Here is a 67,500-nt window from a genome sequence, read left to right on the forward strand (position 1 = left end):
TCTTCCTGTTACACAATTTGGCTGTGTGTAACCAAACTAGAAGTGCTCTACAAATCAAGGTACCCAGAATGTGGAATGACCTCCCGGATCATGTCAAAGGCTTTACCTCTCTCAACCAGTTTAAGAGTTAAACCAAGTACTGCCTAATTAACTCCATGTATCCTAACTTACCTCCTAAATGTCAACCCATGTCTTGCTATTTTTTAAACAACGCTGTTCACCAACATGTGCAATTGCTGATTTATGCTATGTTAACCCCCCTTTTTGTATTTTTTATTCCTTCTTTCAACTGATAATATTTTGCCTCACTCTGTATACCTAAATAATTGACCAGAGAGGGGTACCTACCAGTCAGCCTCCCGCTCGCACAACCAGGTGAATAACGATGGCTGGATGACGATGGTGATCCGTCGTCGCCTCCCACTTGGTGATTCACTAAGTTCCAGTAGAATGATGATGGCGGTTCTTCTCTATCTAACACAAAGCTCTGGAGTCAGTCACTGTATCGTTGTGTCTGTTGTGTTACAGTTCACCAATTTACTGTACAACTGATCACTGATCTCCCAATATGTAAACAAAGCCTCGTGACCCTCCCACGTAGCCTGTCTGGTGAATTCACTGTTTAACACAAAGTTCTACTGATAGCACTGTATTTTTCTTTCCTATTCGCGGCGGTTATACATTTTGTGATACTCCTAGATCTGTGATCTGTCACTGTAGCCTTAATTAACCCAAAATTATCGGCGTTTATCGTAGCGCGCGAACCCGTGACCCTCCCTCGATGGCTGGTTAGACTCAACTGTGTGTACTCACCTAGTTGTGTTTGCGCGGGTTGAGAGCTCTAGCTCTTTGGTCCCGCCTCACAGCCGTGAATGAACAGGTGTACAGATTCCTGAGCATATTGGGCACTATCATATCTACACTTGAAACTGTGTATGGATTCATCCTCCACCACATCACCTCCTAATGCATTATATTTGTCAACCACTCTGACACTAAAATAGTTCTTTCTAATATCTCTGTGGCTCATTTGGGCATTCAGTTTCCACCTGCGTCCCCTTGTGCATGTGCCCCTTGTGTTAAATAGCCTGTCTTTATCTACCCTATCAATTCCCTTCAGAATCTTGAATGTGGTGATCATGTTCCCCTTAACTCTTCTGTCTTCCAGCGAAGTGAGGTTTAATTCCCGTAGTCTCTCCTCGTAGCTCATACCTCTCAGCTCAGGTACTAGTCTGGTGGCAAACCTTTGAACCTTTTCCAGTTTAGTTTTATCCTTGACTAGATATAGACTCCATGCTGGGGCTGCATACTCCAGGATTGGCCTGACATATGTGGTATACAAAGTTCTGAATAATTCTTTACACAAGTTTCTGAATGTCGTTCGTACGTTGGCCAGCCTGGTATATGCCGCTGATGTTATCCTCTTGATATGGGCTGCAGGAGACAGGTCTGGCGTGATATCAACCCCCAAGTCTTTTTCTTTCTCTGACTCCTGAAGAATTTCCTCTCCCAGAAGATACCTTTTATCTGGCCTCCTGCTCCCTACACCTATCTTCATTACACTTCATTTGGTTGTGTTAAACTCTAGCACCCATTTGTTCGACCATTCCTTCAGTTTGTCTAGGTCTTCTTGAAGCCTCAAACAGTCCTCTTCTGTCTTAATCCTTCTCATAATTTTGGCATCGTCCGCAAACATTGAGAGAAATGAATCTATACCCTCTGGGAGATCATTTACATATATCAGAAACAAGATAGGACCGAGTACAGAGCCCTGAGGGATTCCACTGGTGACTTCACGTCAATCGGAGGTCTCACCCCTCACCGTAACTCTCTGCTTCCTATTGCTTAGGTACTCCCTTATCCACTGGAGCACCTTACCAGCTACACCTGCCTGTCTCTCCAACTTATGTACTAGCCTCTTATGCGGTACTGTGTCAAAGGCTTTCCGACAATCCAAGAAAATGCAGTCCGCCCAGCCCTCTCTTTCTTGCTTAATCTTTGTCACCTGGTCGTAGAATTCTATTAAGCCAGTTAGGCAAGATTTATCCTCCCTGAACCCATGTTGGCGATGTGTGTACTCGCCTAGTTGTGTTTGCGGGGGTTGAGCTCTGGCTCTTTGGTCCCGCCTCTCAACCGTCAATCAACAGGTGTACAGATTCCTGAGCCTATCGGGCTCTGTCATATCTACACTTGAAACTGTGTATGGAGTCAGCCTCCACCACATCACCCCCTAATGCATTCCATTTGTCAACCACTCTGACACTAAAAAAGTTCTTTCTAATATCTCTGTGGCTCATTTGGGCACTCAGTTTCCACCTGTGTCCCCTTGTGCGTGTTCCCCTTGTGTTAAATAGACTGTCTTTATCTACCCTATCAATCCCCTTCAGAATCTTGAATGTGGTGATCATGTCCCCCCTAACTCTTCTGTCTTCCAGCGAAGTGAGGTTTAATTCCCGTAGTCTCTCCTCGTAGCTCATACCTCTCAGCTCGGGTACTAGTCTGGTGGCAAACCTTTGAACCTTTTCCAGTTTAGTCTTATCCTTGACTAGATATGGACTCCATGCTGGGGCTGCATACTCCAGGATTGGCCTGACATATGTGGTATACAAAGTTCTGAATGATTCTTTACACAAGTTTCTGAATGCCGTTCGTATGTTGGCCAGCCTGGCATATGCCGCTGATGTTATCCGCTTGATATGTGCTGCAGGAGACAGGTCTGGCGTGATATCAACCCCCAAGTCTTTTTCCTTCTCTGACTCCTGAAGAATTTCCTCTCCCAGATGATACCTTGTATCTGGCCTCCTGCTCCCTACACCTATCTTCATTACATTACATTTGGTTGGGTTAAACTCTAACAACCATTTGTTCGACCATTCCTTCAGCTTGTCTAGGTCTTCTTGAAGCCTCAAACAGTCCTCTTCTGTTTTAATCCTTCTCATAATTTTAGCATCGTCCGCAAACATTGAGAGAAATGAAGCGATACCCTCCGGGAGATCATTTACATATATCAGAAACAAGATAGGACCGAGTACAGAGCCCTGTGGGACTCCACTGGTGACTTCACGCCAATCGGAGGTCTCACCCCTCACCGTAACTCTCTGCTTCCTATTGCTTAGATACTCTCTTATCCACTGGAGCACTTTACCAGCTACACCTGCCTGTCTCTCCAGCTTATGTACTAGCCTCTTATGGGTACTGTGTCAAAGGCTTTCCGACAATCCAAGAAAATGCAGTCCGCCCAGCCCTCTCTTTCTTGCTTAATCTTTGTCACCTGATCGTAGAATTCTATCAAGCCTATAAGGCAAGATTTACCCTCCCTGAACCCATGTTGGCGATTTGTCACGAAGTCCCTGCTCTCCAGATGTGTTACCAGGTTTTTTCTCACGATCTTCTCCATCACCTTGCATGGTATACAAGTCAAAGACACTGGCCTGTAGTTCAGTGCCTCTTGCCTGTCCCCCTTTTTGTATATTGGGACCACATTCGCCGTCTTCCATATTTCTGGTAGGTCTCCCGTCTCCAGTGACTTACTATACACTATGGAGAGTGGCAAGCAAAGTGCCTCTGCATACTCTTTCAGTATCCATGGTGAAATCCCATCTGGACCAACAGCCTTTCTAACATCCAGATCAAGCAGGTGTCTCTTGACCTCCTCTCTCGTAATTTCGAACTCTTCCAAGGCCGCCTGGTTTACCTCCCTTTCTCCTAGCACAGTGACCTCACCTTCTATTGTGAAGATCTCCTGGAACCTCTTGTTGAGTTCTTCACACACCTCTCTGTCATTCTCTGTATGCCTGTCCTCGCCTGTTCGAAGTTTCGCCTGTGTGTGTGTGTGTAATTACCTAAGTGTAATTACCTAAGTGCAGTTACAGGATGAGAGCTACACTCGTGGTGTCCCGTCTTCCCAGCACTCTTTGTCATATAACGCTTTGAAACTACTGACGGTCTTGGCCTCCACCACCTTCTCACTTAACTTGTTCCAACCGTCTACCACTCTATTTAAAAGAAGCTTAGAGTCCCCACTGTAACACGATCGGATGAATGGGTAAAGGGGACGGAAATGGTTGTGTACAGCCCTGAGGACAGCATAAAAAATGAATTCCCAGCTCGAGCTGTGGATAGGAAACATTAAAGTTCCTCCTCTATGGTATGTAACAGGCCACCTGTGTGTGTGTGTGTGTGTGTGTGTGTGTGCATGGGTGGTCAGTGGTAGGGGAGAGTGGGAGTGGGGGTGGGAGTGTTTTGGGAGATTGAGATATAGGGGGGGTAAGAGGAAGGGATGGAGTAAGAGGGTTTATGACCTTATCACCTTTGCCACAAGGTGTTAAGACCCTCCTACCCTGACTAAGTGTGTACTTGCGTATGCATGTGCGTGTAATTACCTAAGTGTAGTTACAGGATGAGATCTACGCTCGTGGTGTCCCATCTTCCCAGCACTCTTTGTCATATAACACTTTGAAACTACTGACGGTCTTGGCCTCCACCACCTTCTCACCTAACTTGTTCCAACCGTCTACCACTATGTTTGCGAAAGTTAATTTTATTATATTTCTTCGGCATCTGTGTTTAGCTAGTTTATATCTATGACCTCTTGTTCTTAAAGTTCCAGGTCTCAGGAAATCTTCCCTATCGATTTTATCAATTCCAGTTACTATTTTGTATGTAGTGATCATATTACCTCTTTTTCTTCTGTCTTCTAATTTTGGCATACTTAATGCCTCTAACCTTTCCTCGTAGCTCTTGCCCTTCAGTTCTGGGAGCCACTTAGTAGCATGTCTTTGCACCTTTTCCAGTTTGTTGATGTGCTTCTTAAGATATGGGCACCACACAACTGCTGCATATTCTAGCTTTGGCCTAACAAAAGTCGAGAACAATTTCTTTAGTATATCGCCATCCATGAATTTAAAAGCAATTCTGAAGTTAGTAAGCGTGGTATAGGCTCCTCGCACAATATTCTTTATGTGGTCCTCAGGTGATAGTTTTCTATCTAGAACCACCCTTGGAAGGGAGCCGGTCGGCCGAGCGGACAGCACGCTGCACTTGTGATCCTGTGGTCCTGGGTTCGATCCCAGGCGCCGGCGAGAAACAATGGGCAGAGTTTCTTTCACCCTATGCCCCTGTTACCTAGAAGTAAAATAGGTACCTGGGTGTTAGTCAGCTGTCACGGGCTGCTTCCTGGGGGTGCAGGCCTGGTCGAGGACCGGGCCGCAGGGACACTAAAAAGCCCCGAAATCATCTCAAGATAACCTCAAGATAACCCCTAGATCTCTTTCTTTATCAGAATTCTTTAAAGATTTCTCACATAATATATAGGTTGGGTGAGGTCTATATTCTCCTGTTCCACATTCCATAACATGGCATTTATTAACATTAAATTCCATTTGCCAAGTGGTGCTCCATATACTTATTTTGTCCAGGTCATCTTGAAGGGCATGACAATCATCTAAGTTTCTTATCCTTCCTATTATCTTTTATATGAATATATCTTTATATAAAAAGGTATATTCATATAAAAATTTATAAATAAGATTCCCTAATATCAGAGTCGACTTGATAATGGACCAGGACGGGTCGAAACGTTGTCGGCTCTTCATCTTCTGGTGTGTTGTTTGGTTTTCAATTCATACTTCATCAGTTGTAAGTTGAGTGTAAAGTGTTTTTCACATGGAAGGTCGTGGATTGAACGCCGACCTGCATTAAGGGGGCATAAGGTTGGTGTTGGAAAAGTTGTTCAATGTCAACCAATATTATTTGACTAGTTGTATATGAAAAGTGCTTTAATTGTCCCAAGTTACAGTACTGCAGCGTAAATAGAGAGGGAGATTTTTTTGTTTTTTTATTTTTTTCAACGTTTTTTACACATTTTCAAGTCTACACTTCAGAACACACGTTTAAGATATAATTATTCTGTGACAATTTTCTGACACATTAGCATATAATAAAGGACCTTGAGATAGAGAAATCCAAAACATCTTTAGTTTTCCTAATACAAATGTTCAAAGTTCCCCCCAAAAATTATGCAAATATGGCATGTTTATTGCTATTATAAAATCAATAAATGAACTTAGAGAAAAATGAAATCTCACCAATGTAGAGAGATGCCCTCCACATATACTGTGTAAGTTTCATGTAAATTGAATAAAAAATATATCAGTTTTGTAAACATTTGTGTCAATTGAAAAAAAAAACATAAAGAATAAAGTCTAAGGTTCTAAAATCTGTGGCTGAGGTTGACATCAACTAATTTTCCCCAAAATTGGCATCCTTACAGATAGGCTTACGGACAATCAGGTGTGTAAATTTGATGCAAATCGCCCCCCCCCCCAAAAAAAAAATAAAAAAAAAATACATTTTTTTTTCTTAAATTTTTTTTCCAATTAAACTAATTATAATATTTGTTTAATATATGCTATTGTGATAGCAAAGAGTCATAGCTATGACTTCAGTTGACACTTTTGTTTGATAATCGATTTTGACCATTTTGGAATAATTTTCTACAACTACTTCAATATTTTTTTCCTCCCTTCCTATTTATGCTACGATGCTGAAACTTGGACCAGATGAAACACTTTTCATATAGGACTTGTCAAAAAAGTTTGATTGAAATCGAACGAGTTTTCATTTATTGCATTTTTGGAACCTAAGCGAGACCGTCGCTCTATCGTCCAGCTCAAGCGGTTGGGCCGGATATAGGGAAGGATAACAGGATACAGTGAAGGATAACAGGATTTAGTGAAGGGCGACAGGATATATGGAACCCAAATAATGGCAGACTGGACCAAAAGGAAGGCATTTGGTTGACAAAAGACTTCCGGACAGCGAGACTAACAGCGATAAGCTGTTAATTTTGTACGTTATGGTCCCTCAACTTTCAAATTACCAAGTACTATGAACAGTAACAGCTCACAAATATCCTCAATTTATGCGCATCCACTGGTTAGGATAGGTGGGCACTTGGGTTAGTACTTCTCTGGTTAGGTTAGATCTTCGTAATTTGTACGTTGTGGCAAATCACAAGAACGGGTTGCGGTACAACACCTGGGATCAGGTGGTAATAACTATCACCTCGATGATAGTTACTACTGATCACTCTGTTTCCCTAGCAACGATACCAGGGAGTTTCTCTAGCAACGATACCAGGGAGTTTCTCTAGCAACGATACCAGGGAGTTTCTCTAGCAACGATACCAGGGAGTTTCTCTAGCAACGATACCAGGGAGTTTCTCTAGCAACGATACCAGGGAGTTTCTCTAGCAACGATACCAGGGAGTTTCTCTAGCAACGATACCAGGGAGTTTCTCTAGCAACGATACCAGGGAGTTTCTCTAGCAACGATACCAGGGAGTTTCTCTAGCAACGATACCAGGGGGTTTCTCTAGCAACGATACCAGGGAGTTTCTCTAGCAACGATACCAGGGGGTTTCTCTAGCAACGAGACCAGGGAGTTTCTTTACCAACGATACCAGGGGGTTTCTCTAGCAACGAGACCAGGGAGTTTCTTTACCAACGATACCAGGGGGTTTCTCTAGCAACGACACGAGAGATTTTCCCCTAGCAACGAAACGAGAGAGTTTCCCTTGCAACGAGACGAGAGATTTTCCCTAGCAACGAAACGAGTGAGTTTCCCTAGCAATAAGACGAGGGAGTTTCCCTAGCAACGAGACGAGATCATTTTCCTAGCAACGAGGCTAGGGAGTTTCCATAGAAACAAGACTAGGGAGTTTCCATTTCAACGTGACTATGAAGTTTCATAGCAACGAGACTAGGGAGTTTCCATAACAACGAGACTAGGGGGTTTCTCTAGCAATACGACTAGGGAGTTTCCCTAGCAACAAGACGATGAAGTTACCTAGCAACGAGACTAGGGGCTTTCCCTAGCCATAAGACGAGGGGGAGTTATCCTAGCAACAAGATGAAGGGGTGTTCCCCCCTGGCAAAAAGACGAGGGGGGGAGGTTGTTCGCCTAGCAAAGAGACGAGTGGGGGGGGATTGTTCCCCTAGCACCGAGACTAGCAGTTTCACTAACAACGTGACAGGGGAGTCTTCCTAGCAAAGAGACGGAGAGTTTCCCTAGCAATGAGATTGGGGGGTTTCCTTAGCTGTGAGACTGGGGAGTCTTCCTAGCAGAGAGACGGGGAAGTTTCCATAGTCACCCTACGGGAGACATTTTCTACCAACATGGCCGGGAATTGTCCCTTGAAATCAGACTGGGTATAACGAGTGCCATAACTGGGAATGCCATTTAAGAGCGTTGCCCTTAGCAACGAGATGGAGCATCTCCGTTCACAGTGTCTTAGCAGTAGGGATGCTTGTCCAGGACGCAGACACCAGCAACATTAAATAAAAGAGCCAGAGTGCAGATGCTGCATTTCCCTGACCACACCAAAAAGAACCTCACAGCGTCATCTTGAAACATTCTTCCTTATAAGGATGGCAAGTCTGCTCTAAGTTAAGAGAAAAGGGGTAGTAATAACTATGGGTGAGTAGACATTACCTTCATACAGACTGAATCTTGTTATGTTAAATTAATTTGTCCGTAATTGGGAATAATATCCGGTACAATGACGTGGAGGAGCGGACTAGTGGAGGATGCTGGCATCAGGAGATGTGAGATGTGCCTAGGGTCGTTACTCTCTGGATGCTGGGCCGCCACAACCACTCTCACATATACCACTTTTCTTGCTCGTATGTATTTCGTGCTGTGTACCAGACACGACATACAGCACAAGCGAGCGTACATGCGCGCGCACACACACACACACACACACACACACACACACACACACACACACACACACACACACACACACACACACACACACACACACACACACACACACACACAAACACACACACACACACACACACACACACACACACACACACACACACACACACACACACACACACACACACACACACACACACACACACACACACACACACACACACACACACACACACACACACACACACACACACACACACACACACACACACACACACACACACACACACACACACACACACACACACACACACACACAAACACACACACACACACACACACACACACACACACACACACACACACACACACACACACACACACACACACACACACACACACACACACATACACACACACACACATCTAGGTAAGAAAGAGCTGTAGAAGAAGCAAAAGTAGTAGATAAAATTGTTGGCCTCGTGGAAAGTCTTACAACCATAGAGAATGTGTGCGACTACAGGAGAATAGGCAGATATGTAAAAGGGAAAGATCGACCTTTGAGGATCACCCTAAATGGTGCCAAACAGATGGAAGAAGTACTAAGGAATGCTAGAAAATTACAAAGTGATGAGGATGGGAAAGTGTGGTCGTTAAGACGAGATCTTTCAAAAGAATATAGGGAGAAGCTGAAACTGAACCTCGCCGAGGCAAAACGTTTAAATAAGAGCAGGAATGAAGAAGAATTCAATTCCTTTTTCTACAAAGTGATAGGGGTAGGCAGACCAGTAAAGTGGTACAAAAAGGCAAACCAACAAAATCATTAGAGAGAGGGGGAGTGAAAAATAAGAAGAGGGGGAAAAAGTTCCTGAAGATTGCATACACCAACATAGATGGAGTAAGATTGAAGATACTGGAGTTAAGCGATGTAATACAGCTGCAGACATCAGACATTGTTGCACTCATGGAGACAAAACTTGAAGAAGTTATTATAAATGAGGTCATATTCCCAAGGGGATACTCAATTTGGAGACGGGATAGGAAAATTAGGATGGCGGTGGCGTTGCTGTGCTGGTGAAAGAACACCTAAAGGTGAACGAAATAGTGACTGCCAATCCACAAGAAGTTGACATATTATCACTAGAGATCTGCCATGAGGATGATAAACTAATGATCATAAATGCATATAGTCCACCGCCAAGCAGCACATGGTCAAAGGAGGCGCTAGATAGTAAACGAGAAGGTCTTAAAACAATAATGAGAGAGATCATAGCGAGAGCTGATAACGATAGATCACGACTGTTGATAGTCGGCGACTTCAACTTGACATCCATAGACTGGGAAGCATATGAAGCTAAAACAGAAGATTTTTGGACCTGTAAATTTGTAGACCTCATCCTGGAAACATTCTTGTATCAACATGTTAAACAAGCTACGAGGATGAGGGAAGGAGACGTTCCCTCCATGCTAAATTTGATATTTACCAGGAAGGAGGAAGAAATATTTGACATTCAGTAACTTCTTCCCTTGGGGTAAAAGTGACCAGGTCTTTTTGGGAATAAAGTATGCAATGCGTTATAATCTGGAAGAAAATAAGAAGGTTGAAGCAATTGAAAAACCTGACTTTAGGAGAGGACATTATGGCAAACTTAGAAAAAATTTTAGTGAGTATAATTGGACAGACTTGTTGCTAGGCAAGGAAGGGAATGAGATGTATGTCAAGTTTTGTGAAATATATGATAAAGGCAAAAAAAAAATTATACCAAAACAGAGATGCAGAATTAGGAAACAGGATTGGTTCAACAGAAATTGCAAGAAATTGTGCCTACCAATTTGTTGTCAACTACCATTTTAAGCTGTCATTGCAATCAATCATAGCTACCTATGTGCTTTAATATACTGCACCTATAATTTTCTCTCATCTTTTTTTTTCATTCCATGTAATCTGTTATCATTTTTTGTCTATAAATTTTGCAAGTATTTACCTCCTTAAAATTTTCTTAGATTAAGGACCTGCCCGAAACGCTGCGCGTGCTAGTGGCTTTACAAGACTGTAATTACCATATTTGTATCCTCACATTCCTTATGTACATTCTTGTATATGCATAAATAAATAAATAAATAAATAAATAAAAGAGGGCCAGAAATGGCATCAATACAGGAAAAGGCCAAACCCTCAAACATACCAGCGATACAAAGATGCGAGAAACAACTACACAGCAGTGATGAGAGAGGCAGAAAGAAATTTTGAAAAAGGGATTGCAGACAAATGTAAAACAGAACCAGGTCTATTCTATAAATTCATAAACAACAAATTGCAGGTAAAGGTATATTTATAAAAAAATATATATTATATATATTTTTATATAAAGAAATTATATATTTTATTTACGTAATAATTGAGATGTATGACTTGTTCTCGAGCAGTGCTTCGTTTACGTCCTCTTCTCGAATCGTACCTTTCTAAATTCTTCACCCACGTACAGCAAATACCAATAATGGCCAACAAAACCTTACCAGCTAACCTAACCAAAGTACCTAACCTAACCCTTCTAATCAGGCCTAATGTTGGGTATCTGGGGCTTTGACTCAAATATGGAATTATTTAATTAAGAAAATTAATATAATCGAAGGACCACCCACTTTTGAGAAAAGAGGGAAAACAATTAAAGGGATTTTAAGACTGACACTATAAAACCAGTGTGTATGTATCTTAAATTATTTAACAATCACTTAAAGAAAATGAATGGACTGTATTATTAATTTATTAAAGTTAAAAGCCTCAAATATCAACATTGGGGGTATTTCTAGAAGTTCATATATGTCTAGGAACCAGTGTGGTTCGTCATCAATTCATTAATAAAGTTAGTAAAATAATAGAATCTTAACTAGAACGTACATTCTAAAGGAATCATGAAATATTAAATAATCAATATATTGAAAGATTATTAAATCCTAAGAAATAATAAATGCAAACTTATTGAGTACTGAGCAATAAATTATTGCTTTATATTATTCCTCTTGATCATCATATATGGAAACATATATAGAAATTAATAATGGCGTTAGTCAAATTTTCTACGAAACAAGATTTTGTTTTAGCTGTAAGACGACTTCATTAAGTCCGTTTCGCTACTCATCGTCATGGTCACAACGTCCCAAAGAGGAAGAAACACCAGTGATGAACATCGTAGGTGAAGGAAAGAATACTTGGTTCATCCTCGTCTACACGCTGTAATCAGGGAAATTCGAGTAGCATTTGACTAGGCTATAAATCCTTCCAATATTCACTGAAATTGGAATTAAAACTGAAAGAAACTAACATTGTATTAGTGGTCTTCACACAACCTAACAACAGGCTACCTACAAATGCATAATCTAGAATGATGCATCACACTAAAATGAATACTTAATGTAGGCGTGTTTGAACACTAGAGCCTGCTGATATCGCGTCTGCCAGTCCCTGACGTTCACTGCTGTGGACGTGTGATTGCGAGCCATGACTATCTTTGTAGACGTTTAACTGAACAGTTTAAACACTGTAGACCACGTGATCTTTGGTACGAATCTAGCATTGATTCTAACATTATCATGATAACGATGTATAGCAATTAATACTTTCTCTGTTCTGTTCTATTATTAGTATAGCATCCATTTGTGTTCCATTTAATATTGTATGATTTATATAATATTGTATGATGTATATTGTAGCATGCTGTAGTGTGCCTGAGTTGCATTATATTTTGATAGGCTAGTGCAAATTAATTCTTGTTGGAGAGAGTGTGGTTTCTCCTTGCGGGGGATAATCATATATAGATGTGCCCAGAGTGCGGCTCGTTGTCAAGCTAGCGCTTATATTTCAACCTTGATTATTTCCTGTTATTGAGTGTAATAAATTCGTGTGATTAGTGTAACAGTATTATATATTCTTAAGATTACTGATTATAATGTTCTTAGTATTACACTTTGTTAGTAGAGTTTCACAAGAGTTCATGTGGATGCTTAGTTGATGTTTTGGTAGAACGCCTGCTGTGATGGCGGGAGGCTAGGGAGACGCATGGGGTGAGCTGCATGGGAGGAGACATGTACTGAAGTTAAGTCGATGGATATTGTTTATTTAGCTTATTACTTAGTTAATTCTTAAGGAAAGACTATTTTGTGATACCCTATTTATTAATTTATGTGTTTAAGAGATTGTCTGTGCTTATTAAGGATTTGATGATATTATTGCATGCTGAAGAATGTTTATGGCTGTTTTATTTTTACCATTTATAGGTTGATATGTTTGTCACTCTTACGTACAGTAGATTGTTTGCCCCTTTTAAATCAGTGTTTTCTTATAATAACCTTTTACATATTACTATCCCCTAGACGAAAACTTCAGATGATGCCGAAACATATATAGTTGATCACTTCAGGCAAAGAACCATACCAAGGCATCAAAGGCTTCAACAAATGAGGGCCACTGTCTGGAAGGTTAAATTTTAATTCCCTGTAATGTAATGAACTAATTGACAGTGCAAATTACTAATAGCAATTGCCTTCCTAGGTACTCTGTGATTATCTAGTGACACCTAATCAAGCCTGTGTACATATTCTCTGTTCAATCAGAGCTGCTGTGAAAACTTCTCAATGCTTTGCGATTGAGGTAAGTGTTCAGCTTGTGCCAGGGGGCCAAGCAAAATTTTCAGTGTTGTTTTAAGTGCTAAGTTGTGATAATTGATCATGGTCAATTATGGAGGATCATGGAGGATCAAGTTGAGTCGTTGTTAGCTAATCCAGACTTTGAGGGAATTAAAAGCCTAAAAAAGTCTGCCTTAAAAATATGGCAAATAAGTTAGAGTTAACAGCCAACAATAAAATGAATAGGGCACAAATATTGAGAGTGATAGTGATCCATTTAGTAGAGAATAGTGAGTTAGGAGAAGAATTTCTGGATGAGGTACGAGAGGAGACACGTGAACAGATTGCTTTAAGGCATCTGGAGTTGGAGACGCAAGTAGCATATGCTAAGATTGAGGCTCGAGAGAAAGAATGTGAATTTGAAAGGCAACAGAAAATATTAGAGGCTGAAGCTCAGCAGAGAGAGCTTGAAACTCGACGGTTAGAGATTGAGGCACAAAATAATAGATTAGTAGCACAGTTGCAACTAGAGGCAACAAAGAAACAACAAGCCGAAGAACAAACTAAACAATTAGAAATTCAGCAGAGAATGGCTGAAAATAATAACAGGTTGGAACAGCAGAGAATTGTAGCAGGGCAAGGTAACACTAGTAATAATGCAGAGAATACAATTAGTTCTTCCAAGTACAGTAAACATGTAGATTTACCTAAATTCAATGAGGAAGATCCAGAAATATTCTTTTTACATTTTAAGAAATTAGCAGTCAGCATGAATTGGCCTGTAGATCAATGGGTTGCCATTATGCAAGGACAATTTAAAGGGAAAGCTCAAGAAGTTTTTGAATCTATTCCTGCTGAGAACTCTTTCGATTTTAAATTTGTCCAGCAGAGCATCTTGAATGCTTACCAGCAGATCCCAGAGGCACATAGACAAAAATTCAGAAGTTTAAAAAGAGCACATGACCAGACTATTTCTGATTTTGTACGGGTTAAATTAAATAATTTTGAAAGATGGGTTAAAGCACTTAATATTTCAGAGTTTGAGACTTTGAGAGACCTCATAGTAACTGAGGAAGTATTGGGATGTCTACCAGAGAAATTAGCTTTGTTTATGGCGGAAAATAAACAAACCACTGATCTTATGAAACTAGCCAAGCTAGCTGATGAGCATGAATTACTTACTAAGGTGCCTTTTCGAGCACTAGTTAATCATTATAATGCTAAAACTAATTATTATGTTCCTAAAAATCATGTTTTCCAGACCCGACCAGCTACCTCACCTTCTCCTGTAAAGCCTAAAACTGAAAAAACAGACAGGGTTGTCAACCTCAAGTAATGTAGTGATTAAACCAGCAATTGGTTCGGTTTTTTCGACCACTGGCAGATATTGCACGCATTGCAGGAGAAAAGGTCATGTGGTAAATTCCTGTTATGCTTTGCACCCTGAGTTGAGACCAACTGGTCTGATTATGAGTAGGGGTTTGCAAACCTTTAATGCTAATGTTGCTCCAGTCATGCCCAAGTGGATGACTAATTTTGAACCATACCTACATTCGGGTACCTTATTATGTACTAGTGGAACCTGGAAGACAGTGCAGTTGTTAAGGGACACTGGTGCTTCCCAGTCTTTAATTTCTCGCCGTGTTCTTACTGATGTTTGCACAAAAGACACTGGAGAGGTAGTGTTATTGCAAGGACTTGGAGGTCATGTCCAGCGTGTACCATTAATTAAAGTTAACCTGAATTCTTCTATTACACCAGGTTGGTGCACTGTAGCAGTTAGTGAGCAGTTGCCCATCCCTGGGATTGATATTATTGTAGGTAATGATTTTGACAAGTGTCAAGTTAGTGGGACCGATTGTCCTGCTATGTTTACTAACCCTAGTGCAGTACTGGCTCAACCAGATGCAGATGATGGTGTCATTTATCCAACCTGTGTTGTGACCAGATCCATGGGTAAGCAGAGTGTGGTAAGTCCTGTTACTACCAAGGTGGATGTTCTCGAGGCCAGGACCACTTCAGACAGGGAGGTGGACCTTGAGGATACATTCTTAGCTCATGCGGATGTCGAGAGGGAGACCGGTGCCAAAGCCCTAATTTATTCTGACCCAGATGGTCTGGAAGAGGTGGCCCAGGTACCAGTTCCTGGCCCGCTCGCTCCAACTGTTGAGTTCCAGACCTTGAGTGAGTTGCAGAGTACTGATCCCAGTCTAGCTGAATGTTATGCAGAAGCAGCTGACTCCATTGATACTTTGGAGGAGAGCACGGGTTGTTATTTCAATGATCGATGTCTGATGAGAAGATGGAGACCACCTGGAACTCCCTCATCAGATGATTGTGAGTCTAAGACCCAGCTCGTTGTGCTGACAGAGTATAGGGAGCAGGTATTGCAAGCTGCCCATGATTACCTGATGGGAGGTCACCAAGGCATTACCAGTATGTATCATAAGATATGTAAATTTTTCTATTGGCCAAAACTCAAAAAGGATGTGGTCAGATATTGTCACAATTGTGTTGTGTCAAACTGTTGGTAAGCCTAATCAGACTGTGCCACGAGCACCATTATACCCTATTGTAGTGCCAGAGGAGCCTTTTACTCATGTGGTACTGGATTGTGTCGGAAATTTACCCCATACCAAATCCGGAAATATGTATATGTTTACAATTTTATGTATGACCACCAGGTTCCCTGAAGCGTATGCCTTACGTAACATCAGAGCTTCTACAATTATAAAGCAGTTGGAACGATTTTTTTCACTATTTGGTATGCCCCGAATAATTCAAACTGATAATGGGAGAAATTTTTGTTCCGCCACATTTAAAACCTTTTGTAATTCATTTCGTATTCAGCATAATTTGTCCAGTCCTTACCATCCTCAGAGTGAAGGGGAATCGAGCGGTTCCACCAAACTCTCAAGAAGATGTTGAAAGCAACTGGGGAAGATTTTCCCAGACACTGGGATGATAATTTACCATTTGTTCTATTTGCTGCCAGAGATGGATTGCACAGTGCCCTAGGCTGCTCTCCTTTCGATCTTGTGTTTGGACATCAGGTGAGAGGACCTTTAAAAATGTTGCAGGAGATGTTGGGATATATTATAGCCAGGCAGAGTGAGCGTTACCTAACGGATGTAAAGAGCAAGCTGTCTAGAACGAGGGAGTTTGCCTTACGACATCTAAGTGAAAACCAACAGGTAATGAAGGAGAAACATGACAAGAGGTTCAAGGCCAAACTCAGAGTTTTTGAGCCAGGAGATTTGGTAATGGTCTTGAAGCCTCGTATGGGTACTTCCATGTCACATAAATTTGCAGGACCTTATCAAGTAGCAAAACGTTTTCGTGAAGTTACTTACAAAGTTTGCAATCCCCCAACAGAAACGTCAAATCATGAGTGTACATGTGAACCGGTTGAAGGCTTATTGTGGGCCAAGTATTGTGGCTTGTTGTGTCCCTGAGGAGGTAAATCCGGAAGAGTCGAGTGTTGTAGGGGAAGATGGTGTCATGTTCACAGAAAACGGTACCATCCGTTTTCTATGTGCGGCGGCTCAGACGTCAAAAGAAGGAAAACCGAGAGCGTAGAGGATGCTGCCAGCTTGGTAGCTACTAGTCATGTAATCGTTTATAAGTATTAAAGTCAGTAACCAAGCCATGACTTTATATCAACCCTACAACCAAGACTTCCTCAGTAACACACAACACCACACTGGCGACGAGGATGAACTGTGAATGCAGGTATTTGCTCAACTTAAAACACAAGGAGAACATACTGTCTCGCCCCCGGAGGAGGGGGGAAGTTGTGCTGTCTGTAAGCACCATACTCGATGCTGCGTGCTAACCAAAGCTGTGTGCTAACCAATGCTGTGTGCTAAACTATGCTGTGTGCTAACCAATGCTGTGTACTACCCAAGCTGTGCTGATTGAAGCTGTGTACTGAGGAATCTGCCGACGCTGTGTACGAAACGACGCTTTGATGCTGTATACAAAACCCGATGTTTTGTATACGAAACGCGCTCTGTGCTACAATTCTTCACACTGTGAACTGACTGCTGTGCCAACTGCTGTACCAACTGCTAACTACTGCTGTGCCAACTGCTGACAACTGCTGTGCAGCTGTAGGTAGGAACAACACCACATGTATACAGAGCTAGGTAAGAAGTCAGTTGCTGCTATATTGTACACTGTTGTGAACTTTTGCATTAAAATGCTTGTGTGCTTTGCAAAGTTAAAGTAATTACAGTGAATTCTTAACTATCATATACAGTGCAGTAAGTGTTTATTATTCTGAGGAACATTTAAGTGATAAGTTTATATTTATTCAGTAAAAAATGGCAAATATACCTCAGTTTCTTGCATTTGATCCTGACTGTGACCAGACAAACCTGTCACAGAGGTGGGTCAAATGGCTTAAAAGGTTTGAAAATTTGCTGATACTTTCAGACATCAAAAGTGCTGAAAGAAAGCGTGCCTTTCTACTTCATTATGAAGGTGATAGAGTTTGTGACATCTTTGACACACTGAAAGACACTGGTGATGCCAAAGATTATGACACTGCCGTAGCCAAACTAACAGAGCATTTCAAACGAAGGCAAAATACTGCAATGAAAATTATGCATTTCAGGAGAGCAAAACAACTCTCTAATGAAACCGTTGATCAATACTTCACACGTCTGCAGGGTTTAGCAGCCCATTGTGAGTTTGCTGATGTTGACAAAGAAATCAAACAGCAAATAATTGAAACATGCACATCTACACGTCTCCGTCGAAGAGCTCTAGAACTTGTTGATGATGAAAGTTCTCTTACCAAGATACTGGATATGGCTCATCGAATGGAAGATGCTGCACGTGATGCTCGTGTCATGGAGTGCAGTGCCAACAACGGTTCTGCCACTGTTACTAATAGTGATGAGGTACTTAAGGTTCAGGGAGGACACCGTAAACAAAGAAGATATCATGGCAAACCAAACAACAATTTGAATCGAGAACCACATCACAAATGGGGTCAAGGAACAAGACTCAAGCAATCACAACAACTCACATCAGAGGGTGTCAACAATAAATGTTACAATTGTGGAGGAGACTACCCACACCTAGATAATGTTTGTCCTGTTCAAGGTAAGAAGTGCTATGAGTGTGGAAAACTAGGTCATTTTGGTGCTATGTGTCGTTCCGCACTCAAGAAACCACAGTTAGTGAATAAAAACACTGTACGACGATCAGTTCATAGGGGTCGAGGTGATAAACACAATATTGCACCTCATATCCAAAATGTTAATAATGTACAAGACAACATTTCATTACAACCAGTCTCAATTGACAGTGAATGTGATTATATTTATGGAGTACAATCAATCACAGAATGAAATGATCTTCCAAACAACCCAGAGACTATAGTATACATTGCTGGTATTTGTCTCAAAGTTCTCATTGACACTTGTGGGATATTTGGGCTTGATTCTGATTAATTAATAATTAAAATAGTAAATTAAATTACGAAGGACCACCCGCTTTTAAAGTAAAGAGGGAAACTGAGAATTTCAGATCATTAGATAAAATTCTAGAGAAAACAAGTGACTATGGATATGACTAGAAAGTATGATCATAAGAATAATTAATGGGCTGTATTATTAAAAAAACAAACCTCAAACACCTACATTGGGGGGTTATTACTGGAAGTCAGTACGTCCAGGAATCAGTGTGGTTCGTTCACTAATTCAATAAATAATAATCTAATCCTATAAATAATGCTGAATATAATATTATTCATATAAAGAAGAACATGAATATGAGCATAGTAATGAGTTACAGTAAATCACACATTAATATTAAACATTCTGAATGTATCAAATTGCACGAATATGGATAAAAAGAAATAAGCCTTAGCTTGTAGTAGGTTCCTTTAGATAACCCTGGAAGTCCTCTTAATCTCCAAGTCTGGTACACTGACGAATGGCACGGTTAACATGGAGAAGACAGCATGAGGAATTCGTCTCTCGAGCTGCAAGATAAATAACTACCAGTAGCAATTGATTTAACTACTCAATTCATATTCAAGATTATTGATATCTACAGATGGAATTCTAATCACCTGTTATTAGGTGTTATCTCGCCGCGTGACGAACAATCACCCCGCTATTATTAAACCTGTAAATGATGCATCAAATAAAGGGTACTTAGCTGTGGGCACTGTATAAGTATTAAGATTGCCGTAATTTCGCATCCCAGGCTCCGGTGAACCTATCCTGGATTGATGCGTTTCAAGCTGGCTGATAACGTGTCGTCAGGAACCAAGTCTAGGGGTCCCTCATTTAACACCAGCACTAGTTGAAGATATTATCTGCAAGGTCGTTCACGCCTCACAGTGGCGGCTTTCATCTGCGGATGAATAACACCTGCCCGATTTGCTGGGCAATGGCGTCGTTTGTGAGTACGGTAAGCACAGTTTGCCTCCTTTCGGCTCTGCACGTGTCCGCGTACCGACTGAAGGGGATGGCGTCCCTCCAACCCACGCCGAGTCGACGTTCATAACACAAATTATTGTCACGAACATTAATATTTTTCGCATTCGCGCTTGAAACTTTAAAGACTGGACGGGTTTATTTAGAGGAACGAAATATTATTATTTACCTATTTAAGAATAGTAAATATATAAGGGAGAGGAATTAATGTCTCCCCATGGCATTCATTGATGACGTTAACACTGTCGCGAGGTAGACGCTATGATTCTAACGCTCTATTCGGCTTTTAGTTAGAGAACAATTCGTCTGCAATCAGTTGTCATACAGAATGCTTTAATTATGGAGAATCGTATTTAATTCTCACACAAATTGAATATAATGTGTTTTACTGTAAAGAAATCTGACGCAATACTGGCGTCAGGTGACGTGAGAATTCTAGCCTAATGCACAGATGAATTATTAGTACATGAGAATTCTACGAGTTGTTAAATTTACTTACTACAATATTTAGTATGGTTAGTAATAAGTAATGAGAATACAACAATGCTGTATTCGATGTTGGAAATATCCAACAACACTGGATCAAACATTGACACCATTGCTGAGTGCCACTATGAAAAATTTAAAAAACAGTTCCCAAAGCTTGAGAACTATAATGGTAAATCCACTGCCTATGCTTCAAAGGTAGCCTTGCCAGTGATTGGAACTTTCACTGCAGAGATTAAGTCAAAGAATGCAATGCTCATTACTACATTCCATGTTGTTAGGAATGCATAGGAATCTCTGCTCAGTTACAAGACTTCAACCAAATTGGGACTACTTCAGCTTTCTAATGCTGTAGCAGTGGAATCTGCAAACAATGTTGATGCTATTGTTGCTGAATTTTTTGATCGATTTGAACCCATAGATTGTTCTATTGATAGCAAAGTTCATCTGCACATCAACCCAGATGTAATTCAAGTTGCCGAGGAATATGTACACTCTGTAACCTGTGATGCAGTCCCTAAGGCTCTCACTCTTGATGAAATCCGTACTGCAACCTTAGAGGACCCAACTCTGCAAGAAACAGTGGATGCATTGACTAAGAAAAAGTTTCCACGCATCCCACCCTCAGGAGTTGACCAAGATGCATTCAAAGCACCTGAACGCATCCAGACAGAATTAAGTGTTACGCAACAACGCGACACCGTGCTCCGAGGTACTCATATCTATTTATTTATTTATTTATTTATTTATTTATGCATATACAAGAATGTACATAAGGAATGTGAGGATACAAATATGGTAATTACAGTCTTTTAAAGCCACTAGCACGCGCAGCGTTTCGGGCAGGTCCTTAATCTAAGAAAATTTTAAGGAGGTAAATACTTGCAAAATTTATAGACAAAAAATGATAACAGATTACATGAAATGAAAAAAAAAAAAAGATGAGAGAAAATTGTAGGTACAGTATATTAAAGCACATAGGTAGCTAAGATTGATTGCAATGACAGCTTAAAATGATAGTTGACAACAAATTGGTAGGCACAGTACAGCAGAAACAATATAAGATTGATTGCAATGACAACTTGAATGGTAGTTGACAAAAATTGGTAGTCACAATACAGCATATGGCTAGCACATAAAAGAAGACAGCAATGAACACAATGATAAGGTTGTTTGACATTACATAAAAATTAGGAGATTGGGTAACACTAGGTACAGAGCAAATTTAAAGCTCAGTGTAGGAAACTAAGAAGATGAAGTTAGGTACTTTTTGGTTTTGCTTTTAAATAAGGCAAAAGTTTTACAGTTTTTCAATTCACTAGGGAGTGAGTTCCATAGACTAGGTCCCTTAATTTGCATAGAGTGTTTACACAGATTAAGTTTGACCCTGGGGATATCAAAGAGATATTTATTTCTGGTGTGGTGATAATGGGTCCTATTACATCTGTCCAGGGAGAGTTTCAGAGCTTGGTTTGCATTTAAGAACAGGGTTTTGTAAATGTAGTTGACACAAGAGAATATGTGGAGGGAGTTAATATTTAGCAAGTTTAGGGATTTAAACAAGGGAGATGAGTATTGTCTGAAAGCAGAGTTAGTTATTATTCTGATAGCAGATTTTTGCTGTGTGATGATGGGCTTAAGGTGGTTTGCAGTGGTAGACCCCCATGCACAGATACCATAATTAAGATAGGGGTAGATTAGTGCATAATATAGTGAGAGGAGAGCAGAGTTAGGAACATAATATCTGATTTTGGAGAGTATACCAACTGTCTTAGAGACTTTCTTAGTTATGTGTTGAATGTGGGTGCTGAAGTTGAGTCTCTTGTCTAGGAATAGGCCAAGAAACTTGCCATCATTTTTATTACTGATGTTAATGTTGTCTATCTGTAGCTGAATTGCATTTGATGATTTGCTTCCAAATAAGATGTAGTAAGTCTTTTCGATGTTTAATGTTAGTTTGTTCGTTGACATCCATAAGTGGACTTTTTTTAATTCATTATTCACAACATTATTTAGTGTATGTGGGTTGAGGTTTGAGTAGATAAGGGTAGTATCGTCAGCAAACAATATAGGTTTGAGAATATTAGAGACATTAGGCAGATCGTTTATATATATAAGAAATAGAAGAGGTCCTAAGATGCTGCCCTGTGGCACTCCAACGGTAATTGGTAGAGTGGAAGAAGTTGTATCATTGATGGTTACATATTGGTGTCTGTCACTAAGATAGGATCGGATGTAGTCAAGGGCAAGGCCTCGGATTCCATAATGCTGGAGTTTAAGTAAGAGGTAGTTGTGATTAACAGTATCAAAGGCTTTTCTTAGGTCAATGAAGAGTCCAATCGGAAACTCATTTTTGTCAAGGGCTGAGTAGATAATGTCAAGGAGACTAATGATTGCATCGTTGGTGCTCTTTTGGGACCGGAAGCCAAACTGGCAGGGGCTGAGTATGTCGAATTTTACGAGGTAGGAATAGAGCTGTTTGTAAATAATTTTTTCAAATATTTTTGATAGAATGGGTAGATTTGATATTGGTCTATAATTGTTTATGTCCGCCGGATTGCCTCCTTTATGGACTAGCGTTACTCTTGCTTTTTTGAGGATATCAGGAAAGGTGTGATACTCTATAGATTTGTTGAACAGTAGTGCTATGGGTGGGGCAAGGGCATGGGAGGCTCTCTTGTACACAATGGACGGAATTTCACTGGTGTTCCCTGACTTGGTTTTTAGAGAATGTATGATGGACAACATCTGCCGGGCTGATTGGTGAAAGGAGAAGAGAGTTTGGATAGCTGCCTGAGAGATATGTGTTAATATGTGTCTGAGTCTGTGGGATTTTACTGGCAAGATTAGCACCAACCGATGAAAAGAAACTATTAAATTCATTTGCCATTTCTAAATCAGTTGACGGTATATCCCCATCCTTGTAGAGTTTTATTTGGTTATGTGAGTGTTGTTTAGTTCCTAGGATACGAGAGATAGTTTTCCAAGTGCTTTTCATGTTGCCTTTTGCTTCATTGAATCTATTCACATAATATGCAAGTTTAGCCTTTCTGATGATACTGGTAAGCATTGATGAGTACTTTTTAGCTACTTCCTTTGAAACTAGGCCAATCCTAACTTTCTTTTCATATTCATGTTTCTTGTTGATTGAGTTGAGAATGCCACTTGTGAGCCATGGATTGTTTAATCTTTTGTCAGTTACTTGCTTGGTAAGAAGGGGACAATGAAGGTTGTAGAGGCTTAGAGTTTTGGAGAGGAAGAGGTTAGCTAATGAAATTATATCATGGGTATTATTGAATTCAGAATCCCAGTTAATATTGTAAAGTGCCTCTGTAAGATTGTCTAAAGCTGATTCACTGTGTAGCCTAAATGAAAGTTTCTTGCTTTTTGGTGGTGTTATGTCCATGTTCGCTATGAGAAAGGTAGGATAGTGGTCAGTTGTTCTGTCGTAGATTATACCAGATACAAGGGGAGCTGTTATGTTTGTCCATATGTGTTCCAAGGTAGTGGCTGATGTTTGAGTGACTCGGGTAGGTTTGGTGATTGTGGGGATTAGCATACAGGAGTTCATGCTGTTAAGGAAATAGTCAACTTGAGAGCAATTTTGTTGACCCAGGTCAATATTAAAGTCTCCTCCCAGAATGATGTGGTTTTTGTTGAGATTGTTGTTTATAATAAGATTCCTTAGGTTGTCTGAGAGAGAAGCTATGTTAGTATTGGGAAATCTACAGATGGCTCCAATAGTCAAAGAGGATTTAAGGGATTTAATTGTAAACTGAGCAAAAGTATATTCACAGTAGTCATCTCTGTCACTAATAACACTGTTGCAGATAAATGTATCTCGGTAATATATAGCTGTGCCACCACCTTTTTTATTAGGCCTACAGTTATGAATGGCTTTATAACCAGCTAAGTTGTAGAGTTGGGTATAGTCTTTATTTAGCCAAGTTTCTGTTAAAATAATGAACGATAGGTTAGTACCTATTGCTGTGAGTAATGCATTTAAATCGTCAAAATGTTTACCAAGTGATCTAACATTTTGGTTATAAACTGATAGACAGGTGCTATTTTGAAGTTTGTTTTTAGCCTGGTGTGCTGTGAAATACTTGCAATAATGATGATCAGTGTGCTGGTTGGTGTAGATATGAGACAGAAGATTTTGATCAGGATCAATATCAGTGTGCATAGAGATGCAGAGGGATCACGATACAAGATACACGATAAAGCAAAACACAAGAATAAAAGCAAATACAATAAAATAGTAACAATTTAGAAGTAAAATAAAGATCCAATAGATAGCCAGGGAGGACACAGAAGTTACATAAAATAAAAAACAAAAAATCAGTAGAGACTGACAATAAAAATGTAAAATAAAAAATAATAAGAAAAATAATAATCATAAAAAAAATGATCTTGAAGATAATTAGCTTAGTAACGGTTAATTAACAGGGTAATAAAAAGCCCTAGGTTTAGTGACAAGGGGATTAACTAAGAACAAATAATTAAGAGTATAAAACAGGCAAAGATGACAAACAAAAAAAAAATAAAATAAAAATAAAAATAAATACCTTTGGAAAGGAAAGGCAGAGCTTAAGTACACTTTTAAGTACTACATATCGTCATTCCAGCTGTTCTCCAGGAACGTGCTCTGAAGCTTGCACATCTAGGACACCAAGGTCTTGTTAGGACCAAACAGCTGCTACGAGAAAAGGTGTGGTTTCCTGGCATTGATCGTCAAGCAAAGGACATGCATGATGTCTGTGTCCCTTGCTAAGCTGCAGTGGATACTTCAAGACCAACACCTCTACAACCTTCACCACTACCTGCTGCACCATGGACGGAAGTATCGATGGACTTCTGCGAACCGCTACCAACTGGAGAGTACTTGATGGTAGTCACTGATGATCACTCACGTTATCCAGAAGTAGAAATCCTCACTTCCACATCTGCAAAGGCTGTCATGCCGAAACTCGACAAGATCTCTTCAAACTTTGGCATTCCTGAAGTTGTCAAGACGGACAATGGACCGCCATTCAATGGACAAGACTTCGTCAACTTTGCTGAGCATATTGGATTCAAACACCGCCGTGTGATGCCACTACATCCTCAAGCAAATGGAGAAGTCGAGAGATTCATGCAACTTCTCATGAAAGCGGTACGCTGTGCTCATGCCGAAGGACGATCCTGGAAACAAGATATGTATGCTTTTCTCAGGAACTACCGTGCAACACCACATGGAACACTGGGCAAGTCGCCTGGCGAACTTTTATTTGGACGTCCTATGAAAATCGCACTACCTGTCATGCCAGCCGAGATAACGGATAAACGTCTCGCTGAGAAGGATGCACTAGCCAAGGGCAAAATGAAAATTGCTCATGATCAACGTGCAAAGGAACAATTCATAAAGGTTGGAGACACTGTTCTAGTTAAAAAGAAAAAAAAGAGGGAAAGCTAGATATGCCGTATGATACAAAACCATATAAAGTGATTAGTGTAAAAGGAACTATGGTAACAGCAAGTAATAGAGATCATAGTATAACACGTAATATGGCCTATTTCAAAGTGATTCCAACTAGTGTAGAAAATGATGAAGTGCAAAGTCGTGCAAAAGAAGAAGAAAAATGAATTATAACTCAATAAACAATTCATCAAGGGATGTTCTTATATTTGGGGACTCTCGTCCTTAACGTCATGTTAAACGCCCTACACGATTTGATGATTAATTGTGTTCCTATGTAATGCAAAGTATTTACTTTTTATGCTAAACTAAATTTAAACTAAGTTTGAATAATGCAGATTTCTCATTCAATATTTTGTAACCTTGTATTACAGTTTCTTTCATGTTTGTTTAACATTGCATATGTATTTTTAACATTGAAATCCTTTGTGGTAAAGATTAAGTTGTTTAAATTCTTTGTGTGCTTAATTAATGTTAAATGTATGCAATATCTCTGGATATGTTAATAACTTACTTTGTGTCAATAACTTTGCTTTGTGCTACAAGCATGGTAGACATCCTGTATTCATTCTTTTTAAAGAAAAGGAGGGATGTCATGTTCACAGAAAACGGTACCATCCGTTTCCTATGTGCGGCGGCTCAGACGCCAAGAGAAGGAAAACAGAGAGTGTAGAGGACGCTACCAGCTTGGTAGCTACTAGTCATGTAATCGTTTATAAGTATTAAAGTCAGTAACCAAGCCATGACTTTATATCAACCCTACAACCAAGACTTCCTCAGTAACACACAACACCACAGATGGTAATCCTCTTTTATCTAATTCCAGTTCCGGGGAAGAATTGTTGTGTCATTTGCAGGATGAGGAGAGAGCAGAGTTCCAGGACCTGTTGAAGATGTCCTCGAACTTGTTTGGGGAGGTCCCCACTCAGCCGTCTCTAATTACTCATGACCATAAACTGACAGATGTAACTCCAATTCGGCTACACCCTTATCGAGTGACACCCGAGAAACGACGTATCATCCAGGAGGTTGATTATCTTCTTCGACATGGGTTCATTAGACCCAGTCAGAGCTCCTGGAGTTAACCGTGTTTAGTGGTACCAAAACCAGAGGATAAATGGAGATTAGTAGTGGATTATAGAAAACTCAACCAGGTAACTGTAGTTGATGTATATCCTTTACCTTTATTGGAGGACTGCATTGACACTATCGGTCATGATAAATTTGTATCTAAATTGGACTTATCTCAAGGGTATCACCAGATACCACTTACAGATTTTGCAAGGGATGTGATAGTATTTATCACTCTTGATGGAGCATTTGACTTTAATGTGATGCCGTTTGGATTAAGGAATGCTCCAGCAACTTTTCAAAGGTTAATGAATTATTTGTTGAAGGATGTGCCAGATTATAGGGCATATTTGGATGACATTGTGATTTTCAGTAAGAGTTGGGTAGACCATATGTCCAGTTTAAAGAAATTGTTTACTGTGTTACAACATACTAATTTTACTGTGAATATGAAGAAATGTAGTTGGGCTAAAGGAACAATAGTGTACTTAGGACATGAGGTCGGACAAGGTAGGATAGTCCCATTGCAAGACAAGATCCAGGCAATTGTGGATTACCCAGTACTAACCAGTAAGAAGTCTGTGCAGAGATTTATTGGGATGTGTGCGTATTATAGGAGATATTGTAAAAACTTTTCCATTGTTGCTGCACCTATAACCAATCTTCTGAAGAAGCAGGTAAAATTCAAGTGGACACAGGAGTGTCAGAACTCTTTTCAGAAGTTGAAAGGAATTCTCTCTACCTCACCTGTGCTAGCTAGTATGATAAACCTTTTATTCAGCACATAGACGCTTCGGATCTAGGAGCAGGTGCTGTTTTGTTCCAAGTAGGACCAGATGATATAGAATATCCTGTATATTATTTCTCTCGTAAATTTGACAGGACACAAACTAATTATTATGTGGTTGAGAAAGAAGCTCTTTGTTTGATCTTGGCAGTTAAGAAGTTTGAGAAATACTTATCAGGCAATCAAGTTGTAGTATATACAGGTCATAATCAATTGACATTCATTAACTCCATGAAATATAAAAAACAAAGAATACTTAGATAGTCATTGATTCTGCAAGAATACAATTTTGTACTTCGTCATATTCCTGGAAGGCAATATGTTATTGCTGATGACTTATCCAGAGGACTTCCTATTGCAGTGCCATAAGAAGTGTTCTATATTCATAAGATGCATGTATTTTTTTTATTTTTTACTGTGTGAAATTTCATTGTTTTATACTTTGATCTTTTGTTGACGTATCTTTATGTTTTATTTTCATGTTATATTTCATGCATGCAAAAAATTAAATCAAACTTCAGTTAATTTCATTTTTTTCTTAGGGACCGGGAGGGATGTTACGAATCTAGCATTGATTCTAACATTATCATGATAACGATGTATAGTAATTAATACTTTCCCTGTTCTGTTCTATTATTAGTATAGCATCCATTTGTGTTCCATTTAATATTGTATGATTTATATAATATTGTATGATGTATATTGTAGCATGCTGTAGTGTGCCTGAGTTGCATTATATTTTGATAGGCTTGTGCAAGTTAATTCTTGTTGGAGGGAGTGTGGTTTCTCCTTGCGGGGGATGACCATATTTAGATGTGCCCAGAGTGCGGCTCGTTGTCACGCTAGCGCTTATATTTCAACCTTGATTATTTCCTGTTATTGAGTGTAATAAATTCGTGTGATTAGTGTAACAGTATTATATATTCTTAAGATTACTGATTATAATGTTCTTAGTATTACACTTTGTTAGTAGAGTTTCACAAGAGTTCATGTGGATGCTTAGTTGATGTTTTGGTAGAACGCCTGCTGTGATGGCGGGAGGCTAGGGAGACGCATGGGGTGAGCTGCATGGGAGGAGACATGTACTGAAGTTAAGTCGATGGATATTGTTTATTTAGCTTATTACTTAGTTAATTCTTAAGGAAAGACTATTTTGTGATACCCCATTTATTAATTTATGTGTTTAAGAGATTGTCTGTGCTTATTAAGGATTTGATGATATTATTGCATGCTGAAGAATATTTATGGCTGTTATATATTTACCATTTATAGGTTGATATGTTTGTCACTCTTACGTACAGTAGATTGTTTGCCCCTTTTAAATCAGTGTTTTCTTATAATAACCTTTTACATATTACTATCCCCTAGACGAAAACTTCAGATGATGCCGAAACATATATAGTTGATCACTTCAGGCAAAGAACCATACCAAGGCATCAAAGGCTTTAACAAATGAGGGCCACTGTCTGTAAGGTTAAATTTTAATTCCCTGTAATGTAATGAACTAATTGACAGTGCAAATTACTAATAGCAATTGCCTTCCTAGGTACTCTGTGATTATCTAGTGACACCTAATCAAGCCTGTGTACATATTCTCTGTTCAATCAGAGCTGCTGTGAAAACTTCTCAATGCTTTGCGATTGAGGTAAGTGTTCAGCTTGTGCCAGGGGGCCAAGCAAAATTTTCAGTGTTGTTTTAAGTGCTAAGTTGTGATAATTGATCATGGTCAATTATGGAGGATCATGGAGGATCAAGTTGAGTCGTTGTTAGCTAATCCAGACTTTGAGGGAATTAAAAGCCTAAAAAAGTCTGCCTTAAAAATATGGCAAATAAGTTAGAGTTAACAGCCAAGAATAAAATGAATAGGGCACAAATATTGAGAGTGATAGTGATCCATTTAGTAGAGAATAGTGAGTTAGGAGAAGAATTTCTGGATGAGGTACGAGAGGAGACACGTGAACAGATTGCTTTAAGGCATCTGGAGTTGGAGACGCAAGTAGCATATGCTAAGATTGAGGCTCGAGAGAAAGAATGTGAATTTGAAAGGCAACAGAAAATATTAGAGGCTGAAGCTCAGCAGAGAGAGCTTGAAACTCGACGGTTAGAGATTGAGGCACAAAATAATAGATTAGTAGCACAGTTGCAACTAGAGGCAACAAAGAAACAACAAGCCGAAGAACAAACTAAACAATTAGAAATTCAGCAGAGAATGGCTGAAAATAATAACAGGTTGGAACAGCAGAGAATTGTAGCAGGGCAAGGTAACACTAGTAATAATGCAGAGAATACAATTAGTTCTTCCAAGTACAGTAAACATGTAGATTTACCTAAATTCAATGAGGAAGATCCAGAAATATTCTTTTTACATTTTAAGAAATTAGCAGTCAGCATGAATTGGCCTGTGGATCAATGGGTTGCCATTATGCAAGGACAATTTAAAGGGAAAGCTCAAGAAGTTTTTGAATCTATTCCTGCTGAGAATTCTTTCGATTTTAAATTTGTCCAGCAGAGCATCTTGAATGCTTACCAGCAGATCCCAGAGGCACATAGACAAAAATTCAGAAGTTTAAAAAGAGCACATGACCAGACTATTTCTGATTTTGTACGGGTTAAATTAAATAATTTTGAAAGATGGGTTAAAGCACTTAATATTTCAGAGTTTGAGACTTTGAGAGACCTCATAGTAACTGAGGAAGTATTGGGATGTCTACCAGAGAAATTAGCTTTGTTTATGGCGGAAAATAAACAAACCACTGATCTTATGAAACTAGCCAAGCTAGCTGATGAGCATGAATTACTTACTAAGGTGCCTTTTCGAGCACTAGTTAATCATTATAATGCTAAAACTAATTATTATGTTCCTAAAAATCATGTTTTCCAGACCCGACCAGCTACCTCACCTTCTCCTGTAAAGCCTAAAACTGAAAAAACAGACAGGGTTGTCAACCTCAAGTAATGTAGTGATTAAACCAGCAATTGGTTCGGTTTTTTCGACCACTGGCAGATATTGCACGCATTGCAGGAGAAAAGGTCATGTGGTAAATTCCTGTTATGCTTTGCACCCTGAGTTGAGACCAACTGGTCTGATTATGAGTAGGGGTTTGCAAACCTTTAATGCTAATGTTGCTCCAGTCATGCCCAAGTGGATGACTAATTTTGAACCATACCTACATTCGGGTACCTTATTATGTACTAGTGGAACCTGGAAGACAGTGCAGTTGTTAAGGGACACTGGTGCTTCCCAGTCTTTAATTTCTCGCCGTGTTCTTACTGATGTTTGCACAAAAGACACTGGAGAGGTAGTGTTATTGCAAGGACTTGGAGGTCATGTCCAGCGTGTACCATTAATTAAAGTTAACCTGAATTCTTCTATTACACCAGGTTGGTGCACTGTAGCAGTTAGTGAGCAGTTGCCCATCCCTGGGATTGATATTATTGTAGGTAATGATTTTGACAAGTGTCAAGTTAGTGGGACCGATTGTCCTGCTATGTTTACTAACCCTAGTGCAGTACTGGCTCAACCAGATGCAGATGATGGTGTCATTTATCCAACCTGTGTTGTGACCAGATCCATGGGTAAGCAGAGTGTGGTAAGTCCTGTTACTACCAAGGTGGATGTTCTCGAGGCCAGGACCACTTCAGACAGGGAGGTGGACCTTGAGGATACATTCTTAGCTCATGCGGATGTCGAGAGGGAGACCGGTGCCAAAGCCCTAATTTATTCTGACCCAGATGGTCTGGAAGAGGTGGCCCAGGTACCAGTTCCTGGCCCGCTCGCTCCAGCTGTTGAGTTCCAGACCTTGAGTGAGTTGCAGAGTACTGATCCCAGTCTAGCTGAATGTTATGCAGAAGCAGCTGACTCCATTGATACTTTGGAGGAGAGCACGGGTTGTTATTTCAATGATCGATGTCTGATGAGAAGATGGAGACCACCTGGAACTCCCTCATCAGATGATTGTGAGTCTAAGACCCAGCTCGTTGTGCCGACAGAGTATAGGGAGCAGGTATTGCAAGCTGCCCATGATTACCTGATGGGAGGTCACCAAGGCATTACCAGTATGTATCATAAGATATGTAAATTTTTCTATTGGCCAAAACTCAAAAAGGATGTGGTCAGATATTGTCACAATTGTGTTGTGTCAAACTGTTGGTAAGCCTAATCAGACTGTGCCACGAGCACCATTATACCCTATTGTAGTGCCAGAGGAGCCTTTTACTCATGTGGTACTGGATTGTGTCAGAAATTTACCCCGTACCAAATCCGGAAATATGTATATGTTTACAATTTTATGTATGACCACCAGGTTCCCTGAAGCGTATGCCTTACGTAACATCAGAGCTTCTACAATTATAAAGCAGTTGGAACGATTTTTTTCACTATTTGGTATGCCCCGAATAATTCAAACTGATAATGGGAGAAATTTTTGTTCCGCCACATTTAAAACCTTTTGTAATTCATTTCGTATTCAGCATAATTTGTCCAGTCCTTACCATCCTCAGAGTGTTGGGGAATCGAGCGGTTCCACCAAACTCTCAAGAAGATGTTGAAAGCAACTGGGGAAGATTCACCCAGACACTGGGATGATAATTTACCATTTGTTCTATTTGCTGCCAGAGATGGATTGCACAGTGCCCTAGGCTGCTCTCCTTTCGATCTTGTGTTTGGACATCAGGTGAGAGGACCTTTAAAAATGTTGCAGGAGATGTTGGGATATATTATAGCCAGGCAGAGTGAGCGTTACCTAACGGATGTAAAGAGCAAGCTGTCTAGAACGAGGGAGTTTGCCTTACGACATCTAAGTGAAAACCAACAGGTAATGAAGGAGAAACATGACAAGAGGTTCAAGGCCAAACTCAGAGTTTTTGAGCCAGGAGATTTGGTAATGGTCTTGAAGCCTCGTATGGGTACTTCCATGTCACATAAATTTGCAGGACCTTATCAAGTAGCAAAACGTTTTCGTGAAGTTACTTACAAAGTTTGCAATCCCCCAACAGAAACGTCAAATCATGAGCGTACATGTGAACCGGTTGAAGGCTTATTGTGGGCCCAGTATTGTGGCTTGTTGTGTCCCTGAGGAGGTAAATCCGGAAGAGTCGAGTGTTGTAGGGGAAGATGGTGTCATGTTCACAGAAAACAGTACCATCCGTTTTCTATGTGCGGCGGCTCAGACGTCAAGAGAAGGAAAACCGAGAGCGTAGAGGATGCTGCCAGCTTGGTAGCTACTAGTCATGTAATCGTTTATAAGTATTAAAGTCAGTAACCAAGCCATGACTTTATATCAACCCTACAACCAAGACTTCCTCAGTAACACACAACACCACACTGGCGACGAGGATGAACTGTGAATGCAGGTATTTGCTCAACTTAAAACACAAGAACATACTGTCTCGCCCCCGGAGAAGGGGGGAAGTTGTGCTGTCTGTAAGCACCATACTCGATGCTGCGAGCTAACCAAAGCTGTGTGCTAACCAATGCTGTGTGCTAAACAATGCTGTGTGCTAACCAATGCTGTGTACTACCCAAGCTGTGCTGATTGAAGCTGTGTACTGAGGAATCTGCCGACGCTGTGTACGAAACGACGCTTTGATGCTGTATACAAAACCCGATGTTTTGTATACGAAACGCGCTCTGTGCTACAATTCTTCACACTGTGAACTGACTGCTGTGCCAACTGCTGTACCAACTGCTAACTACTGCTGTGCCAACTGCTGACAACTGCTGTGCAGCTGTAGGTAGGAACAACACCACATGTATACAGAGCTAGGTAAGAAGTCAGTTGCTGCTATATTGTACACTGTTGTGAACTTTTGCATTAAAATGCTTGTGTGCTTTGCAAAGTTAAAGTAATTACAGTGAATTCTTAACTATCATATACAGTGCAGTAAGTGTTTATTATTCTGAGGAACATTTAAGTGATAAGTTTATATTTATTCAGTAAAAAATGGCAAATATACCTCAGTTTCTTGCATTTGATCCTGACTGTGACCAGACAAACCTGTCACAGAGGTGGGTCAAATGGCTTAAAAGGTTTGAAAATTTGCTGATACTTTCAGACATCAAAAGTGCTGAAAGAAAGCGTGCCTTTCTACTTCATTATGAAGGTGATAGAGTTTGTGACATCTTTGACACACTGAAAGACACTGGTGATGCCAAAGATTATGACACTGCCGTAGCCAAACTAACAGAGCATTTCAAACGAAGGCAAAATACTGCAATGAAAATTATGCATTTCAGGAGAGCAAAACAACTCTCTAATGAAACCGTTGATCAATACTTCACACGTCTGCAGGGTTTAGCAGCCCATTGTGAGTTTGCTGATGTTGACAAAGAAATCAAACAGCAAATAATTGAAACATGCACATCTACACGTCTCCGTCGAAGAGCTCTAGAACTTGTTGATGATGAAAGTTCTCTTACCAAGATACTGGATATGGCTCATCGAATGGAAGATGCTGCACGTGATGCTCGTGTCATGGAGTGCAGTGCCAACAACGGTTCTGCCACTGTTACTAATAGTGATGAGGTACTTAAGGTTCAGGGAGGACACCGTAAACAAAGAAGATATCATGGCAAACCAAACAACAATTTGAATCGAGAACCACATCACAAATGGGGTCAAGGAACAAGACTCAAGCAATCACAACAACTCACATCAGAGGGTGTCAACAATAAATGTTACAATTGTGGAGGAGACTACCCACACCTAGATAATGTTTGTCCTGTTCAAGGTAAGAAGTGCTATGAGTGTGGAAAACTAGGTCATTTTGGTGCTATGTGTCGTTCCGCACTCAAGAAACCACAGTTAGTGAATAAAAACACTGTACGACGATCAGTTCATAGGGGTCGAGGTGATAAACACAATATTGCACCTCATATCCAAAATGTTAATAATGTACAAGACAACATTTCATTACAACCAGTCTCAATTGACAGTGAATGTGATTATATTTATGGAGTACAATCAATCACAGAATGAAATGATCTTCCAAACAACCCAGAGACTATAGTATACATTGCTGGTATTTATCTCAAAGTTCTCATTGACACTTGTGGGATATTTGGGCTTGATTCTGATTAATTAATAATTAAAATAGTAAATTAAATTACGAAGGACCACCCGCTTTTAAAGTAAAGAGGGAAACTGAGAATTTCAGATCATTAGATACAATTCCTAGAGAAAACCAGTGACTATGGATATGACTAGAAAGTATGATCATAAGAATAATTAATGGGCTGTATTATTAAAGAAACAAACCTCAAACACCTACATTGGGGGGTTATTACTGGAAGTCAGTACGTCCAGGAATCAGTGTGGTTCGTTCACTAATTCAATTAATAATAATCTAATCCTATAAATAATGCTGAATATAATATTATTCATATAAAGAAGAACATGAATATGAGCATAGTAATGAGTTACAGTAAATCACACATTAATATTAAACATTCTGAATGTATCAAATTGCACGAATATGGATAAAAAGAAATAAGCCTTAGCTTGTAGTAGGTTCCTTTAGATAACCCTGGAAGTCCTCTTAATCTCCAAATCTGGTACACTGACGAATGGCACGGTTAACATGTAGAAGACAGCATGAGGAATTCGTCTCTCGAGCTGCAAGATAAATAACTACCAGTAGCAATTGATTTAACTACTCAATTCATATTCAAGATTATTGATATCTACAGATGGAATTCTAATCACCTGTTATTAGGTGTTATCTTGCCGCGTGACGAACAATCACCCCGCTATTATTAAACCTGTAAATGATGCATCAAATATAGGGTACTTAGCTGTGGGCATTGTATAAGTATTAAGATTGCCGTAATTTCGCATCCCAGGCTCTGGTGAACCTATCCTGGATTGATGCGTTTCAAGCTGGCTGATCACGTGTCGTCAGGAACCAAGTCTAGGGGTCCCTCATTTAACACCAGCACTAGTTGAAGATATTATCTGCAAGGTCGTTCACGCCTCACAGTGGCGGCTTTCATCTGCGGATGAATAACACCTGCCCGATTTGCTGGGCAATGGCGTCGTTTGTGAGTACGGTAAGCACAGTTTGCCTCCTTTCGGCTCTGCACGTGTCCGCGTACCGACTGAAGGGGATGGCGTCCCTCCAACCCACGCCGAGTCGACGTTCATAACACAAATTATTGTCACGAACATTAATATTTCTCGCATTCGCGCTTGAAACTTTAAAGACTGGACGGGTTTATTATTTAGAGGAACGAAATATTATTATTTACCTATTTAAGAATAGTAAATATATAAGGGAGAGGAATTAATGTCTCCCTATGGCATTCATTGATGATGTTAACACTGTCGCGAGGTAGACGCTATGATTCTAACGCTCTATTCGGCTTTTAGTTAGAGAACAATTCGTCTGCAATCAGTTGTCATACAGAATGCTTTAATTATGGAGAATCGTATTTAATTCTCACACAAATTGAATATAATGTGTTTTACTGTAAAGAAATCTGACGCAATACTAGCGTCAGGTGACGTGAGAATTCTAGCCTAATGCACAGATGAATTATTAGTACATGAGAATTCTACGAGTTGTTAAATTTACTTACTACAATATTTAGTATGGTTAGTAATAAGTAATGAGAATACAACAATGCTGTATTCGATGTTGGAAATATCCAACATAACTCCGGGGGGCGGATCCTAAGGCCGCAGTGTACTGTGTTGTACTGACCTATCCCGAAGTGATATTAAGATTAATACATTAGTATGTTAGTATGTTAGTACACACATGACGAACGTCCCGGATTTATCAAGGACTTACAAGAATTTGAGTCTTGCTATTTACATGTCAACTGAAACATGTTGTTTGTAGCCTACACAATATTTATAGAATTCAACTCTCCCAATTTAAACTAACAGAATCTACGGTGATGCGATATCCTGGGTCATAGTGACGTGTAATATTTCGTTACGTGATATCACATCGTAGCATCATCACAGTTTTCTCAGTGGGAAGTGAAGGAAATTACTCTTCTTCCGAGTTGTAATAGGCTTGCAGTTTCCCTTAGTGGAAACATGCATTAAATATTGAGACATTAAATTATTAAGTTATCGGTAATCAGGAACACTCTAAAGCTCACAATAAACTCAACAACTAGGGTCGCAGTGACGTGTAATGGTGTATTACGTAGCTGCTGAATCGTAGGTAAACTCAGAATAAGTTCCTAAGAACTGATAACACTATTGTATGATTATACAGTAAAGTGTTATTAGTCATTTAAGGTCAAGGGGACTATGACACTACAGTAAGGTGACTGTCTAGGGTCGCTGTGACTTGTAACTATTGAGTTACTAGACAATAACATCACGCAGCATCACGATCACCTCCAATTCAAATGAGGAAGTTGAATTTAATGTGCACTGCCGTGCAGTAGTCATGCTGACTGATGGTACAACTAATTTGCTAACTAGCTAAAATAATAGAAAGGTAGAGAACTGAAAAGTTTATTCATTAAAATCAAGGAAAATTCTGAGTCGACAGTGAGATTAGTAGCCTAGTCATTCTGACTTATGAGCTAATTAAATGGCAGCTCATAGGCTTGACACTGTAAACTGGTTAGTACGAAATCACCTTTACATGAATTTGAGTTCATTAAATCAGTCTCTATAAGTATAGTCAACTGTAATTAATGGTGAGTACTGATTAGGGTAGTACTCAGTTGACACTACTAAAGTCCCTAAGCCTACATAAATAAATGGTTTGAATTTCTAACCTACCTAAGTAAGGGACTAAGCTAAATGTGAGCAAAATGTACTCGAATTAACATTGTGAGCAGTATTGAGCTCATCAACTGGTCGAGCTATATTGAACTCGTGAACATGGTGAGCTACAGTGAGCTCGTCAGCAGTGCTGACAGGGTGAGCTACAGTGAGCTCGTCAACAGTGTTGACAGGGTGAGCTACATTGAGCTCGTTAGCAGTGCTAACAGGGTGAGTTACAGTGAACTCGTCAACAGTGTTGACAGGGTGAGCTACAGTGAGCTCGTTAGCTAGTGCTAACAGGGTGAGTTACAGTGAACTCGTCAACAGTGTTGACAGGGTGAGCTACATTGAGCTCGTTAGCAGTGCTAACTGGGTGAGTTACAGTGAACTCGTCAACAGTGTTGACAGGGTGAGCTACAGTGAGCTCGTTAGCTAGTGCTAACAGGGTGAGTTACAGTGAACTCGTCAACAGTGTTGACAGGGTGAGCTACAGTGAGCTCGTCAGCTAGTGCTAACAGGGTGAGTTACAGTGAACTCGTCAACAGTGTTGACAGGGTGAGCTGCAGTGAGCTCGTCAGCAGTGCTGACAGGGTGAGCTACAGTGAGCTCGTTAGCTAGTGCTAACAGGGTGAGTTACAGTGAACTCGTCAACAGTGTTGACAGGGTGAGCTGCAGTGAGCTCGTCAGCAGTGCTGACAGGGTGAGCTACAGTGAGCTCGTTAGCAGTGCTAACAGGGTGAGTTGCAGTGAACTCGTCAACAGTGTTGACAGGGTGAGCTACAGTGAGCTCGTTAGCAGTGCTAACAGGGTGAGTTACAGTGAACTCGTCAACAGTGTTGACAGGGTGAGCTACATTGAGCTCGTCAGCAGTGCTGACAGGGTGAGTTCAGTGAACTCGTCAACAGTGTTGACAGGGTGAGCTACATTGAGCTCGTTAGCAGTGCTAACAGGGTGAGTTCAGTGAACTCGAATTAACGAGGTGGAGTTTTGTCATTCAGTTATCATGGCGAGCAATATTAAGCTCGTGCGCATGGTGAACGAGCACTCATATTATTACGTTAATTCTAAGGTGAGCTATGTTAAGCTCATGAAGCATGTTAATTAACAATGCTAATGTTTAACGATAATGCATTAAACATATTAGTTCTCTGGAAATTCACTTACATATTAGTAAGTTTGCAAGTTTGTTCGTGCTGCGCTCTTACACTAAATAAGCAGAAACGAAAGTAAAACAACTCAAACAATTAATGCAAGTATTTATCACTAATTCTTAGTGCAGAAAACATGGTATTAAGAAGGTTTTCTTGGCAAACCTTTAAGCGTAAGTATAGTGGACCAGTGGTCCTAGTGAATTTTATCACTAAATTCAGGAAATGCCAGTGGCATTGAGTGCTAGATTCTCTAGCCTAACATTATTAATTCCTAGGGAGTACTAGATTCTCTAGCCTAACATTACAATTTAACTAGGAAGACTGAGTGTGGTCAATTACTACTTGTCGAGAATAATTCTAGGTCTGCAGTGAATTCAATAGCTTGGTCGCTGTGACTTGTACTTGTTTGAGTACGGACCATTAGTTTTCTGCTATGAAACATCTCGGCGAGTATCAATTGTACTACATACAATCTGAGTTTATTACTCAGCTGGGTTTCTCCTTTTAGCTTGCTGCTGGAGAATTGATTTATTGCTGACTAATTTATTATTGGCAGGTTTAGGCTTGTTCACATTCAGAACTTTGCCAGTAAGTAAGTAACCTCCTGCAGATTGGAGCATATTCATTCCCAATCGTTTAACATGTCCAGTTATGAACTGGTAATAGTAGTCAGCTCCTACTAGTACATCTACATTGTTAAGGCGGTCAGACATTAATTTGTTGTCAGCCAAATTAATTTCACGTTCCTGCAGGAAGTGGGCTGTGTACCCCAGACCCTTAATATTTAAGTCTAAAGGTATTTGATCTACAACAATGGCTTGGACAGCCTTGGCATGACTACCTAGTCGTACAAGCGGTTGAACTACTGAGTATTCAAGGGTTCCTCGATTTATCATGGACCCTGACAAGTTTAATTTTACCTGTCCTATTGGTTGTAAATTAAGTGCCTCTGCTGCCCTTTGAGTAATGAAAGTTCTCTGGGAACCTTGATCAAATAGTCCACGTATGGTGATCTTGGCTCCTCTGTTCTTCACTTGAAGTTGGGCAGTAGGCAAAGCAGCATCCACTTGAGATGCTTGTGAAGTTACGCTGTACACATCTCGCACCTTGCAGCACTGTACTGGTGTAGATTCTCTACGTCCTATTCTAGGATTGACATAATTAGTCCTAACTAATTTGCACAGTGCAGCATGATGCTTGCCCTTTCTACACCTATTGCAGGTGTTCAGTGGGGTGTCACAGCTGTTAACGTTATGTGGTTTGAGACACCTAGTACATTTGTGTAACTGTTTGAGTCGTCTGACTCTTGTGTCTCTATTAGGATAATTAGTACATTTGTACAGAGAATGTTTTTGATTGCAAAACAAGCATATTCCCCATCCTACAGATCGTTTAGGTGTTACCGGTTTAGGTAAAACAGTATTTGCAGGTTGTGATGGTTTTGCTGCTTGCATTTGCTGGTTATTTATTCTCTTGTGAGTACTTGGTGTACTCTGGGGAACCATTAATAGGCTCTTGGGAGTGCTCTTTGGACTATTAGGTCTCTTAGGAGCATCTGTGGAGTTATTAGCAGTGCTCTTTGGACTATTAGGTCTCTTAGGAGCACCGGTGGGACTCTTAGGCCTCACTGATGAATCAGTATTTGACTGATTGTTGCTACATTGAGTATTAGCACCTTTGTTACCTAGTGACAGTGTCACTTTAGGAGTTTCAGGTAAGGAAACTGATGTAGGTACAGTTTTGGTGCATTCAGATTTAGCATTAATTGCTTGGTCTGCGGTATGATTGCTCATATTACGCAAACCGGTAAATATATCCTGCATTGACAGGGTGTCACCATTCTGGCATACATATAATTTATTAAGTGTGTCACCAGACAATTTTCTTTGGATGATAATTTTAGTCATCCACTCAGTAGTTGGGTGATCCACCTCTTTACTGAAAGAATTTATCAGTGACTCAAGCTGAAAACTAAAGTCTTGTAAAGAGTCAACTGATTGCTCTGGTGAAGATAAATTTAATAATTGGTGCACAAGGTTTATAATAGTCTTCTCATTGTTAGCACTTACTTTAGAAGGCTGTTGGGAGCAATTGTGACCATTACTTGTGTTGCTTAAGGCTTCTTGCTTAGCCTCAGCTTTGATTACAGCTTCGGCTGCTGCTGCAACATTAGCTTTATCATTTTCTGGTTCAGATTCACTGATTATTGCAGCTTCACTTGTTTCATCTGCAGCTTCATTTGTTTCTCTGGGTTCTGGTGATAAGCTAGTTAATTCGGTAGCATTATGTATTGCACTTATAGAATCCAAGGAACATTGAGAAGAGTGGTCTGAAGTTTGATCAGACTGTAAACAAATCATCACATGAAGCTGTATTAGATGAGAGGTTAGAAAATGAAGGTTGACCTTCAGTTTTTGATCTTGTATAGTGATCAGTATTGACTAGAGGATTCTCCTCGTCTTGATTTAGCTCAAGTATTTCATCTGAGCTGAGCGTTAACCTGGATACAGGTCTATTAATGAACTGATCTACCCACTCGGGAATATATTGCCTCACAAGCACCTCCTTGTATCGGTCTAAACTGGTTTGAACAGAATGTTCATAGTTATCGAGATCAGATTCTGTTAGACGTAAGTGGTCTGAGACAGTATGACCGACTTGGAGTAAATTCCTGTGGGACTCGATTACAGTCTTGATATAATCATATTTTTGGATGGCGTACTTTATGTAACTTGCTAGTCTGTAGACGTCACCTGGGTCAGTTTCGACACAGAAATGACATTTCATAAGCAGTTTTCCTAAAGGACCTTGAAGAGCTGTCAAGAATCTTGCGTTCCTTTCTAAAGGATTCATTCTTGCGGTAAATTGAGCCTGATAGGGCTAATGTAGCTAGTGGTATAGCTATAGTGTCTGCTCCTTGATGCAGAGCAGGTATAAGTATTGACAGCCTGATAGGGCTTATGTAGCTAGTGGTATAGCTATAGTGTCTGCTCCTTGATGCAGAGCAGGTATAATTATTGACAGCCTGATAGGGCTTATGTAGCTAGTGGTATAGCTATAGTCTGCTCCTTGATGCAGAGCAAGTATAATTATTGACAGCCTGATATTTCTTGAGGCTGGTTGTAATTTACCTCATTTAGAGGTTAGCTACCTACCTAATAATAAGCAAGTAAGATTTGAGTGGTACCTTGGTCTCACTACAGGTGTTCCTCAGCTTAGCTCTTCTAAATCAGCCTCGGATGGGTAGTGGACTTACAGTAACACTCAAAGACATACATAGAAATATGCAATAAAATAATTACACAATAAATGGTTAATCCCACCCTTGATAGGGTCAGCACAAAGGAATAATATATGTGTCACTAACTAGCTCAAGCCTAGTCGTGTGAATTTCTACTTGAGAAACTACAACTATATTTAGTCTGTGCTTGTGCCAGATTCAACACAATCACAGCCTAAATTGCTACCTAATGAAGGTTGGCAAAGATTATATTATGGTGCAGTAATGTGCAAATAATTGTGCTGTGTTTTTGGGTTTTTTGTATTTTGTATAATATACACTTGTGTAATTATGTGTATAAGAAATTAAATGAACACAAAGGAATTAATTGTGTTTGGCAAGTATTCTACTGCCGTAAATATTATCTAACTCCTGAATGTACTCCTAATTGTGGAATAAAATATTATCAGGATTAGTAATGATTAACTAGTATGAGATCAGTAATTTATATTAGTATACTGGATCCCTAAATGTTAATGATCCACTGACTTGAGTGAATCAGTAATTATAACATGGATTCAGGCTATAATGGACAGTCTGCTGACAGCCATACTGAAACATTGGTATAGCCTAAATGGTTAACACTTAATTGGTGTTAGTGATTAATATAAGGTTATGAGCTGTTGCTCTTGGTGACCTAAAGATTCTACTTCAGTATGAAGTGTAGGTCTAAATGTTGTGGGTACTTGGTTATGACCCACTGAAGCTATGTATAAGGTAGCTATGTTAGTGTGATCTAGACTAACTGATGTGTAACACTGTTAGTTGACACAATTAATTAAATAGTTAGTTTAGCTTCTATCACACAAGGATTAGTTATTAATGGTTAATATTTTAATTATAAATTTAATGCCTATCCGGTTCGATAAGGACCATAATGTGGGATATTTGGGCTTGATTCTGATTAATTAATAATTAAAATAGTAAATTAAATTACGAAGGACCACCCGCTTTTAAAGTAAAGAGGGAAACTGAGAATTTCAGATCATTAGATAAAATTCTAGAGAAAACAAGTGACTATGGATATGACTAGAAAGTATGATCATAAGAATAATTAATGGGCTGTATTATTAAAAAAACAAACCTCAAACACCTACATTGGGGGGTTATTACTGGAAGTCAGTACGTCCAGGAATCAGTGTGGTTCGTTCACTAATTCAATTAATAATAATCTAATCCTATAAATAATGCTGAATATAATATTATTCATATAAAGAAGAACATGAATATGAGCATAGTAATGAGTTACAGTAAATCACACATTAATATTAAACATTCTGAATGTATCAAATTGCACGAATATGGATAAAAAGAAATAAGCCTTAGCTTGTAGTAGGTTCCTTTAGATAACCCTGGAAGTCCTCTTAATCTCCAAGTCTGGTACACTGACGAATGGCACGGTTAACATGGAGAAGACAGCATGAGGAATTCGTCTCTCGAGCTGCAAGATAAATAACTACCAGTAGCAATTGATTTAACTACTAAATTCATATTCAAGATTATTGATATCTACAGATGGAATTCTAATCACCTGTTATTAGGTGTTATCTCGCCGCGTGACGAACAATCACCCCGCTATTATTAAACCTGTAAATGATGCATCAAATAAAGGGTACTAAGCTGTGGGCACTGTATAAGTATTAAGATTGCCGTAATTTCGCATCCCAGGCTCCGGTGAACCTATCCTGGATTGATGCGTTTCAAGCTGGCTGATCACGTGTCGTCAGGAACCAAGTCTAGGGGTCCCTCATTTAACACCAGCACTAGTTGAAGATATTGTCTGCAAGGTCGTTCACGCCTCACAGTGGCGGCTTTCATCTGCGGATGAATAACACCTGCCCGATTTGCTGGGCAATGGCGTCGTTTGTGAGTACGGTAAGCACAGTTTGCCTCCTTTCGGCTCTGCACGTGTCCGCGTACCGACTGAAGGGGATGGCGTCCCTCCAACCCACGCCGAGTCGACGTTCATAACACAAATTATTGTCACGAACATTAATATTTCTCGCATTCGCGCTTGAAACTTTAAAGACTGGACGGGTTTATTTAGAGGAATGAAATATTATTATTTACCTATTTAAGAATAGTAAATATATAAGGGAGAGGAATTAATGTCTCCCCATGGCATTCATTGATGACGTTAACACTGTCGCGAGGTAGACGCTATGATTCTAACGCTCTATTCGGCTTTTAGTTAGAGAACAATTCGTCTGCAATCAGTTGTCATACAGAATGCTTTAATTATGGAGAATCGTATTTAATTCTCACACAAATTGAATATAATGTGTTTTACTGTAAAGAAATCTGACGCAATACTGGCGTCAGGTGACGTGAGAATTCTAGCCTAATGCACAGATGAATTATTAGTACATGAGAATTCTACGAGTTGTTAAATTTACTTACTACAATATTTAGTATGGTTAGTAATAAGTAATGAGAATACAACAATAATGTATTCGATGTTGGAAATATCCAACAACACTGGATCAAACATTGACACCATTGCTGAGTGCCACTATGAAAAATTTAAAAAACAGTTCCCAAAGCTTGAGAACTATAATGGTAAAGCCACTGCCTATGCTTCAAAGGTAGCCTTGCCAGTGATTGGAACTTTCACTGCAGAGATTAAGTCAAAGAATGCAATGCTCATTACTACATTCCATGTTGTTAGGAATGCATAGGAATCTCTACTCAGTTACAAGACTTCAACCAAATTGGGACTACTTCAGCTTTCTAATGCTGTAGCAGTGGAATCTGCAAACAATGTTGATGCTATTGTTGCTGAATTTTTTGATCGATTTGAACCCATAGATTGTTCTATTGATAGCAAAGTTCATCTGCACATCAACCCAGATGTAATTCAAGTTGCCGAGGAATATGTACACTCTGTAACCTGTGATGCAGTCCCTAAGGCTCTCACTCTTGATGAAATCCGTACTGCAACCTTAGAGGACCCAACTCTGCAAGAAACAGTGGATGCATTGACTAAGAAAAAGTTTCCACGCATCCCACCCTCAGGAGTTGACCAAGATGCATTCAAAGCACCTGAACGCATCCAGACAGAATTAAGTGTTACGCAACAACGCGACACCGTGCTGCGAGGTACTCATATCTATTTATTTATTTATTTATTTATTTATGCATATACAAGAATGTACATAAGGAATGTGAGGATACAAATATGGTAATTACAGTCTTGTAAAGCCACTAGCACGCGCAGCGTTTCGGGCAGGTCCTTAATCTAAGAAAATTTTAAGGAGGTAAATACTTGCAAAATTTATAGACAAAAAATGATAACAGATTACATGAAATGAAAAAAAAAAAAAAGATGAGAGAAAATTGTAGGTACAGTATATTAAAGCACATAGGTAGCTAAGATTGATTGCAATGACAGCTTGAATGGTAGTTGACAAAAATTGGTAGTCACAATACAGCATATGGCTAGCACATAAAAGAAGATAGCAATGAACACAATGATAAAGTTGTTTGACATTACATAAAAATTAGGAGATTGGGTAACACTAGGTACAGAGCAAATTTAAAGCTCAGTGTAGGAAACTAAGAAGATGAAGTTAGGTACTTTTTGGTTTTGCTTTTAAATAAGGCAAAAGTTTTACAGTTTTTCAATTCACTAGGGAGTGAGTTCCATAGACTAGGTCCCTTAATTTGCATAGAGTGTTTACACAGATTAAGTTTGACCCTGGGGATATCAAAGAGATATTTATTTCTGGTGTGGTGATAATGGGTCCTATTACATCTGTCCAGGGAGAGTTTCAGAGCTTGGTTTGCATTTAAGAACAGGGTTTTGTAAATGTAGTTGACACAAGAGAATATGTGGAGGGAGTTAATATTTAGCAAGTTTAGGGATTTAAACAAGGGAGCTGAGTATTGTCTGAAAGCAGAGTTAGTTATTATTCTGATAGCAGATTTTTGCTGTGTGATGATGGGCTTAAGGTGGTTTGCAGTGGTAGACCCCCATGCACAGATACCATAATTAAGATAGGGGTAGATTAGTGCATAATATAGTGAGAGGAGAGCAGAGTTAGGAACATAATATCTGATTTTGGAGAGTATACCAACTGTCTTAGAGACTTTCTTAGTTATGTGTTGAATGTGGGTGCTGAAGTTGAGTCTCTTGTTTAGGAATAGGCCAAGAAACTTGCCATCATTTTTATTACTGATGTTAATGTTGTCTATCTGTAGCTGAATTGCATTTGATGATTTGCTTCCAAATAAGATGTAGTAAGTCTTTTCGATGTTTAATGTTAGTTTGTTCGTTGACATCCATAAGTGGACTTTTTTTAATTCATTATTCACAACATTATATAGTGTATGTGGGTTGAGGTTTGAGTAGATAAGGGTAGTATCGTCAGCAAACAATATAGGTTTGAGAATATTAGAGACATTAGGCAGATCGTTTATATATATAAGAAATAGAAGAGGTCCTAAGATGCTGCCCTGTGGCACTCCAACGGTAATTGGTAGAGTGGAAGAAGTTGTATCATTGATGGTTACATATTGGTGTCTGTCACTAAGATAGGATCGGATGTAGTCAAGGGCAAGGCCTCGGATTCCATAATGCTGGAGTTTAAGTAAGAGGTAGTTGTGATTAACAGTATCAAAGGCTTTTCTTAGGTCAATGAAGAGTCCAATCGGAAACTGATTTTTGTCAAGGGCTGAGTAGATAATGTCAAGGAGACTAATGATTGCATCGTTGGTGCTCTTTTGGGACCGGAAGCCAAACTGGCAGGGGCTGAGTATGTCGAATTTTACGAGGTAGGAATAGAGCTGTTTGTAAATAATTTTTTCAAATATTTTTGATAGAATGGGTAGATTTGATATTGGTCTATAATTGTTTATGTCCGCCGGATTGCCTTCTTTATGGACTGGCGTTACTCTTGCTTTTTTGAGGATATCAGGGAAGGTGTGATACTCTATAGATTTGTTGAACAGTAGTGCTATGGGTGGGGCAAGGGCATGGGAGGCTCTCTTGTACACAATGGAAGGAATTTCACTGGTGTTCCCTGACTTGGTTTTTAGAGAATGTATGATGGACACAACATCTGCCGGGCTGATTGGTGAAAGGAGAAGAGAGTTTGGATAGCTGCCTGAGAGATATGTGTTAATATGTGTCTGAGTCTGTGGGATTTTACTGGCAAGATTAGCACCAACCGATGAAAAGAAACTATTAAATTCATTTGCCATTTCTAAATCAGTTGACGGTATATCCCCATCCTTGTAGAGTTTTATTTGGTTATGTGAGTGTTGTTTAGTTCCTAGGATACGAGAGATAGTTTTCCAAGTGCTTTTCATGTTGCCTTTTGCTTCATTGAATCTATTCACATAATATGCAAGTTTTGCCTTTCTGATGATACTGGTAAGCATTGATGAGTACTTTTTAGCTACTTCCTTTGAAACTTGGCCAATCCTAACTTTCTTTTCATATTCATGTTTCTTGTTGATTGAGTTGAGAATGCCACTTGTGAGCCATGGATTGTTTAATCTTTTGTCAGTTACTTGCTTGGTAAGAAGGGGACAATGAAGGTTGTAGAGGCTTAGAGTTTTGGAGAGGAAGAGGTTAGCTAATGAATTTATATCATGGGTATTATTGAATTCAGAATCCCAGTTAATATTGTAAAGTGCCTCTGTAAGATTGTCTAAAGCTGATTCACTGTGTAGCCTAAATGAAAGTTTCTTGCTTTTTGGTGGTGTTATGTCCATGTTCGCTATGAGAAAGGTAGGATAGTGGTCAGTTGTTCTGTCGTAGATTATACCAGATACAAGGGGAGCTGTTATGTTTGTCCATATGTGGTCCAAGGTCGTGGCTGATGTTTGAGTGACTCGGGTAGGTTTGGTGATAGTGGGGATTAGCATACAGGAGTTCATGCTGTTAAGGAAATAGTCAACTTGAGAGCAATTTTGTTGACCCAGGTCAATATTAAAATCTCCTCCCAGAATGATGTGGTTTTTGTTGAGATTGTTGTTTATAATAAGATTCCTTAGGTTGTCTGAGAGAGAAGCTATGTTAGTATTGGGAAATCTATAGATGGCTCCAATAGTCAAAGAGGATTTAAGGGATTTAATTGTAAACTGAGCAAAAGTATATTCACAGTAGTCATCTCTGTCACTAATAACACTGTTGCAGATAAATGTATCTCGGTAATATATAGCTGTGCCACCACCTTTTTTATTAGGCCTACAGTTATGAATGGCTTTATAACCAGCTAAGTTGTAGAGTTGGGTATAGTCTTTATTTAGCCAAGTTTCTGTTAAAATAATGAACGATAGGTTAGTACCTATTGCTGTGAGTAATGCATTTAAATCGTCAAAATGTTTACCAAGTGATCTAACATTTTGGTTATAAACTGATAGACAGGTGCTATTTTGAAGTTTGTTTTTAGCCTGGTGTGCTGTGAAATACTTGCAATAATGATGATCAGTGTGCTGGTTGGTGTAGATATGAGACAGAAGATTTTGATCAGGATCAATATCAGTGTGCATAGGATGCAGAGGGATCACGATACAAGATACACGATAAAGCAAAACACAAGAATAAAAGCAAATACAATAAAATAGTAACAATTTAGAAGTAAAATAAAGATCCAATAGATAGCCAAGGAGGACACAGAAGTTACATAAAATAAAAAACAAAAAATCAGTAGAGACTGACAATAAAAATGTAAAATAAAAAATAATAAGAAAAATAATAATCATAAAAAAAATGATCTTGAAGATAATTAGCTTAGTAACGGTTAATTAACAGGGTAATAAAAAGCCCTAGGTTTAGTGACAAGGGGATTAACTAAGAACAAATAATTAAGAGTATAAAACAGGCAAAGATGACAAACAAAAAAAAATAAAATATAAATAAAAATAAACACCTTTGGAAAGGAAAGGCAGAGCTTAAGTACACTTTTAAGTACTACATATCGTCATTCCAGCTGTTCTCCAGGAACGTGCTCTGAAGCTTGCACATCTAGGACACCAAGGTCTTGTTAGGACCAAACAGCTGCTACGAGAAAAGGTGTGGTTTCCTGGCATTGATCGTCAAGCAAAGGACATGCATGATGTCTGTGTCCCTTGCTAAGCTGCAGTGGATACTTCAAGACCAACACCTCTACAACCTTCACCACTACCTGCTGCACCATGGACGGAAGTATCGATGGACTTCTGCGAACCGCTACCAACTGGAGAGTACTTGATGGTAGTCATTGATGATCACTCACGTTATCCAGAAGTAGAAATCCTCACTTCCACATCTGCAAAGGCTGTCATGCCGAAGCTCGACAAGATCTCTTCAAACTTTGGCATTCCTGAAGTTGTCAAGACGGACAATGGACCGCCATTCAATGGACAAGACTTCGTCAACTTTGCTGAGCATATTGGATTCAAACACCGCCGTGTGATGCCACTACATCCTCAAGCAAATGGAGAAGTCGAGAGATTCATGCAACTTCTCATGAAAGCGGTACGCTGTGCTCATGCCGAAGGACGATCCTGGAAACAAGATATGTATGCTTTTCTCAGGAACTACCGTGCAACACCACATGGAACACTGGGCAAGTCGCCTGGCGAACTTTTATTTGGGCGTCCTATGAGAATCGCACTACCTGTCATGCCAGCCGAGATAACGGATAAACGTCTCGCTGAGAAGGATGCACTAGCCAAGGGAAAAATGAAAATTGCTCATGATCAACGTGCAAAGGAACAATTCATAAAGGTTGGAGACACTGTTCTAGTTAAAAAGAAAAAAAGAGGGAAAGCTAGATATGCCGTATGATACAAAACCATATAAAGTGATTAGTGTAAAAGGAACTATGGTAACAGCAAGTAATAGAGATCATAGTATAACACGTAATATGGCCTATTTCAAAGTGATTCCAACTAGTGTAGAAAATGATGAAGTGCAAAGTCGTGCAAAAGAAGAAGAAAAATGAATTATAACTCAATAAACAATTCATCAAGGGATGTTCTTATATTTGGGGACTCTCGTCCTAAACGTCATGTTAAACGCCCTACACGATTTGATGATTAATTGTGTTCCTATGTAATGCAAAGTATTTACTTTTTATGCTAAACTAAATTTAAACTAAGTTTGAATAATGCAGATTTCTCATTCAATATTTTGTAACCTTGTATTACAGTTTCTTTCATGTTTGTTTAACATTGCATATGTATTTTTAACATTGAAATCCTTTGTGGTAAAGATTAAGTTGTTTAAATTCTTTGTGTGCTTAATTAATGTTAAATGTATGCAATATCTCTGGATATGTTAATAACTTACTTTGTGTCAATAACTTTGCTTTGTGCTACAAGCATGGTAGACATCCTGTATTCATTCTTTTTAAAGAAAAGGAGGGATGTCATGTTCACAGAAAACGGTACCATCCGTTTCCTATGTGCGGCGGCTCAGACGCCAAGAGAAGGAAAACAGAGAGTGTAGAGGACGCTACCAGCTTGGTAGCTACTAGTCATGTAATCGTTTATAAGTATTAAAGTCAGTAACCAAGCCATGACTTTATATCAACCCTACAACCAAGACTTCCTCAGTAACACACAACACCACAGATGGTAATCCTCTTTTATCTAATTCCAGTTCCGGGGAAGAATTGTTGTGTCATTTGCAGGATGAGGAGAGAGCAGAGTTCCAGGACCTGTTGAAGATGTCCTCGAACTTGTTTGGGGAGGTCCCCACTCAGCCGTCTCTAATTACTCATGACCATAAACTGACAGATGTAACTCCAATTCGGCTACACCCTTATCGAGTGACACCCGAGAAACGACGTATCATCCAGGAGGTTGATTATCTTCTTCGACATGGGTTCATTAGACCCAGTCAGAGCTCCTGGAGTTAACCGTGTTTAGTGGTACCAAAACCAGAGGATAAATGGAGATTAGTAGTGTATTATAGAAAACTCAACCAGGTAACTGTAGTTGATGTATATCCTTTACCTTTATTGGAGGACTGCATTGACACTATCGGTCATGATAAATTTGTATCTAAATTGGACTTATCTCAAGGGTATCACCAGATACCACTTACAGATTTTGCAAGGGATGTGATAGTATTTATCACTCCTGATGGAGCATTTGACTTTAATGTGATGCCGTTTGGATTAAGGAATGCTCCAGCAACTTTTCAAAGGTTAATGAATTATTTGTTGAAGGATGTGCCAGATTATAGGGCATATTTGGATGACATTGTGATTTTCAGTAAGAGTTGGGTAGACCATATGTCCAGTTTAAAGAAATTGTTTACTGTGTTACAACATACTAATTTTACTGTGAATATGAAGAAATGTAGTTGGGCTAAAGGAACAATAGTGTACTTAGGACATGAGGTCGGACAAGGTAGGATAGTCCCATTGCAAGACAAGATCCAGGCAATTGTGGATTACCCAGTACTAACCAGTAAGAAGTCTGTGCAGAGATTTATTGGGATGTGTGCGTATTATAGGAAATATTGTAAAAACTTTTCCATTGTTGCTGCACCTATAACCAATCTTCTGAAGAAGCAGGTAAAATTCAAGTGGACACAGGAGTGTCAGAACTCTTTTCAGAAGTTGAAAGGAATTCTCTCTACCTCACCTGTGCTAGCTAGTATGATAAACCTTTTATTCTGCACATAGACGCTTCGGATCTAGGAGCAGGTGCTGTTTTGTTCCAAGTAGGACCAGATGATATAGAATATCCTGTATATTATTTCTCTCGTAAATTTGACAGGACACAAACTAATTATTATGTGGTTGAGAAAGAAGCTCTTTGTTTGATCTTGGCAGTTAAGAAGTTTGAGAAATACTTATCAGGCAATCAAGTCGTAGTATATACAGGTCATAATCAATTGACATTCATTACCTCCATGAAATATAAAAAACAAAGAATACTTAGATAGTCATTGATTCTGCAAGAATACAATTTTGTACTTCGTCATATTCCTGGAAGGCAATATGTTATTGCTGATGACTTATCCAGAGGACTTCCTATTGCAGTGCCATAAGAAGTGTTCTATATTCATAAGATGCATGTATTTTTTTTATTTTTTACTGTGTGAAATTTCATTGTTTTATACTTTGATCTTTTGTTGACGTATCTTTATGTTTTATTTTCATGTTATATTTCATGCATGCAAAAAATTAAATCAAACTTCAGTTAATTTCATTTTTTTCTTAGGGACCGGGAGGGATGTTACGAATCTAGCATTGATTCTAACATTATCATGATAACGATGTATAGTAATTAATACTTTCCCTGTTCTGTTCTATTATTAGTATAGCATCCATTTGTGTTCCATTTAATATTGTATGATTTATATAATATTGAATGATGTATATTGTAGCATGCTATAGTGTGCCTGAGTTGCATTATTTTGATAGGCTTGTGCAAGTTAATTCTTGTTGGAGGGAGTGTGGTTTCTCCTTGCGGGGGGGATGACCATATTTAGATGTGCCCAGAGTGCGGCTCGTTGTCACGCTAGCGTTTATATTTCAACCTTGATTATTTCCTGTTATTGAGCGTAATAAATTTGTGTGATTAGTGTAACAGTATTATATACTCTTAAGATTACTGATTATAATGTTCTTAGTATTACACTTTGTTAGTAGAGTTTCACAAGAGTTCATGTGGATGCTTAGTTGATGTTTTGGTAGAACGCCTGCTGTGATGGCGGGAGGCTAGGGAGACGCATGGGGTGAGCTGCATGGGAGGAGACATGTACTGAAGTTAAGTCGATGGATATTGTTTATTTAGCTTATTACTTAGTTAATTCTTAAGGAAAGACTATTTTGTGATACCCCATTTATTAATTTATGTGTTTAAGAGATTGTCTGTGCTTATTAAGGATTTGATGATATTATTGCATGCTGAAGAATATTTATGGCTGTTATATATTTACCATTTATAGGTTGATATGTTTGTCACTCTTACGTACAGTAGATTGTTTGCCCCTTTAAAGCAGTGTTTCCTTATAATAACCTTTTACATATTACTATCCCCTAGACGAAAACTTCAGATGATGCCGAAACATATATAGTTGATCACTGCAGGCAAAGAATCATACCAAGGCGTCAAGGGCTGGAACAATTTTATTAAATGGCTGCCGTCAGTAGAGGCACGTGCGCACCACGCGACGCCCTGCGCTTGAAGAACGCCTCCTTCCTCCCACCACGCTCGGTTAAACAAAGGGTATAGGAGGAACTATATGTTTAACACTTCTCTAACCCTGTCCATGGAGGACAGAAGAAAATGTATATATGCTGGTTAGCATTGTAAATGTGTGGCCACGTCTGTGGTAAAAAAAAAAAAAAAAAAAAAAAAAAAAAACGCTCGGTCATGCATGCACAGAGACGCTCATAGCGACCCCGGACTTAAACGAATTTGGGTTTACTATTAATTATTTGGGGAATGGAAGGAGTACAATTTGAACTATCATCACCAATAAATATATTGGATAATAATACCTTTTCTCATATAGCAATTGAGCTAATCAACATTGCACAAATTGAACGAAAAGGGTTGACGTGTTTTTATTTTATGCCACAGTAATATTTTACTGGAATAATTAATTTGGTTAAATACCCGAGCTCAGTACGCATAAGCATGCATGCGCAATGGTTGTTTCCTTCATAAAGAACAATAATTTTTAGAAAGAAAGAGTAATTAACTGAACTCTATATTTCTCCAACATGTGTGGGAGACTTCATGTTTAAGCCTGCTATCGATGCTTGGCGTCATGATGGCTGGGAATTTTCTGGCTAAATTATGGCTTACTATGGAAACGCTGACTCTGTTAATTCTACGTGTTAGTGTTGTTAGTAAATATTAATATTGGGAGTTAAGGAAGAATAATCTGTTGGTTATTTCCAACACCTAATACTCACATGTTAACTGCTGACATTCACAAATTCTGCTGGCACAAAACTTACATACACTGCTAGATGAGACTTACCGAGATTGCTAACATAAGACTGACCGACACTTATTAGGTGTAAGACATATAGAGTCTTTGTTGGTATAAGTCTAGCATTAAACAAGTACCCTTTAATACGCATTGGGTTATCGCTGTTTGATTTCCTTTGAGTTCCTCCAAATGTCAATTCCAGCACTGTGGAGGGCTCACCTGCTCTCCTTCCTACTCTCTCCGTGCACACAAGATCAAGCATATCACTGTAAACCGGTCTGATCAACCAGTTACGATGTCGACACATTCAATTTAAGGCTTAGAAACGTAAGCCCTCCGCTTCCAGGCTCGTGCCTGGTTCCATTGTATAACCTGTGTTGCAGCTTAAATTGCAACTGGCGTCAATTTCAGCGTGCACCGCAGCTTAAGTGTGTGGTAGTGGAGGTGACAGTGTTTTGAATAACCAGCTATTCAATATTTCACCTCCGTGCAAGGGGTGAGACCCACTCAAGACTAATCTCATTGAGTGCGTCAACGAATCCTGAAGCTGGTTTTGACCCTGAAATATATCTCATAGCTTTATCCATTAGGATTCAAGGTCAACCTTGACCTTTTATCTACGGACTGCCGAAAACAGGAAATGATTGTGCAATACCTCCTCTAGTGAGCAGTGGTTCCACTTGATAATATAATATATACACAAGATGGGGTAACCGGCGGTGCCCGGGTACCTTTTCATAGTTCCGAGGATCAATGTCCTGGCGGACCGGTTTCAGTAGATATTTTGGTGCCACATAGCCCCACCTATGTAGGGCAATCAGATAAGAAAATCAGAAGTGGGGTGCCACATAGTGCCACTCCATATTAGGTCACCCAAGGAGTGAGTGGTAGCAGTCGAAAAAACAGTGAAGATAGGTATCTATTATGTACCGCTATGATCATGTTCATTTATACAGTAAAGTATGACAGTATATTTAAGTAAAAAATGAATTTATTTGTATAATAAACACACACGGGTGAGTGCCAGTTACGCCCCCCCAAATTCCTCTATAGGGCAGGTGTAAAACAGGTTCCTCTCGGTAGGAGTGGTCGCCCATACCCTACGTCACACCTAATGACCTTGACTTTACGGTAACAGAGTTCCACACCCAGTTGGGTCGTGTGGGTCTTATATAAGAGTATTAAATTATAATCTCCCCCAGGGGTTAAAAAATCAAAGAATTTATTAATGCTTTATTAGGTAAAAATCACAAATGATGTATAAGAAGTTAATTATGATAGGTAATAATTGTAGTTATGGATTCCTCACTCCCCTCCACCTCCCCATCCTCATCTGAGTAGAATTCTGACGTCTTCCCATCTGTGGTGAGTGGGGGGAGGTCTTGACCCCCTCCCCCCTCTCTTGGCGGTGTGGGGTGAGTTGGGTGGTTGCCTTTTGCTTGTGTTTCCTTCTGCCCCGCATCTGAAGTGTTCTGGAAAGAGTTGAGGGAAATAATTTATAGTGATTAAAGGTTTTTATAGGATTATATCTTTTATTTGAAAAATATTCTATTTCCTCTAAGAACGGCTAGTACATACCTCTCCCCCTGTAGGAGCGACCTTGTGTCCTCTACAGCAGGCATCATCAATTAGGCTACATAACAGCATCTTGTTTGGGGCAGACCCCCCACGTAGAATTACTACTCAACAAATGTGGACGGGTCCCAAGAATTGCACTGAAAAAAGAAGAGGTAAAATAGAGGTTATACAAACTTTCTATTGTGGGAAAAAAATAAATCTTTACCAGAAAGTGAGGGTAATACTAACCAGGCCCTTCAAGGACTTCAATCTTCCCTGTGGGTGTTTTTGGAGAGACACCTTCCATTTGTAGAATGAGGAGGTTGGAGGTCTTCTAGGGAGGTTGTGGGGTGAGAGGGTTTTTATATAGGGGTAATCCCCTTGTTAGGTAGGTTGCCTAGCTAACAAAAATATTCTCTACACCACCTATAAGAACCAACCCCTACACCTCTACAAAATGTCCTAACACAATGGTGTTTCATAGGAAAATATCGTCTCGCATAAGCGAGGGCGCGTTTATCATTTAATTTTAAATTAACGCTTGAAAATACATTATGTAAATAATGTACTGTTGAAGGCAATCCCAGGTGACTTACCCTATGAACAAACATGATGCAATAGAGACCACAGGCAGGAGTAAAATCACTCTGAAGTCTGTAGCACATTCCAAACACCTCTGTTATTTTGTTAGTTTTAATAAATCCCTGAAAATAATGTCCATAAATAACCGCCGACATTGCATAACTATCGAAAAAAAAACATTCGATGTTTAACTTTATCAACATAAATAGCTACCAAATGTCCCATAGTTAATCTGCTGTGTGATGGTAAAATATTAGTTATGAGGACGATAGGTTTTCTTGATGAGATATTTAAATGTTCTATCTCGTCTGCATTATAACACCCTAGGTAGAGCGCTCGATCCCCCAGATTATTTTTTAAATTAATATTTTTATCATAACAATTCATTATGTTTTTAAGCTCGCACGTCACATAGAACAGTTCTCTGCCCGTCGATGGATAGTACCCCGGTCATTTCCCCAAACAGTAAAACCAGTCTGTAATATGTAACACCGCCACCAAATTCAAGCTCCATACGCAAGTTGCCAGATTTCTCCACAGGGAGGGAATCCTTTGTTTGAATGGTGGTTAAGTCAAAGGCAAATATTGATCTCCCCTTATTAAAAGTGTCAGAGCCTAGTAGTGAATCACGCTCTAACCCTAATGTCTTGAAAGTTTCGTAATAAAGGCGGGAATAATGATTGTCAAAATCACCGCCAATTTGGTAAATTGCGTTATTGTTCAAATACATAGCAATATTTTTCAGCTTTGCATTTTCAAAATATAATCCATTACCTTGGTGAAAGCCGCCGAAATAATTCATTGGTACAATTACCATGAATATCTTGTGGGGAATTACTTGCGCCCAAGGCTGATCAATTAAGAGACTAGTTTGATTCCCTGCTAGGACATATGTTTTAGAAATGGTTCTATTGAAAGTATAGGTTATAGGGTCAGGGGATGCTAACAGTGAGCTGTTTAAGGCTAAGTAGGCACTTGGGTAGGGGAACACCCGTGTTACCCATAACTTAGCATAATCTATATGCAAGCGATACTTAGAGCCATCGTCCACACTTGTATTTAGCACCCAGGCATGTGGGGAGAGCTCCAATCTTAGACGCTCATCTATATTATCTAATATGTATTGGTCTAGAGTTGTTATGTCCAATAGTAGGGGAAAACACATCGACAATCCTTTACCTTTTAAATCGGACATAAATTTTTTATCCTTGGCGGTTGATCCAGTAAAAAATGTATTAGTAAATTCGTTAGTGATTACACAATCATCACTCCAGTCCCTACGAAAGGCTCCAATTCTCCCCAAGGAAGACATTTTTGATGGACGTAGGGAGGTAATTAATTTAATAAACGACCAATAATTAAAATTAGAATTTGTTTCAACTACCTGCTCTCCTAAAAACACCTGAACACCCTTAAACATGGTATTTGACAACCCATTCACAAATTCCACATAGTCATCCTCTTCCAATTTTGTGGTATCGTCATTTTTCGTTAAAGATACCTTAAAATCTATAACAATATTAGCTAGATCTAAGAAGGCGCCCTGGGTTCCAGGGATGCGGAATTCTAAGTAATTATCCCGCAAACGTTGATTAATGGGGAGGTTGACAGGTAGAATGTCTATTTGCTGTGTAGAGGCAATTGAACTTTCCACATTACGTATTCTGTTACTTCTAGGAAATTGGTCAATATTACTGCAGCTATAATATTCTACTGGTATTTTAAGCCCAGCTCCACTAGCCTCCGCCATGATCTCCTCCGAATGGTGAAGTATGACTGCTTACTATAGTGAAAATACGTCATTTTTATACCCAAGGCCTCGTTTACATTTTTTATTTTTATTTTTTCTTCTCCTAGAGAGTCTTTTAATTTTCCCGCCTGTTACCAATTTCTTCCCCACAATCTTAAGAGCATTAATACCATGAGTTCTCAGAGCGCTCTTTACATCCCGTTTACCACTGGTTAAATCACCAAGAACATTTTTCCCAAAATCGATAGCAGTCGGTGTTACAGTCTTCATGAAAAATGGTATGGCCCGTCGAGCCAAGCCAGCCAAGGTTCCAAAAAAAACACCACCAGATCTGAGATAAGGTGCTTGGAATGTACGTGTCATTCATCGCTCCCCCTCTCATCCCATGTCTCCTAGAGAGGGGGAAAAAGATCTCCCCGAAGTCCTTCTGAGAAGGTGTGTGGAAAGGTACACGCATCCCGACACCTCTTCTTATAATAACCGAAGACGTGGGTAAACACTTCTATATATATTTATATTTATATAGATTATATTGTTATACCTTAGGGCGGACGTGTAAGACCGCTGTAGCCGACCTCCCATCTTCAAAACTAACCATTCGCCCAAACTGATCTGTTATTTTAATACTTACTTTCTCCAACGTGTTAGTATTTAATGTCTTATACACTAGGGGATGAGCTCTTCTAGAATATGAGTCATGATAATTGATTGCATCTAAGATATTTACAATTTGCCCCCCGTATCGATCCGACTCGATGACGTCACTATAAATGAGTAAATAGTCACAACCTCCGTCATTGTCTGGGGGGAATGAGGCCACGACCTTGGAGGCTGTTGTAATGTCATCTGTTTTTGCCCGATAAATGGTGTATTTGCGACTGCTGTCAAAACCAAGTACATTAGCTATTCTGTGTTTAAATTGAAGGCTGAGAGAATATAACAAACCTGTACCTTCATTGTTAAGAGTTGAGGCTAGTAATACTCGCTCTAAGAATTGGTCATAGGTGAGGATTGGTTCTCTTTCTGAGAAGTATATTTTGAAATCACTCCTGAAACTTAGTTTCATGTCGGTGATTATTTGCCGGCTAAGCTCACCCATGATGAATGTGGTGTTTCTGGATAATATGTTGGTTTTGGGGAGGAAGGTATAAATTAGGTGTTCTGGGCTTTTAGAAAGAGTTCCATGTTTAAAAGTAGCATAGACGTCTATGCCAGACTCCCCCTCATCCTTGATGATGGCATTAATTTGCCTGGGTAGGAGTATGTTGACTAAGGTCACTTCATGTTTAATGGAAGGGTTTAAATGTATTGTGGGGATGGTCTTTGTAAATGCTGAACTTGAGTTGTTGTATATATCTTCTTGGTCGAGACTAGTAAGTTATATGTAATGTTCCTCGGCCATTGTTCACTTATGTACTGATTGGGGGGGGGGGGGAATAAAACATCATTACTTATATATTATATTATTAATCTACAAAGGAAATATTAGTTTTTTAAAGAACTACAACAGGGGAATTATTCCCTTATCAAATTACATATAAAGAACAGCAGCTGTTGTTACTGCTGTCGCCGCTGCTGGAGCTGTTGGTACCGCTGACACCACTGCCACCGTTGATGGTACTGCTGCTGCTGCTGCTGCCACCGCTGGAGCCGCTGTAGTTGGTGGTACTGCTGCCGCTACCGCCACCGCTGCTGGAGCTATTGGTACCACTGACACCACTGCCACCGTTGTTGATGCTGCTGCTGCTGCTGCTACCACCGCTGTCACCACCGCTGGAGCTGCTGTAGATGGTGGTACTGCTGCTGCTGTCGTTGCTGCTGCTGTTACTGTCGGTGGTGGTGCTGCCACCTCTTCTTTTCTGGGGGATGGTTACAGCTTTCGTTGTTTTTTCGGTGGGGAGGATAACAGGAATATTTCCTGTGACTCTCCATCGAGGATGGTGTCAATACGATGATTTGTGTGGGGGTCGAAGTCGATAGTGGTTTCGATCCGTCGTTTGGCTGTGGTAGATGTTGTGGGTGGAGGTGGAGCGGTGGTGGAGGTGGAGCTGGATGAGTACTCTTGTAGATGTCTCTTCTTCCTGGGGGTAGCTGGTGGTGCTGGTGGTGCTGGTGGTGTAGAACGAGATGAGCTTCCTGGGGTGGTGGCACCCTCCCCCACCACTGCGTCTAGGGTGATAGTTTTACTATCACCCTCTCCTCTGGGATCATCAATCGGGAGGGGTACCATTGATGGGGTAACAGCAGTGGGACGTTTGAGGATTACCAGCTCCTTGCTATGCTTGCTCAACTCGTGATGAAGAGAGATCAGCATGGGTCCGACGTCCTTGTGCCAGTTGTCCATGCCATCACAAGAAGCCCCTAGACCATGGGGCACCACCAACCGAAACATGGTGGGGGTTCTCACCATTAGACTGCCCACCTTTGTTAAGGCACATTATAGCCAAAACAAGCGGTTTTTGGCAGTATCCAGGGTGACATTGGTGATGTAGTGGATGTCGGCGGAAGACTGCACTTGCTTCTGAGCTATTGGGTTGGACTCGAAGGGTGCTCCTGCACTGAATGCAGAAATTAGCGCCACTATGATGTGACGGAAGAGGAGCACTGGCTCTTCGACAATGTCTTGACCGTCGGAGGGGTAGGGGGCTATCTTCACTTCGATGTCCCCTGGGGTAGACCGATAACGTATTGTGGCCCTGTTGACATTAGTCAGACATTCACGTTCCACACGGGCGTAGTTATATGTTTTCCATATCACGCTCGCCAGCCCATAGGGACGCACAACGGCGGCAGGTAAATCATAGACAATAACATCACCGACCCCAAAGGCGTGGGTGTCGGTGATGTCATCGTCTATTGTCTTGATGGAAGATAACGACATGGCGAAGGGCGGCTGTGAAGAGCGTGTCGACGACAACTATAGTGACCAGGAGCGACGGTGGGGACCTTTAAATACACCTGTGTCCCCACCTGGAGGGAGAGGAATGTAGGGGTGTGGGGTAGAGGCCGCCTTCCTCACCTTAAAAGCCCATAGACACTCCGCCCAGTCTCGAAGGCTGTAATCTGGTCTCGATGTTGGAAGGTTAATTTTTCCTTTCGCCATATCTCCATCTGGATTTCCTGGGATGAATAGTCTTCATAACGTTTCACCGTTTCCAAATGACTAAATGACTTAAAAAACCGTTCTGGAGGGGCACTCAACACAAGACAGTCATAACAATACCACAATGCATATATCAATTTACATTTGTGTTCGACATACTTGTAGTAGCGCTGAGTAGCAACCATTTTTTTTAATAAGGGAGATTTGACTTCTGCAGGTGTAGCTGGAGGTGGAGTGGGTCTAGACGCTTGCTCCATGGTGGATATGCAACTGAATATGGCGGTCTTTAAGATGACCTTCATATAGGTCTTCAATACGGCTCCCAATGGGGTCTCCTATGGATGCCCCTCCCCCCTTTTAACTGTGATCTGGCGCGATAATTACGTATGAAGGTTGGGTCTATGCCAGCCACCCTCAGTAAAACCCTTACATTATCCTTGTCAGTTGCCCTAAATTGGCCCTTAGTAAAGGCTAGAATTTTAATTATATCTAAAATATTAAAATTTTGTACAGGCTTTAATAAATTTCTGCGGCTATCCCATTTCACCTGTTGGCTGTTTTGCTCAAACATATTCAATAATGCTTTGACATGTGGAATTTCCTCAATTTTAAAATTCACATTTATTAAGTTGTCCAGATTTGGATTTTGGGGCGTGATGTTGGCTTTATGAGGAGTGTGCCCAGCAACAATTAGCTGCATTTCGGGTGGTAGGATGGAATGTTCCCTTTTTTATTTATTTTTTTTTTTTAAAGGCGATGGTCGCTCTGGCCGGCCCGCGTTTTTTTTTTTTTAAAGAGTGGCGGTGTCTGAGCGTCGGCGGGGGGCCCAATGGCATTTAATGGTTGTCTGACCAGCCCCGCCCGTCTGGAGGGGCTACTGCAGCAACACCGCCCACAAGCCATTGTTGTCGGGTGAGAGGGGGAGTGTCCATTTCCCCCACTCCCCCATCACCCCGACCAGAGTCACAGGTGGGTAGGTTACAGGTACCACCAACATTATTACTTGAATTGGTTTCGTTTTTTAAAGAGAAGGACATACTTTCACTACCATCACCGCTGGGGGAGGGCTGGCCCACCGCATTAAGAGGTGATGGTGAGTTCTTGTTTTTATTAAATAAATTAACGATACAGCCAAAGGTAGCAGAGCCGCCAATATCGCCCCACCACGCCTGGAGGTTAGGATGTGCTACTTTTTGTACAATGGAGTTTTCTTACGTGCTACAGAACGAATGTCATTCTGATAGCTCTGTATCCCATTAATTATTTGCGGTTGAACCGTGATGTTTCGTTTCAGAAATTTGGCAAAAATTTCACAAATTGATTCAATTTTCTGTCGTTTTAAAGCCTTGATTAGTTTATTCCGCTTCTTGGGTGATAAATTGTTTAATAAAAATAACAATTGATGATGTTTCTCTATGAGAGAGTCCTGATGAACTGTCATTTTTTGTTAAATTTGACAATGTCTTGAGCTTTAATCCAGCTATTGCTAGAATCTGGGTACCCTCTCCACTTGACAAAATATTCTCTGTGTCCTTTTGATGTTTTCCTAGACTGTAATACCGTTATAGGAAAATAGTCTGGAAGGGATGTTGGGATCAATTCTTGCTCATAAAACATGCCACTGACCGGCTCGTTGTTTAAATCTTTGATTTTATATGTCGGGATTGGATGTGTTCTGTCAATATGTGACACAAGAAATATTTCTTCTGTATTTTGGTGCCAAAAGCCTTTGTGAAATATTTTCCTACGCTTTGCCAATCGCACATGCTGTCCAAGGTGCAGCTGTGGACAGCTGCCACAGTAGTAGTAGTAACCGTTATGGAGTATGTCGACACGGCAGTTATGGAGGAGTCATTGTTTAAATACATGACCTTAAACTATCTTCGTATATCTTCAATATTTTGCAACTTATGAATGGCATGAGGAGTATTTTTTAGCATCCTATGGAATGTGTGGTTGTACACGTCCACGACTTTAGGGAGGATGTGGATGTATTTTAATGAATTAGCTTGGGTCATATAATGATACAGTTTATGTTTTAAAGTTCTGATGGCCCGCTCCACTATGCTAGATTTCATTTCCGAAAATACACTATATAATTTAATATTTTTCTTATTAAAATAATTTTGAACTGACTTGTAAAATTCTCTAGCTCGGTCGATGAATATTCACCTTACACCGAGAAACTGAGGCGTTTCCTCTAATATCTTCTTCAGAGCAACTAACACATCACTCGAATTTTTTGTTTTTAAAGTTTGAGTCTGCATTAGGCGGGAATAAACATCGACACAAATTAAAATATATTTAACACCATTATTGTATTTTTGTAAACTACAAAAGTCCCCTAGGTCACAGGCAATTATGGTACGAGGCTTAGGAGCAAATATTTTCCGTCGGGGAAACCTAACTAAATTTCTCCTATGTAAGGTGTAAGATCGCTCTCCACGAAGAAATTCCTTCACATCTGCAACACTAATGTTGGGGTCTTTAAGTCTGGCAGCCTTATACAATTTTTGAATTGATCCTGTGAAACCAGCCAGGCTAGAAATGTCATTATAGATGTTGGTGAGAATTGCCCGTTTCTGTATCGTTAGAGACATTTTTTTTTATTACATTTGATAAACAATTTCACACCGGTCTTCATTGGCGACACTCGTTCGTAGTTGTAATGCCTCAGGAACCGTCAGATCGACCAATAAGTAACCATACTTGTTCTGGGATATTGCCCGACGGTATATTTCAACGAAACTACTAGTAGTTTTTCGCCCATATAACTGGCCACTTAAAATTTCAAGTTGGGTTATGTCTCTCTGCTTCATTAATATATAATGGCTACAATTCAGAGTTATTGTCCTGGCATATTTCCCCTGGGGAAACAAATTTTGACTAATTAGAATTATGGAAATATTACTGTGTCTCCCTCGGGTGAAGATATTGGCTATAATTGGACTCTGTATGGCTTCCAGGTATAAGTCGTCAATTATATTCAAAACTGACTCATTTGAAAAAGGATCTTTATACTCTAATGGGTTAATCAGCTCCTGGGAGAGAGTAACCTTGTTTTGCAGAAAGGGGATGTTTGAAAGAGGATGTTCTGTATTATTTTTATTATTTTCAGTTGACACTAAAATTTTTGAGAATTTTCCATGGTATTTAACACATAAATTCCCACTAGAGTCGTTTTCCCAGAATTGCTGAATCCAGCTACAATTATTCTTGCTGGGTGGAGGAAAATATTAAGTTGCTCGTCTGTGACAGAAGTACACTCCTCCATATTTTCCCCATAAATGGTTCAAGTACCTATGGGCGGTCACACACACACACACACACACACACACACACACACACACACACACACACACAAACACACACATATATATATATATATATATATATATATATATATATATATATATATATATATATATATATATATATATATGAGAGTGAGAATGAGTGTGTGTGTGTGTGTGTGTGTGTGTGTGTGTGTGTGTGTGTGTGTGTGTGTGTGTGTGTGTGTGTGTGTGTGTGTGTGTGTGTGTGTGTGTGTGTGTGTGTGTGTGTGTGAGTGTGTGTGTGTGTGTGAGAGTGAGTGAGTGTGTATGTGTGTGTGAGTGTGAGTGAGTGTGTGTGTGTGTGTGTGTGTGTGTGTGTGTGTGTGTGTGTATTCACCTACCAAGGAATGCCACTCCCTCAGGGCATAGCCAGTCCTCCTGATGTTTTTTTTTTTTAAGTAGAAGTCCCCTAGTGATAGCCTTAGTTAGTATGTGTGTGTGTGTGTGAGTGTGTGTGTGTGTATGTGTGTGTGTGTGTGTGTATTCACCCACCAAGGAATGCCACTCTCTCAGGGCATAGCCAGTCCTCCTGATGTTTTTTTTTTTGAAGTAGAAGTCCCCTAGTGATGGCCTCCAGACGAGAGAAAAAAAAGTTTTCTACAGCAGGCCTAACCCTTCTCTTACAAAAAAGGACTGAGAGGTGTTGTATGTGGCAACCTCGCCCCCCACTGTTCTGAGTCAATAAAAGGATGCTTCACCTCCCTCCCCCCCTCAGCTCGTATTATTGAAATAGTGACGAAACTGACCACTCTCCTCCCCGTCTAGGCTAAGATTAAGTAAATTAATATCTATTTTCATATAAGGACTATATATATATATATATATATATATATATATATATATATATATATATATATTCAGATTCAGATTCAGATGTTTATTCAGGTAAGGTATATACATACAAGTGATGTTACATTAATGGATTGATATATAGATAGAGCTAGTACATACAATGCCTAAAGCCACTATTACGCAATGCGTTTCGGGCAAGAAAAACATTAATATCTAGAACTTAATACTAATTGAGCATAAAGAATAAAAGGTGTTGAGAACAAATACAAATAAAGATAAAAAAAAAGGGGGAACATGACTGAAAAAGCAGCACAAATACAATAGGTTGACAAACAGTGTTGATTAAAAAAAAAAAAAAAAAAAAGAAAATAACAGACATGGGTTGACAATAGAGGAGTGAGGTAGATTACAGGGAATTTATTAGGTAGTGTTTAGTTTTTATCTTAAACTGGTTGAGAGAGGTACAGTCTTATATATATATATATATATATATATATATATATATATATATATATATATATATATATATATATGTCGTACCTAGTAGCCAGAACTCACTTCTCAGCCTACTATTCAAGGCCCGATTTGCCTAGTAAGCCAAGTTTTCCTGAATTAATATATTTACTATATTTTTTTTCTTATGAAATGATAAAGCAACCCTTTTCTCTATGTATGAGGTCAATTTTATTTTATTGGAGTTAAAATTAACGTAGATATATGACCGAACCTAACCAACCCTACCTAACCTAACCTAACCTATATTTATAGTTAAGGTTAGGTTAGGTAGCCAAAAAAAGCTAGGTTAGGTTAGGTTAGGTAGGTTAGGTAGACGAAAAAACATTAATTCATGAAAACTTGGCTTATTAGGCAAATCGGGCCTTGAATAGTAAGCTGAGAAGTGCGTTCTGGCTATTAGGTACGACATATATATATATATATATATATATATATATATATATATATATATATATATATATATATATATATATATATATATATATATATATATGTCGTACCTAGTAGCCAGAACGCACTTCTCAGCCTACTATGCAAGGCCCGATTTGCCTAATAAGTCAAGTTTTCATGAATTAATATATTTCCTCAATTTTTTTTCTTATGAAATGATAAAGCTACCCATTTCATTATGTATGAGGTCATTTTTTTTTATTGGAGTTAAAATTAATGTAGATATATGACCGAACCTAACCAACCCTACCTAACCTAACCTAACATATCTTTATAGGTTAGGTTAGGTTAGGTAGCCGAAAAAGTTAGGTTAGGTTAGGTAGGTTAGGTAGCCGAAAGACAATTAATTCATGAAAACTTGGCTTATTAGGCAAATCGGGCCTTGCATAGTAGGCTAACAAGTGCGTTCTGGCTACTAGGTACGACATATATATTATTAAATATGACCGAAAAAGTAAGATTAATAATTCTAACACGAATTTTCTCAATCTTCCGTACATTACGCTTCACTGTTGGAGGTAAATCAAAAATCACTTCTCCAAAATTCATTTTTATTTCTAGTCTGACGCGACACGGGCGCGTTTCGTAAAACTTATTACATTTTCAAAGACTTCACAAATACACAACTGATTAGAACGTATCTCTGATTTTATATCTACATTTGAGTGAGGTGGGAAGGGTGATGTGGCATTAACACAAGACAGAACAGGAGGGGATATTAATAGGGTATTAAAAGTATCAACACAAGACAGAACAGAAACAATGGGTATTGAATAGAAGTGTTTGTAGAAAGCCTATTGGTCCATATTTCTTGATGCTTCTATATTGGAGCGGAGTCTTGAGGTGGGTAGAATATAGTTGTGCAATAATTGGCTGTTGATTGCTGGTGTTGACTTCTTGATGTGTAGTGCCTCGCAAACGTCAAGCCGCCTGCTATCGCTGTATCTATCGATGATTTCTGTGTTGTTTACTAGGATTTCTCTGGCGATGGTTTGGTTATGGGAAGAGATTATATGTTCCTTAATGGAGCCCTGTTGCTTATGCATCGTTAAACGCCTAGAAAGAGATGTTGTTGTCTTGCCTATATACTGGGTTTTTTGGAGCTTACAGTCCCCAAGTGGGCATTTGAAGGCATAGACGACATTAGTCTCTTTTAAAGCGTTCTGTTTTGTGTCTGGAGAGTTTCTCATGAGTAGGCTGGCCGTTTTTCTGGTTTTATAGTAAATCGTCAGTTGTATCCTCTGATTTTTGTCTGTAGGGATAACGTTTCTATTAACAATATCTTTCAGGACCCTTTCCTCCGTTTTATGAGCTGTGGAAAAGAAGTTCCTGTAAAATAGTCTAATAGGGGGTATAGGTGTTGTGTTAGTTGTCTCTTCAGAGGTTGCATGGCTTTTCACTTTCCTTCTTATGATGTCTTCGATGAAACCATTGGAGAAGCCGTTATTGACTAGGACCTGCCTTACCCTACAGAGTTCTTCGTCGACTTGCTTCCATTCTGAGCTGTGGCTGAGAGCACGGTCGACGTATGCGTTAACAACACTCCTCTTGTACCTGTCAGGGCAGTCGCTGTTGGCATTTAGGCACATTGCACAACTATATTCTACCCACCTCAAGACTCCGCTCCAATATAGAAGCATCAAGAAATATGGACCAATAGGCTTTCTACAAACACTTCTATTCAATACCCATTGTTTCTGTTCTGTCTTGTGTTGATACTTTTAATACCCTATTAATATCCCCTCCTGTTCTG

General features: G+C 39.6%; 1 protein-coding gene across 1 annotated transcript; it reads left to right on the forward strand.

Moving 5' to 3' along the window:
* The first annotated feature begins 13,552 nt into the window (after positions 1 to 13,552).
* LOC138372294 (myosin-6-like) lies at positions 13,553 to 26,834 on the forward strand. Its single transcript, XM_069337576.1, has 6 exons — positions 13,553 to 14,332; positions 14,612 to 14,682; positions 15,299 to 15,485; positions 16,431 to 16,610; positions 20,631 to 20,780; positions 26,607 to 26,834. Exons 1-6 carry the CDS (start codon positions 13,553 to 13,555, stop codon positions 26,832 to 26,834), a joined length of 1,596 nt encoding a protein of 531 aa, XP_069193677.1.
* The last annotated feature ends 40,666 nt before the right edge of the window (positions 26,835 to 67,500 follow it).

Source organism: Procambarus clarkii, chromosome 38 (genome assembly GCF_040958095.1).
Source record: "Procambarus clarkii isolate CNS0578487 chromosome 38, FALCON_Pclarkii_2.0, whole genome shotgun sequence".
Taxonomy (NCBI): domain Eukaryota; kingdom Metazoa; phylum Arthropoda; class Malacostraca; order Decapoda; family Cambaridae; genus Procambarus; species Procambarus clarkii.

Excerpts from the sequence above, each read along its gene's own strand:
- LOC138372294 (XM_069337576.1), top strand. The coding sequence starts at position 13,553 with ATGGCAAATAAGTTAGAGTTAACAGCCAACAATAAAATGAATAGGGCA. Across the intron at positions 14,683-15,298 it reads GACAGGGTTGTCAACCTCAA|ATCCATGGGTAAGCAGAGTG; the intron begins GTAATGTAGTGA and ends TGTTGTGACCAG. Across the intron at positions 16,611-20,630 it reads TTTTTGAGCCAGGAGATTTG|CTTTCTAATGCTGTAGCAGT; the intron begins GTAATGGTCTTG and ends GGACTACTTCAG.